Source organism: Cupressus sempervirens, chromosome 2, assembly GCF_028749045.1.
Source record: "Cupressus sempervirens isolate cs-2001-9-10 chromosome 2, ASM2874904v1, whole genome shotgun sequence".
Lineage (NCBI taxonomy): Eukaryota > Viridiplantae > Streptophyta > Pinopsida > Cupressales > Cupressaceae > Cupressus > Cupressus sempervirens.
Window position 1 is genome coordinate 29,509,193 of NC_143119.1, and position 72,089 is coordinate 29,581,281.

At 33.4% G+C, this 72,089-nt stretch overlaps 1 pseudogene; it reads right to left on the minus strand.

The window, feature by feature from the left end:
* Positions 1-12,828: 12,828 nt before the first annotated feature.
* LOC149570917 (uncharacterized) lies at positions 12,829-40,334 on the minus strand (annotated as a pseudogene).
* Positions 40,335-72,089: the final 31,755 nt, after the last annotated feature.

The window sequence follows — 72,089 nt, forward strand, 5'->3', positions numbered from 1 at the left end:
TTCAAGAGATGCATCTTTTGCTAACATCAAGAGGGTGACCCCCAAAGATTTCATCAAATATGATCTCTTTCCATCATATGAGGGTGCATAGGGTAGGGTGAGAGGTTACCAAGTCACATGATGCATAGATCTTGTTATTACTAGCATGATCTATCCTCATTTTTTAGCCACACAAGGTCATTATCCTAATAACAACCAGATACACCTTTATTTTGCACAATAGTTGTACACTAAGTTCTACATAGGGCTCAACATGAATTACTTAGACATTTCATATTATTGTGGACAAGAGCATGGTCATATCATAGATCGTGACTAGTATCATAGTGCATAGTGTCTACCACCTCTAGATATGAGATAGTTCATTGGATAGAGACTGCCTCTAGTGACTCCAACACTAGTGCCTATTGCAGATAGAGTTATCATTGCTTCCTAGAGGGAAGCAATTGACACTATTGGACACATTGCATCTGTGGTTGCCAATATCACATCTGATTCTCTTGGTCATTATATTCATGTAGTTGATGGAGTCGACCATCTTCAAAGGCATCTAGTAGCACTTTAGGCACCTCCTCTGATGAGGCATATAGAGTTGTTGGACTACCAGTACTAGGAAATGTTCGTGATCTTTCAAGATAGTACATGCATATGGATTTAGCGCTGTATTTTTTGGAGAATTTGTTGTAGAGTATCAGTTATATTTCTAATACACAGGGGATGCTAGTTCACTTAGTGATCAGTGCCATTAGATACAATCAGAGTTCCATAGTTCCACAAGCACAAGCCACACCAGTGACAAACGATACACCTATGCATAGCTCACATCATTCTATTCTAGGCTCATGATAGTCTATAGATGACTTAGGCATATGAGTTGGAGATATTAGGATCATAGCTGAGGGCCTTGAATATTTTGGTGAGCAATTGCAAGGGCTATCTGAGATTGATACTAGTCTAAGCATGGGATTTTCATTGTTCATGGAAATGTTATTCTAACCTAGCAGCACTGATTCTACACCATTACCCAGCCAGTTACACAATCCACTTCACTCATCATTACTAGTAGTTGGAGATTGTGGCGTCGAGGGTGGTTCAGTAAGTGTCAGAGTTTTAGGAGATGACGCTAGACTATTAAGACACACTGATGTTTCAGAAAGTAGAGGTGCATTGATAGATGTTACGATGGAGTTTATTGATCATCCTCCACCTCTAGAGACCCAAGTACACACACACACACACACACACACACACACACACACACACACACACACATATATATAGACCCAAGTATATATATATATATATATATATATATATATATATATATATATATATATATATATATATATAATATTTTTTATATTTAAATATATGAAATTTAAAAAATCAGTTCAGATAGATATTTAATTTAAGAACTATAATAAATCATGCAAGCACAGGTTGCTGAGCACATGATTACATCTAGTGTTGGGTCAAGGCATGTACATGAGAGAGATGATTCTATTGAGGCACCCAGTAGTACTAAGGTACAAGTTTTAAATATTTTGTAAATTTATTTATGTTTCAAGCTAGATATATGCACTTGTGTTTAATTTGAATGTACACACATGTATATATATGTTTACATAGAACTCTAATGTACATATATATTTATTTGTGTGTGTGTGTATTTGCAAGGCTCAGTTGATGCACCTCAGCCATATGATGTATAGGAGACTCAATCAAAGGGTCATTCTATTCGTATGCATCTTGAGGGGTCCCTCTAGTAGTAGTAGATTTATATATTTTTCAATGCATTTATTTATTGGAGACTTACATACACATATGTGTATTTTAGTACCTTGATGACATGTATGTATGTTTCACTATTTATTTGACTTTTTAGTACTTCAATAGTTAGATGGTGAAATGTATATATGACATTTTATATTTTTTTACATCCATCTATTTATTTGAGATTTATAGTTTGCATATGTATGCAATTCAGTAGAGATATATTAGATGTAGATGTTTATTCTTGAGACATGTACATGTGTATGTGCATTTTTTTTTATTATAGTAGAACATGTTCTTGAGACATGTACATATATATACATGTGTAATTTTTTTGTATTATAGTGGAGCATTCTTCATGAATTAAATTATAGCTTTTAAACTTTAGATTTTATTGTGATCATTATAAAATAATCAAATTAACTTCTCTAAATACCTACTTCAATAGTTAAATATTCAAAGAAGTTCCAAATTGATCTATTAACCTAATTTATAATTTTTAAAAATAATAATACTTTATAGGGTGATTGAATTGAGTTAATATAGGTTCTTAAAACTACTAAATTAACCCAAATGATTTAGATTACAAATTTAAAACATTATATTTATTTGTAATCATTATGAAATAAATAATTAGTAGGACTAAAGATACATATTTGGGAAATCAATTATTAGGAATAAAGATACAAATTTGTTAAATCAATTAGTAGGAAGTTAGAAAGATACATATTTCTTAAATTATCAATTAGTAGCCCACTAAAGATAAATATTAGTTATATGTGGATAAAAATATGCTAACCAGGTAAGCCAATTCATTATTTTAAAAAAAATTTACAAAATATAATATTTAAAAACATATTAATGAACTTATTTAACCTAAGAGTATGACCTTACAATAGACTAACATTAATATATAGTTTTTTAATAAACTAATGATAACTATGAATTTATGATCATACAATTTTAAAAACACATTTAATTCAAGATAAAATTCAATAGTTTGAAAAGAAGTTGATAAAAGAATTAAAAAAAAACATATTAAATTATCTTTGATGCATATATATCTAATGATTGTGTAAGTTCCAACTCACTTGTATTGCCTATTTATATCAAGTTGTTAAATTATTAAATTCATCCATCGTACAATTTTTATTATTAATTTATATAGTTTTTTAATAAACTAATGATAAGTAAGAGTATGATCGTACAATTAAAAACACATTAAATTCAAGTTGAAATTCAATAGTTTGAAAAGAAGTTGATATTTAATAATTATAACTTATTAAATTATCTTTGATACATATCTGTCTAATGATTGTGTAAGTTTCAACTAACTTGTATTGCCTATTTATATCAAGTTGTTAAACTATTAAATTCATCCATCATACAATTAACATTATTAATTTATATAGTTTTTTAATAAACTAATGATAACTAAGAGTATGATCGTACAATTAAAAGCACATTTAATTCAAGATGAAATTCAATATTTTGAAAAGAAGTTGATATTTAAGAATTGTAACATATTAAATTATCTTTGATACATATCTATCTAATGATTGTGTAAGTTCAAACTAACTTGTATTGCCTATTTATATCAAGTTTTTATTATCAAATTTATCCATGGTACAATTAGTATTATTAATTTATATAATTTTTTAATCAACTAATGATAACTAAGAGTATGATCGTACAATTAAAAACACATTTGATTCAAGATGAAATTCAATAGTTTGAAAAGAAGTTGATATTCAAATTATTATAAAATAAATCTCAAAAGTCAGTTCAACCATGGTGTACACTTATAACATGTAATATCTTCTCATGATATTCACTATCTAGTCTCCACTTGCGACATATACACTTAAGTTTGACTAGATGTAGACAAAGCCCAATAGCAATGAGCAGGTGGTTGTATTGTAAAACCTTGTTGTCAGGTTGATAATCAACAAAGTGTATTCCATGTTGGACTATTTTATCTTGCTTCAAATATGTTCCTTATATCACAATAGAAATTTAAATATATTAAAATTTGATAGATATAAAGTTACCTATCTATATATATTCATTCATTTATGTACGTGTGCACATGTATGCATAATACCTATAGGGAACAACATTCTATCACTTTTTATAGGATCTTATAACTTTTTCCTCTCTATAGTACATCATAATAAATAATAACTAACACCTTCATGATTTCTAGGCTTATCAATCACTGCAAAGACATCTTTTGCATAACAAGTATACATACATGTGTACTATATATATAAGACAATTGAAATTGATAATTAAACAAAAAGTTGAGATTAATTTTTATGATACTTACCCACTTTTACCAATCTAGAGATATGATTATAATCATTAGAAATCAATGGAATATCACCAAAAATTTCATCACTTTTATTAAATGTATTGGTAACCTTAACTGATACCAAAATTCATGCACCTGTATATCCACGTGTTTGATTGATGCATTCTCGATAGTCTTCATCAATGCAACTGTCACAAAAACATGAGTATTCTCTTGTCTTCAATGTCCACTTGCAATTATTTGTACTCATGACTAAATGTAAGGAATGTGTCTTTTCTATCCTCATGTAATGATGCATATTTTTTCTATTAACATTTGAAAGTTCAATAAATTAAAAATATGGACAAATTAAATTTAAATTTCAATGAATTGAAAGATAAAACTTAACAATAAAATTTTATAACTTAATTTCATAAAATTTAAATAGATGTAAACATCCATACCTATTATCTCCCAAAAGACTCTATATGGTACTTGTCAACTCATTGTTGATGATGTCCCAACCTCATCTAATGCAAAATGTGTCTTACGTGTCTTACACCATTCAACAACATCATGCCCATCATTTACACAAACTCCCTAATAATTCATTTGATACTTTTGTAAAGAACATTTGATGTAAGCTCTAGCACCATCGAGTTCACCTTTTCCATGGCCACCCTCAAAGAAATTCCATATGCGTTTTATATTCTCATTGTGATGATATCTACATAATGCATAAAATGGTCTAGATGATTTGAACTATGTGACACATTCATCAAACCAAACATAATGTTTATCAACATTTATATCTCTTTCTTTCAAATAAGAAAAGAACATATTGAAGCAATGTTTTACATAGCAAATGTCATGTTCTTTACCATCACTTATATAAAAATGATATTCCTTTTTAATTACTCGCTCTTGAATTGTACTCTGAACAACATCAAATCTAACTATGCATGTCTATAACAAGCATGTACCATAATAGTGACCTACTTAGAAAATAAATAATTTGATTGAATTTCTTTCTAATGAAAAAATGAATAGTTCTCTACAAAAGCAACAACTGATACAATCATTCCAAGTGGGAAATTATCTCTCAAAGTTTGAAACTGTTGTGCATACCACTTTGCGAAAAATCTGTGATGAATATAAGATTGAATCACATTCTTAAATATGTCCATAAATGTTAGAAAAGCTAACTCCTCTTCAACATATTCCAACCTTTTTGTCTCTTTCCCCACCTTTGTTTCATTCTTCACATACTTGTAACTTTTGCAATTCAATTTTTTTGTTACATCAATATTTTCAATTTTCAAAAGAAATAGAGCCAATTCACCACATGTTTCACATAATCCTTTGATGCAATTTATTTGACCAGCTGGATCATCTATTTTGTCACATAGAATGGATGATATAAACTCACTTCTTCTACTAGGAGGAGTAGTATGAAAACCATATGTGTCTTTTACAAACTTTTGAAATACCTAATAGTGGAGATCAAACTCAATATGATGATGACAACAACATGTTTCAAACACTTTGTTTGACCTCACAAAGTATGGCTTCAATTTTTCAAACAACATTTGCCCAATTTTTATATTGGGATGTTCACTACAAAGTGAAACATATAACTCATGATGTGTTGTGTCAAACTGATGTTTTGTATGATGTTCATATTGACTAGATGTAATCCTATGCCAAATAACATCTCTACTATTTTATGAAGGACAAGTGTTATCAATCAAAAATGATATGACTAAAATTTTTAATAACTCTTGAATCCTATCAGAATGAGGTGATGTACACATGAATGCCCAATTGCCCTCCATAGTACTGTTATCCAAAATTAATCTTTTCTTAACATATTCTCTCATTGTTTTCCTATTAAAAACCATTTCAAATGAAATTGAAGACATTTGTCTATTTTGGGTCATATTCTTATTTATAATAGAAATCAACATCACTTTTCTTGCCATGGACTTATCTTTAGTTTGAGAGTATTTTCCTATGTTTTTCAAACCTTGTTTAACATTTTTAATCACACCAGTTTGCATGCTAGAAAATCTTCTCTTCTTTGATGTTGTGTCTACACCTAACAATTTCAGTGCCTCTTGCAACTTCTTTTGTGTAAGAAAAAGTGAAAGCAACTGAGCTTGTTCAAGTGTTTCAGTGTTATCAAATTGAGTCATAATTTCTCTTATCTTCTTATTCATTGACCCTTTTCTTAGACAAACTTAAGGGTTGAATAGTAGCTACAAGTCTTCTCAATTTATCCACATTTATTTTAAGTAAGTGATTTAAATTTTTATGAGAAATATCATTCTTTATAGATTGGAAAATATTTAGGAGTTTGTCCATACGAGTTCCTACACTTGATCTTGACCCTTCTTTGACTTCTCCAACATTCATTGTTTGAGATTCTGTAGGGAAAGATTTTGACCCTTCTCTGACTTCTATTATTTGAACCTCTATAGGGAGTGATCTTAAACCTTCTTCAACATTCATTCTTTAAGATTCTGTAGGAAGTGTTCCTGACCTTTCTCCCATATGCACTTCTTCTACTTCTATTGAGCCTTCTTCAACATTTCCTTCACCTTGTTGATTGTATGCAACAAATTTATAAATAAATAAAATTAAATAAAAAATAAGATTGAAACATAATTAAATTCAAGACCATAAAAAAATTAATATATATATTTATGTACTTTGTCTAATTCGATGATAACATGCCATAGTCTTCTTAAGATTTCTTTATTCTACTTCATCATATCTCTTCCTTGCATATTTGTTTTTCCTTTCTTGTTTCCCATTATAAAATCATTAAAAAAAATTAGGCCTTGCCTAAAGATAAATTTCGTGCAATAACTATATTAAAATATCACAGTACAACTTCACTATTTTAAAATTGACTTGTATGCAGGTGACATTAGCATTTTTTTGTTTTTTACGTGTTTGCATGAACATCATAAATTAGACATGTTCGAATGAACATGTTTAATTGAATTTTTTGCAATTGGAAATCTTTGGGCTATATGTTTGCGCAAACACATGTTCACGTGAACACCCTTTCTATGTTCATGCAAACACTGTTCGTGCGAACATAGGAAATTAGAAATAAAATTGACCCTTTTTTTCTAAATTTTTTTTTTTGGCTCTTTTGACATCCATATTTGCAAATGCATGATCTCCTACTGTAAAAATTTTAAAATGTCAATTTGTGCTACTCGTACCAAGCTTTCCAATGACTATAATTGTAATAGATATTGTATTCATTAAGACTTTGAAATATGAGTTTAACTCATCATAGGTTCATTACCGATTGAATATCAACTAACTTCGACACTTTGGAAAAATTAGTAAATTAGGGTAAAAAAATTCTTAAAAAAACCTAGGAAATAGCTTATTGAGATAGCTTTCTATAATAATAATAAAAAGATTTATGATAAATTGAGTTCAAGTTATCTGGTTAAAATGAACGTATGTCTGAATTACAATTTGTGTCACTTCAAAACTTCATAAACTATATAATATTCAACCAAATTGAATCAAACCAAACACATCCTCTAGATATTGATGTTGCAAATCTAATGCTAAAAGAATTACCTCATTATCTTTTCTAGAATTTTTTTTATGTGTGTCAAGCAGGCTGTCATCTTTGAAAATATTGAATTTTAATATGTACCACTTTTTGAAGGAGAAGAAAAAATTGACATAAATAATTTTTTATTTTTAAATTAAAAAATATGGTTGCAAAGTAGGAACAATATACTAAAAATTCACTAGTTTGTGTCATCTTGAAATTATTTATAGTTTTAGAGATATAGTCACTCAAACATGAGATTTGTTTCAAAAATATTAAATTCAGTGTCAAAATTGGTCAAAAAGTGGAACCCATTATTGTGGGATCACCGTAGAATTAGAAGATTTGATGGTGTCTTGCATATCCTAGGACTAATGAGGAATTTTTTATCTATTAGCAAACTAATAGATGCAAGTTTGCATGTGCAATTTTTTGAAGTAGGTTTGAAAATGGTGAGAGGTGTTATGGTAATAGCAAGAGGAAGCAGATTGGGTACATGGTACCAGATTGATGCATGGATGGTTGAGTGCAATAGTACTTCTAATAAGATTGTGAAGAGGAGTACTTTTTTGGAGAAGGAGAGGGTTTCTCTTTCAACAAATGGTCATGGTTTTTGGGTACCCAAGGGTGCTCTATCTACTAAATCAAAGTTACTTGCAGAGAAGACTATGTTATGGCACCAGAGACTTGGCCACATAGGTAAGAAAGTTCTATGAACCTTAAAGAATAAATTTAACCTTGTTGATGGGTTGAATGACTGCAATCATGATTTTGATTTTTGTGAGCATTGTATTTATGGTAAAGAAAACCACACTTAATTTTACTCAAGTTCTCATAAGTCCTCATGTATTTTGGATTTGATCAATTCAGATGTATTTGGTCTAGTTGATGTTCCTTTTATTGGTAGATTAGTTTATTATGTTTCTTTCATTAATGATTTCAATAGAAGAACATGAGTTTATTTTCTTAGAAGTAAGGATAAAATTTTTAGTCATTTCAAAGAATTTAAAGCAATGGTTGAGTTGTAGACTGGAAAGAAGATAAAGCATTTGAGAACTGATAATGGCAGTGAATATTGCTCCAAATTTTTTTGAAATTTTTTGTAAAGATTGTGGTATTAAAAGAGAGAGGACAACTCTGTATTCTCTGCAAAAGAATGGAGTTGCAGAAAGAATAAGCAGGACCTTGGTGTAGAAGGCTAGGAGTATGCTGAGTGAAGCTAGACTAGAGAAAATTTTTTGAGCCAAAGCTATAGCCACTACCTGCTACCTAATAAATAGGTCTCCTACACCAACTCTTGTAGATAAGACACCAATGGAAGCATGGTCAGGCCACCAACCTTCACTTAGACATTGTGAGACATATGCTCATGTGCTAAAGGAGAAGCGAACAAAATTGGACAAAAAAGCTATAAAATGTATCTTCATCGGATATTGTTATGGTGTGAAAGGATAAAAACTTTGGGATCCTATTGCACAAAAGTTATTTTACTTTAGAAGTGTTATTTTTAGAGAAACTGAGCCTTCTTCTATTACAGTGCAACCAAAACATATAAAAGAAAAGAAAGATGTGATTCAACTTCTTGCTACACCTGATAAATTTGAATTGAAGCCCTTAGAAAGATAAGTTATTGAAGAGAGCTCTACAAGTTTTGAATCATTAAAGGAAGAGGGAGAACCTAATCATGAACCTAAACCTACACCTGAACCAGATCTTGTTTGAAGGTATAGTAGCCAAATGAAAGCACCAAAATGGTATGGATATTCTTATGATGATTGGAGGTGTATATTTTCTTTAAATGCTAATATTGATGAACAGAAATCTATATAAGAGGCTCTTAGTATGAATGATTCAGAGTCCTAGAAGATAGCCATGGAAGAAGAGATGACATCTCTTAAGAGGAATGACACATGTGACCTTGTACCATTGCCTAAAGGATGGAAGCCTATTGGTTGTGGATGGGTGTTCAAAAGAAAGATGGGTTCAGATGGAAGCATTGAGAAGTATAAAGCAAATTTGGTTGCAAAAGGTTACTCCCAAGTTGCAGCAATTGATTATGGTGAAAAATTTTCTCCTATAGCTAAAATGACATCCATTCAATTTTTACTTTCTATTGCAACAACTAATGATCTAGAAGTTGAGCAAATGGATGTGAAGACAACTTTCCTTTATGGAGATTTGGAGGAAGAAATTTATATGACACAGCTAGAGCACTTTGTCATGAAAGGTAAAAGTCATTTGGTCTATAAATTGAAGAAATCCTTGTATGTTCTAAAACAAAGTCCTAGGATGTGGTACCATAAGTTTGATACATATTTATATACTACAAGTCTGATGGTGATTATTTCCTATTTATTGTCATATATGTTGATGACATGTTGTTTGTTGGCAAAGGAAAAGGTTTGATTGTAGAATTAAAATCTTCGCTCTTAGAAAAGTTTGAAATGTTAGATTTTGGTGCAAGAAGGTACATTTTGGGAATGGAGATTAGAAGAGATAGAAAAAATAGAAAGCTTTGGCTAGAACAAAGTAAGTATGTTGGTACTATTTTGAGAAGATTCAATATGCAAGATTCTAGACCATTGAGTGTTCCTGTTATTATGGGAACAAAGCTTTCTAGCTCATAGTGTCCTACATCCCCATTGGAGATAGAAGTGATGAGTCGAGTACCATATCAGAGTGTTGTTGGAATTTTGATGTATGCTATGGTCTATACAAGACCAAACATTGTCCAAGTAGTGGGAGTACTTTCCTATTATATGTCTAATCTAAGAAGAGCACATTGGGATGCAGTGAAAATATTTTTCAAATACTTGTGGGGTACTTTAGAGTACTTTATATGTTTTTTGTGGAATAGGAAATGAGCATTCCCTAGATATTTGAGGCTATGTGGATTTAGATCGGGCCAAAGATGTTGATAGAAGAAGATCCACCAGTGCATATGTGTTTACATTATTTAGTAGTGCAATTAGTTGGATGAGTAAACGATAAGTTGTGGTCACTTTGTCCACTACAAAGGCAGAGTATATGACAGCTACTCATGCTTGCAAGGAAGCTATCTGGCTAAAGAGACTACTTTCAGACATAGAATTCAAATAGGGTATAGTGACAATTTATAGTGATAGTTAGAGTGCAATTTTCCTAGCAAAGAACTTGACATTTCATGCCAAGACCAAGCACATTGATGTATAATATCATTTTGTGAGAGATATGGTCGAGGATAGGAAGATGAAGCTAGAGAAGGTAAAGACTTTGGTGAATGTTGTTGATGCATTAACTAAGCCCGTGAGCACAAAGAATTTTAGATGGTGTTTAGAGTCTATGGGCCTCTTGGCCCCTAGCAATTAAGTCCCTAAAATTGTGGATCTCCTAAATTTTTCAAGGTGTTTGACAAGTGAGAGAATGTTGAGAATTGTGTCTCAACCTTGCAAGCTTTTTCCGGAAAACTCAAAATTTGTTTTAAAAATTTCTAGAATTTGTTTGTGGTAGTTTTTCACATGTTTATGAGTTGGAAAAAGGTGTATGAGTTGTTAAAAATATGTCTAGTCTCTAGAACAATGTAGAAGGGCTATTTTTAGAGTGTAAACAACTCATTATATGACTTTTATGAGGGTCTAAACTAGAGAAAAAAATTATTGACCAAAATTGTATTTTTGGAGTTACAAATTACAAGTGGGTAGCATGTGGCATGGTTGTTTTGCCCATGGTTTTATAAAATCAAAAATGGTTTCCAAGTGGCAAATCACTATAAAAGGAGGGCTTAGGGAGGTGTTTGAATCAACGCATTTAGTTTGCAAGATAGGTGCTAGAAGGAGTCTCTCTAAGTTTGAGTTGTGGTGATGCACTCATGTAGGAACTTACATTGCAAGTGTATTGCAATCTTTCAGATTTGAGAATACATTGTGCAAGTTTTGGAGGGTGGAGTTTTTCTCCTGGAAGGGTTTCCTCACAGTAATCATTGTGTTATGAGTTCATTGTTATTTTGATTATATTGTTATGCATTTTGAGATCTTTGCAATAGTTAGTTGAATTTGCATAATTGTCCTCTCAAAGATTAGTGTAGGAAGTGATTCTACACACCTTTGCTTCCTTTCAGCTTAAACTTTAACTATATATTAATTTTAACTGTGTAAGGCCATCCCTATGGCTTTTGGTCAACCCAAACCATAACACATATGTAATATTGTACAAAATGAAGAAAACCAAAAAGTGGCAACTTTTTGGTCTCCTATCTTTGTGCATACACCCTCAAATTATATATTGAGAAGCAAACAATTTTTAGTATTGAATTAATTCACATCCATTCTATATTGATTATTACTTGCATAAATCCATTACATGTCCTCCTTTTTTGTGAATAACATATGTTTAATAATATATTAATGGAAATTTTATATATATATATATATATATATATATATATATATATATATATATATATATATATATATATATATATATATATATATATATAACAAACGATTAAAATTGTATATCAAAAATTTTTATTTATATATTACATCACATTTTTTAACTGATTTTTAAGGTGAACATTTTACACACTAGTAATATAAAGTTTTGTTGTAACATAATAATAACACTTCAAGAATGTTGTGGGTACCAAGAAAAATAGTAGGATGAGATGATCATTAAGGTACTCAAAGTGTGGGAAGAAAACCAAACATTCTATGGAAGACAGGTCAGAGGGTAAATCTTCTGGCCAAAATGGTGGGACAAATCAAAGACATGCACTGTGCCTTGATAAGCACTATCAAATTCTGAAGTTTGTGAATACTGTGAAAATGCAAACATATGTAGAAAGACTTCTTTCATGTAATCGTTGAGGCATTTGTCAAGCATGCAAACCTTCATAAGAATAGTGCTGATCCAAAACTATATAACTTGAATATGCCCTTGTTATCAATGTAAAATAATGTGGGGATGGAGGATTAACATGCCATCTTCTCTTCCTTAGAAAGATCAAGTTAAAAAAAGTCATATAAATTCAATCTAACACCAATACTATTTTAGCATTGCTTCTCTACTAAAAATCAAACAAATGCTTTGCTTTACCTCTTTGTACATAATAAGCAAGGACCAAAATGCATTTTGTGACTAGAGGCCATTTAAGTAGAATCCACTCCAGCAAGATTGTTACCAGAGCATGTGTATGTACCTATTTCTTTAGTAGGCGATCCATGATAGTTTTCACAGAGGGGCAAGGTTTTTGATTCTTCACCTCTCTTCATAGTATCCATGCAGACATTTTCTAGTGCAGAATGGTTTAACAAAGTCTTTAGATGGAAACTCTTAAAATCATCTAGATATCGTCTCATGAGTTCTTGGTCATTGATTGCAGTTATAACAATCCATTCTCCTTTTCCCAAGTGCTGGTATGGAACGAGGCAAGGTCCTATCTATAGAAACTCTGGTGCAGCAGCACCATTAACAACGACAACAGTGCATACAATGATTCCAGCCAACAAACCCTGTTCTACTTGTGATTTTAGCTTGAATTCTAAATCATATTCCTGGACATTGATTTGAATGATTGTATCCTTGTCAATGTATTCAGAAAGTAAATATGGTCATAGAGTTGATTCAGCTCCATCAACTCCGCTCCCAATTACAACCATAAAATCTGGAGGCACCCTCTAATATGAGAATGAAAATGTATGTCTCAGCTTAACGAGTAGTGAAATGTTTTTAACCGAGTGAAAAAATTGCAGGTCTTCTAAGTTCCACGATAAATCAGTTCAAGTAATGAATTCAATGTTATTTTAAGCTTAAAGGAAAAGATAAAGCTTAAGATACATAAAAATAAGAGATCTCAGATTTACTAAGATCTGAAATAAGCACAAATACTTGGCAATGGAAAAAATAGAAATAAACACTTAAGAGAGAAGCAAATTTTATTCATCAAACTGATTGCTACAAGACTATGCAATGGCCTCTATATATAGAGAGCCCATGAGATGAGAAGATGATTCTAGAGGATAAGGTGATAAGGTTGTATGACCTAGTATCAAGGAGGACATTTATATCTTCTTAGGATAATGTTGTATGACCTAGTTTCATGGAGAACATTCCTATCTTGTTACCAATTTAATAGGAAATGTGTGGTATACTTGCTGTTTGGTTATAACAGCATGACTGTTGACTATTTCTAACACATAACACATTAGAAAAAAACGAGGAAATCTTTCAATATGACATATATAATGTGAGAATTGAATACCTATAACCTGTGAGTAAAATTCCTTGTAACTGCATTGCTGCACTGTAGAAGTTGCAATTTTTTCGATGCAGGCAACTCTTCAATGTCTACCGTGTCCTGCAACTTAATGGTAAGTTTTTCAAGAGATGCAAGGTTTGACAACTCTTGAAGCTCTGGACATTTAGTTATTTCAAGCTCGGTCAGATCAACAATACCCTTTACGCTCTTCAAGTTGTTTAAAAGACACAACTGAAGAATTTTTAGCTTCCCACATCCATCAGTGGTAATTCTCTAGAGGAAATTCAAACCTGCAAGATTTTGCAAGCCTTCAAGCTTAGGACAGTGACAAACGCTGAATGCTACAAGCTTTGGAAGAAAACATATTTCAACTGTTTTAAAATTTTTGCACTCAGAGAACTCGAGGAAATTCAGCTTCTCACATCTACAAAATGTAAGCTTCTGCAGGCAGCTCAATCGAGCAAGACATGGCAATACTTTGAGTTTTGAACATTTATTGATGTTTAGAGTTACAATATTTGCAAGCTTAGAAATACCTGACACACTCGTACAACTATGACAATCATTTAGCTGAAGAGTATTCAATGCAGGCACCCTGTCTAAATCCACAGTAACCAGATTTTCCATGGAAGTAAGGACTACAGACGTCAAATTTTCACATGTATGCAACTCAAGAGGATTCAGCTTATCACATCTGCCAATTTGTACCATCTGTAGCATTGTGTGATGGGTAAGAAACAACAATTTTTCAAGCTCTAAACATCTATTGATGTTCAAGGTTACAATATTTGAAAGACCGGATATTCTTGACACAGTTTTCAAGTTTTCACAGTTTGTCAACTCAAGATTGTTGAGGCTTGTTACCATTTTGAAGTCTAGCTCAATCAAGACCACCATTGATTTAAGCACAAGAGATTTGATATTGGGATAATGATATCTGCTAACCAGGACCTTGGTTACAAGATGCTGGCCAACAATCTCTAGCTTTTGAAGGCTACTCATGGGACATCGAACGGTGAGGGACTATCCCCTGTTATTCAAATCCAATATTCCTCTTAATCCGAACTTATTAGAGAAATTATATATGCATGAAGATAAAGACTTGAAAGTAGTTGGCTCTCCACTTCTACCTGACACCAGTTCTACACTTAATTTGGAAGGCCCCAAAACCAAACATAGAGGGATAAGTATAAGGGATTCTAAAAAGGACCACCCTTCAACTGTCATGTCATCTACACTTACTGATATATTTTCTTAAAAACTTGACTTACCAAACAAATCTGGTCCCTCTACAAAAATGGTTTGAGAAAGCTATAGGCTTTTTAGACAGGAAGGTACGTGAAATCCAAAATAAATTTGTCTCAAACATTCAATAGGAGTAAAGGTTGTCATTACATAATGGAAAAATCATTTTTGAATGAAGATGACACACCTGTTCATCATTCTGCCACAACCTTTTGAGATCTCCTTTCATTATTTTCAAAAACTCCAACCTTTTTAGAGGAATCCACGAAGGAATGCATTCCAATTGTTGCCGATTGAAGTCAAGTTCAAGCCATAGCAAAGAAACCGAATCTGAAATCCAGCCATCCGAATTTGCCAAAAAAATGTAATTTTAGCATCCATGGATTTGTCTTCCATAGAATGGAAACACCTAAAATTAGCACTGGCACTACTGTCAAGTATTTTTTTTAAACCATTGATTGTTGCATTTAAAAATCATGGTCAAAATTGTCGTGCATTAAGAAAAGGAATGATTCAATGTGCCAAAGATATTGGAACAAGTATTAAAGAACCAACCAAATGTCTAAGATGATTGGGATTCCACAGGCTACAAGGAAATTGCAAGTCTTTTTCTTTTTCTCTTCCCAAGTCATGCAGAAGGTCATGCATTCTTAATACAGGCTCCATATAATTCCACCTATATTCAGTTTCTTCTACAAGCCTTTTTTCTTTTAGTTTTCTCAATGTGAGAAATATAAATTAAACTTAAAACTCACAACTCTAAACCTAAAACTTTTGCTCAGCACATGAAGGTACTGAGTACCAGTTTTGCTCGACACTTGAAGGTGTCGAGTGATAGGATGCTCATCACTTGAAGAAGAATGCAGTAGGTGTCAAGTTAGCTTGGCACTCAAAAAAAAAATGCTCGGCAACAATGGATGCCAAGTAAACTTAGCTCCAACTGAGAAAGTTTATAACTTAGAAAAAAATTCTAACGTGAATGCTTTCACCATTAAACCTAGAGAGCCAAGCTTTAACCTTTCAAACAAATTTCTCAAATGCAATGAATAGAATAGGAAGAACAATAAATTCAAGTATGCCTACTTGCTTTTCTATTCAACTAAGATTTAAACTATTACAAAATCTGGGAGCATTCAGCTTCAACCAAAAAACTCTAAATCAACCCTAAAATGGTAAAACTTCGAACTTCAATAAACTTTAAACTTGCAGCTCTAATGGCTACATACAATGGTGCCTAGAGCAATCATTGCTTCTCAGGTTGAAACCAATAAACTACAAATTTACAGAACAACAGGAAGAAGCATGTGCAACTGCAAGCACGACAACGATTCCTTCTGTCTCTGTAACAACTGATCTGCTAATCAACTTTTTCCTTCCTTCTCTACTCTGCAACTTCTGAGCTCTTCCTCTAACTTCTCTCTATTTGGTCGAATGAATCTGAGACATTCCTTTTTGTGTTCTACCACACAAAATTTTCTCGTCTTTTCCAAATTTGAAAACTCACCTACCTATATTTATTTTTCTAGCTATTCTACAATCTGTCAAGGGTGGTAGGTGGGCATTTGGCTCCAAGGGCAAGACAACTACCGCATTAAATTCCAACACTTCCCCTTTGTCTCAGGCCAAACAAAACAAGGATCACTACTGATCCACATCAACTACACCAAGACACTCTCTTAGGTGTACAAAAGTTCCAATGCCTAATGGCTTTTTGAAAATGTTTGCTAGTTGTTGCTCAGACTTACAAAAATTCATCTTGATATCCCCATTCTCCACCAACTCTCTAATGAAGTGATATCTGATCTCAATATGCCTTCTTCTACCATAGAAGACTGGAGTCTTAGACAATGCAATTGATGAGATGTTGTCACAATAAATTGTGGTTCCATTCCTTTGCCTTTCATTCAAATCTATTAAGATTCTCTTTAACCAAATAGCCTGACATGCTGCTGCATTTGCTACTATGTATTCAACCTTGGCTGTAAATTGAGCAAAAATAGGTTGCTTCTTGGATGCCCATGAAATTGCACCTGATCCCATATGAAACATGTATCCAGAAGTGCTCTTCCTATCATCTAAACTTCTAGCCCAATCATTATTAGTATAACCTACCAACATGAATTCATTTGATGCAGTATACAAAATCCCAAATCCCTTGGTACCTTTCACATACCTTAGTATCCTTTTTCTCACTTGCTAATGGGAATCTTTTGGTGTTTCCATAAATCTGGAAATGAAACTTACTGCATGCATTAGATTTGGCTGAGTTGCAGTCAAATACATTAAACTTCCAACCATACTCTTGTATAATGTTGGATCCACTCTCTTGCTAATTTCTTCCTTGCTCAATTTCAGTCCTATTGTTGTTGGTGTGGGGCCTAGCTTACTGTTCTACATTTTAAATCTCTCCAAGATCTGCCCTGCATATTTTTCTTGAGAGATGAAGATGTCATCATGCATTTATTTTACTTCTATGCCTAGAATGTATTTCAAGAGACCTAGGTTTGTCATCTCAAATTCATTTTTCATGATCTCTTTGAACTCACCAATTAGAGTCTTGTCATTACCAGTAAAAATTAAATCATCTACATACAAGACAAAAGCTAACATATTTCTATATGATGCCTTAATGTAGAGAGTAGGCTCACCGTTGCTTTTGCTAAAACCATTCCTCATTAAATATGAGTCAATCCTATTGTACGATGCCCTTGGAGCTTGCTTGAGCCTATAAAGAGCTCTCTTCAATTTATATACTTTGTTCTCTTCATCTACAACTTCATAACTAGGTGGCTGCTCCACATATACTTCTTCTTTCAATACACCATTTAGGAAGGCAAACTTCACATCCATTTGGTATACCTTCTATTTGTGCTAAGTTGCAATTGCTATGACAGCACACACAGTTTCCATTATTGCAACAAGGGCATATGTCTCATCATAGTCTCTTCCATACTATTGTTTGTAGCCCTTGATTACCAGCATTTCCTTATGCTTATCAATCTTGCCTTCAACATTGCATTTGGTCTTGTAGAACCATTTCACTCCAATCACTTGTTTTTTGGCAGGAAAATCGGTTAGCTCCCATGTCTCATTCCTTTCTATAGCATCTATTTCCTCATCCATGGCCTTACACTATTTCTTCTCGTTAATAGCTTCTTCAAAATACATTGGATCACTATGAGAAAATAATGCAAAATTAACACTCTCATCATAATCTTCATACCTTTCATCTTGGTATATCTCCCTAAGACTCTTGGGTATGTGCAGGATCATGTTCCACCAAACTATGCTCTTAAGTGGCAATAAAAAATTAGAAAATCAGGGTTATGTCAACTTGACATGCAATTTTCTAGTTGTTATTAACTTTATATAAAAAAGTTGAGAGAATAGAATCTCTAGAAAATTGAATCTAGATTCTAAACTACTTGGACTTATCTCAAAAAAATAAAAATTGATTGGTCAAATTTTTGAATTTTAATGCAATATTATAAGAAATTTAGAACAAAAACAAGAAGTAGACGTATGTCTGACCACCTTAATCAAAATCAAATGATAATATTTTTTAATAATATTCTAGATATAAGTAGTAAACTCATACCTAGATGTGGCAAATATTTTTGGATATTTTTATTTTCAATAAATAATAATTAATTAATTTTTGACTTTAGCATTTTTGGAATAAAAAAACTCTAGTGTCTAACCACCTTAACTAATTCAAAACTTTGTGAAATTTGAATTTTCATTTGTTTTTCTTATAGTAGAAGAAACATAGCATGTGATGCATCATTTAGATTTAAAATTTTTTGTACCATTTGAAAGTTATAGTTGTTTTTCAAGTAGTGTGTCAGTCAACACTTTATACGTAACTCCATTAGAAAAATAAGTAATAATTATTTACTAAACTCATAATTTGACAAACCTTACATTTATGGAAAGATAAGAATATTCTTAAGAAACCTTTTTCATTTCATCAAATTTTGGTGAAAAAGAAGTTGTTAGCTACATGTTTGAAGTAAAAATCACATAAAAATAGGCAAAAAGCACATTTTTAGGATGTCTTTAAAGTTGACCATATAGATTTAGTATCAAAACATATGGTAGACCTTATAAATATATTAATTTTTTTCATTTAGTATTAGGGTGGGTGGGAAAAAAGTTAAAATAGATTTTGAAATGGTTTGAAATATTTTAGAACTACAGATTTTTTAGATCACCACTTTTTGGCATACCATGATCCAGCACATACCCTCGTGGTCTTTCTTGGTAACAGGGAGGAGAGTGTGGGATCAAAATCTTCACTGGTACTACTTTGCCGACCAACTCGATCTTCACTATTACTCGGCACTAACACTTGGTCATGTCTAGAGGAGCTCGGCAATGACTGAGGCTTCTTGCATTTTCTTCTATCTACTCCTTCTTCTTGCTGTTCATTAGCATCCTCTTCACTCATAATTGGCACTTTACTAGAAGTTCTTGGTGACTCATCAATCGGTCCATACCAAGACTGATTTTCAAAAAATTTCACATCTTTTGAAAGAGTCATCTTGTTGTTCAATGGGTCATACAATCTGTATGCCTTTGATTCTGAGTTGTACCCTATGAAGATGCACTTCACAGCTTTTTCATCCAATTTCTGCCTTTTCTCTTTAGGCACATGTGCATATGCAACACATCCAAACACCCTTAGGTGTTCAACTATCCATCTTTCTCGTGACCATGCTTCCATTGGAATTCTCTCATGGATTGCTTTTGTAGGAAACCTATTAATTAGGTAAACTACTATTGCCATAGCTTCTCCCCAAAATTCAGTTGGGAGACCTTTCTCTTTCATCATGCTCCTTGCCATTTCAACAATGGTCATATTCTTTCTTTCAGCCACTCCATTTTGCTGTGGCGTATAGTTGGCTATGAGTTCTTTCTTTATGCCATATTTCTTGCAAAAAATTACAAAAGAATTGGAGCTATACTCTCCTCATCTATCTGACCTTAGGATCTTGATATAGTGTCCACATTCTCTTTCAGCCTGGGCTTTAAATTCTACAAATTTATCAAATGCTTCAAATTTATTCTTTAAGAAATAAACCCATGTCCTATGACTAAAATCATCAATAAATGTTATGAAATAAATACTCCCCCTAATAGAAGTAACTTGCATAGGACTGACTAGGTTAGTATGCACTAACTCTAATGGATATCTAGCCCTCCTAGAATTTCCACAATTAAAGGGAAGCCTATGTTGCTTACCCAAAATACAAGCCTCACACTTGTCACATGAATTTCCTATGTGTGGAAAACTTTCTACCATTCTTTTATTTGATAATAAATTTAAACCAGCATAGCCAAGATGACCATACCTAAGGTGCCATAGCCATGAGGGGTCTTCAATCACACTCCTTAGAGTTGATTGTCTAGGAGGTGCAACACCAACTTGAGATGAGAAACATGTCTCTATCTTCAAGGAAAACATTCTATTCTTTGTCATTTGAACTGCTGCAAGTAAGTTCTTGCTCCCATCCTTTTCATGAATGACACATGTTTCATTCTCCATCAGCACTTTGTATCCATTTTGAATGAGCTGACCAATGCTCATCAAATTGTGCTTCATACCAGGAGCAAAATACACATTTTGTATTTCTTTCTTCTCACCCTTCTTGGTGCGGACCATAATAGATCCTTTGCCCATAACTGGTAGGGTTCCATTGTTACCCATTTTAATCTCAGATTTGAAACTCTTGTCAATGAATGAAAACAAAGTTTCATTATCACTCATGTGGTTGCTACATCCACTGTTGAGGTACCAAACCTCCAGGCTTCCTTCTTCACCAAAATTACACATGATGAAAGCAGTGGCATTATTTCCACTTCTCATATTCACATCAGCCACATTTGCTTGTCCTGACTAATCATTTTGCTTCTTACAGCATTCACTTGCATAATGCTCATATTTATGATAGTAGTAGTATTCTTTGAAGTATTTTGTGAGCTACTTGCTCCATCTTCTCTTCTTGGGTTTTCTACTGCAACATTTTTTTGTCCTCCATTACCTCGACCTTTGCCTCTGGAGTTTCTACCTAAGCCATTTCTTCCTCCCCCCCTTCCTCTTGGATTTGACTAAGCCTTGAATTCTTTCTCTTGGGAAGAAGAAGATGTAGATATGTTTATCCTATGCTTATGGGTTTGAAGAGTACCCATCAACTCATCCATTGTCAAAAAAATGAGGTCTTTTGCCTCTTTTATGGTCATGACCAAATTGTCATATTTATGAGGTAAACTCCTCAATATCTTTTCCACTATCCTCTGCTCTTGATAGTCTTCTCCGTTTGACTTCAGTTGGTTAATCACATTGGAGGTCCTTGAACTGAAGTCTGCAACTGATTCATTCTCCTTCATCTGAAGGTTCTCAAACTCCCTCCTTATATTATGTAGCTTTACTGTGCGGATTTTATCAGTCCCCTTGAAGTTCCTCTCAAGGATATCCCATGCTTCCTTTGCATAATTTTCTCCTGCAATCTTTGAAAAAACCGTCTCTATCATTGCTGCCTCAATAAGACTTAATGCCTTTGCATCTTTCCTCCTTGACTCTTTCAAATAAGTCTTTTGTACATCTTTAAGGGCAGCATACTGAGTTGGATCAGTGACATCATTAAATCTATTAACCATAGACTCCCATAAATTATTTGCAACCATTATGGTCTTTATCTTCTTTTCCCACATATCATAGTTTTTCCCATTGAATGGTTGTGGTTGCTGCCATTTCTTTCTTGTATCTACTGCCATGTTAAATATCCCAAGAAAACAAATGCCCTAACTCACTGTTGATATGGGGCCTCAAAGTTCTGATACTGTGTGAAAAATATAAATTAAACTTAAAACTCACATCTCTAAACCTAAATTTTTTACTCGGCACTAAAAACTGCTCAGCACATGAAGGTGTCGAGTGCCAGTTTTGCTTGGCACTTGAAGGTGCTGAGTCAAAGATTTCTCGACACTTGAAGGTGTCGAGTGACAAGATGCTTGACACTTGAAGAAGAATATAGTAGGTGTCAAGTTAGCTTGGCACTCAAAGAAAAAATGTTTGGCTACAATGGATGCTGAGTAAGCTCGGCTCCAACAGAGAAAGTTTATAACTTAGAAAAAAATTCTAACGTGAATGCTTTCACCATTAAAACTAGAGAGCCAAGCTTTAACCTTTCAAAAAAATTTCTCAAATGTAATAAATAGAAGAGGAAGAACAATAGATTCAAGTATGCTTGCTTTCTTTTCTATTCAACTGAGATTTAAACTATTACAAAATTTGGGAGCATTCAACTTCAACTAGAAAACCCTAAATCAACCCTAAAATGGTAAAACTTTGAACTTCAATAAACTTTAAACTTGCAACTCTAATGGCTACATACAATGGTGATTGGAGCAATCACTACTTCTCAGGTTGAAACCAATAAACTACAAACTTACAGAATGACAAGAAGAAACATGTGCAACTACAAGCACGACAACAATTCCTTTTGTCTCTGTAATGACTAATCTGCTAATCAACTTTTTGCTTCTTTCTCTACTCTACAACTTCTGAGCTCTTCCTCTAACTTCTCTCTCTCTCTAGTCGAATGAATCTAAGACATTCCTTTTTGTTTTCTACCACACAAAATTTTTCCATCTTTTCCAAATTTGAAAACTCACCTACCCGTATTAATTTTTCTGGCTGTTTTGCAATCTGTCAGGGGTGGTAGGTGGGCATTTGGATCCAAGGGCAAGACAACCACCGCATTAAATTCCAACACTCAATGCACTCTGAGCTTTCCATCTGGATCCCTCCCATACTCTAATGACCACGATCTTCGACTTATCAAAAAAAAAACATGCCATATCCATGAACATGTTTTCTTCCTCTAGATCCAATCTCTCCAGGCTTATTTTGAGACTATTCTTTATATCTCCATGCAGTAAGGTCTTATATTTATTCAAATCCTGCCAACATTCATCAACATTTCTACCACTAATATGTTTTCCTAGAACTTGAAGATACAAGGGTAAGCCTCCACATGCATCTATGAAGGCCTTAGCAACTTCCCTGTATTCATTACTCGGATGTGGTGTCTTGAAGGCATGCAAAGAAAATAGTTGTGATCCATGGTATAAATTCATAGTTTTCAATTTATAGTGAATAGAAATCCATAACAGGAAAAGCTTCCAATTGATAACAATTCCTTAAGTCCCATGGGATGTTCTGCAACATATTCGGGTTGTTTCCTCCGTAACACGTTCTTCACTTTTGTCACTATCATTTCACATAATTTTCTATTGCTAAAATAATAAGGGAAAACAAGATTTCATAAGGAAGACATCTATGTTGACTAAAATCAATAATTTTTCTGCAAAGTAAAAAGAAATGGTTTAAAAGCGCATAGAACTTCAGAAGTAGTTTTGCTTGTAGTTGTTCGATAAATTTAAGGAAGAAAAGGTGCGCAGAATCGCTTCCTACGCTAATCTTTGAGAGGACGATTATGTAAATCAAAGTAACTATTGCAAAGATCTTAAGAAATGCATAATAACATAATCAAAATAACAAAGAACACACAACACAGTGATTACCGTGGGGAAACCCTTTCAGGAGAAAAACCCCACCCTCCAAAACTCACACAATGTATTATCACACCAAGATGATTACAATACACTTGCAATGTAAGTTCTTACAGTAGCACATCACCACAACTCAAACTTCGAGAGACTCCTTCTTGCACCAGTCTTGCAAACTAAACTCAATTACAAAAACACCTCCCCAAGCCCTCCTTTTATAGTGATTTTACAACCTAGAAACCACTTATGGTTTTACAAAACCATGAGCAAAACTGCCATGCCACATGTTACCCATTTTTGACAACAACTAGGTTTAAAATAGTAATCCCGTCCACAATTTTGTCTCTTAGTCTAGACCCCCATAAAAGTCACAAAATGAGTCATCAAGGCTCTAAAAATAGCCTACCTATATTCTACTAAGGAAAAGACTCATTTAACAACTCACTAACCACTTTCCAATGCATAAACAAGTGGAAAACTCCCACAAACTAATTCTGGAATTTTCCAAGAAAAGATTGCAAGGTTGAGACACATGTTTCTCAACATTCTCCCACTTGTCGAACACCCTACAAAGTTAAGGGGATTTGAAATATCATAGACTTAATTGCTAGGGGCCGAGAGGCCCATAGAATCTGAACACCATCTGAATTTCTCTGTGCTCACGGGCTTAGTTAATGCATTAGCAACATTCGCCAAAGTCTCTACCTTTTCCAGCTTTATCTTTCCATCCTCGACCATATCTCTCACAAAATGATATTGTACATCAATGTGCTTGGTCCTCGCATGAAAAGTCGGGTTCTTCGCTAGGAAAATTGCACTCTAGCTATCACTATAAATTGTCACTGCACCCTATTTGAACTCTATATCTAAACACGATCTCTTTAGCCAGATGGATTCTTTGCAGGCATGAGTAGCTTCCATATACTCTGCCTCAATAGTGGACAAAGTGACCACAGCCTGTCGCTTACTCATCCAACTTATTGCACCACCAAATAATGTAAACACATACGCACTACTAGATCTTCTTCTATCAACATCACCAGCCCAGTCTAAATCCACATAGCCTCGAATATCCAAGGAATGCTCACTTCCTATTCCATGAAAACATATTGAGTACTCTGAGGTACCCCGCAAGTATCTGAAAAGTCTTTTTACTGCATCCCAATGTGCTCTTCTTGGATTAGACATATAACAGGAAAGTACTCCCACTGCTTGGGCAATGTCTGGTCTTGTACAAACTATAGCATACATCAAACTTTGAATAGCACTCTGATATGGTACTCGACTCATCTCTTCCATCTCCAATGGGGATGTAGGACACTGTGAGCTAGAAAGCTTTGTTTCCATAGTAACCGGAACACTCAATGGTCTTGAATCTTGCATATTGAATCTTTTCAAAATAGTACCAACATACTTACTTTGGCCTAGCCAAGGCTTTTTGTTTAGTCTATCTCTTATAATCTCCATTCCCAAAATGTGGCTAGCTGCACCAAGATCTTTCATTTCAAACTTTATTGAGAGTTGAGATTTTAACTCTGTAATCAAACCTTTTCCTTTGCTAATAAACAACATGTCATCGACATACAAGGAAATAACCAGAAAACCATCACCATCAAATTTGAAATATATACAATGATCAGATTTAGATCGCACAAATCCCAAACTCAACACATATGTATCAAAATTTTGGTACCATATCCTAGGACTCTGTTTTAAACCATACAAGGATTTCTTCAATTTACAGACCAAATGACTTTTAGCTTTCACCACATAGTGCTCTAGCTATGACATGTAAATTTCTTCCTCCAAATCTCCATGAAGGAAAGTAGTTTTCACATCCATTTGCTTGATTTCTAGATCATAAGCTGCTACAATAGAAAAAAAAAATCTAATGGATGTCATTTTGGCTACTGGAGAAAAAATCTCACCATAATCTACTCCCTCAACTTGAGATTAACCTTTTGCAACCAAACGTGCTTTATACTTCTCAATGCTTCCATTTGAACCTATCTTCTTTTTGAACACCCATTTACAACCAACAGGCTTCCATCCTTCAGGAAATCGTACAAGTTTCGATGTTTGATTCCTCTTAAGAGCTGCCATTTCTTCATCCATGGCTATTTTCCAAGACTCTGAATCATTCATACCAAGAGCCTCTTCTACAGATCTCGGTTCATCAATGTTAGCATTCAATGCAAATATGCACCTCCAATCATCAGGAGAATACCCATACCTTTTAGGTGGTTTCCTTTGACTAGTAGATCTTCAAACAAGATTTGGTTTAGGTTCAGGAGGTTTAGGTTCATGATTAGATTCTCCCTCTTCCTCTAATGATTCAGAACTCATAGAGCTCTCTTCAACATCTTGTCTTTCTAAGGGCCTTGATTCAACTTTCTCAGGTGTAGCAGGAAGTTGAATCACATCTTTCTTTTCTTTAATTTGTTCTGGTTGCACTGTAACAGAAGAAGGCTTAGTTTCTCTAAAAATAACACTTCTGGAATAAAATACCTTTTGTGCAACAGGATCCCAAAGCTTGTATCATTTCACACCATAACTATATCTGATGAAGATACATTTGACAGCTTTGTTGTCCAATTTTGTTCACTTCTACTTTGGCACATGAGCATATGCCTCACAACCAAACACTCTCAAATGTCTAAGTGAAGGCTTGTGGCCTGACCACACTTCCATTGGCATCTTATCAACAAGAGCTAATGTAGGAGACCTATTTATCAGGTAGCAGGCAGTGGCTACAGCTTCAGCCCAGAACTTTTGTTCTAGTCTAGCACCACTCAGCATACTCCTAGCCTTCTCCATCAAGGTCATGTTCATTCTTTTTGCAACTCCATTATGCTATGGAGAATACAGAGTTGTCTTCTCTCTTTTAATACCACAATCTTTACAAAATGTGTCAAAAATATTGGAGCAAAATTCACCACCATTATCAGTTCTCAAGCATTTTATTTTCTTTCCAGTCTGCAATTCAACCATTGCTTTAAATTCTTTGAAACGACTAAAAACTTCAGCTTTACTCCTAAGGAAATAAACCCATGTTCTCCTACTAAAATCATCAATGAAAGCAACATAATAAACTGATCTATCAATAGAAGGAACATCAACTGGACCAAATACATCTGAATGAATTAGATCCAAAATACATGAAGACTTATGAGAACTCGAGCAAAACTGAATGCGGTTTTTTAAACATAGATACAATGCTCACAAAAATCAAACTCAAGATTGCAGTCATACAACTCATCAAAAAGGTTCTTATTTTTCAAGGTCCATAGACCCTTCTTACCTATGTGGCTGAGTCTCTGGTGCCATAACATAGTCTTCTCTATAGGAAACTTTGATTCGGTAGACAGAGCACCCTTGGGTACCCAAAAACCATTACCATCTGTTGAAAGAGAAACTCTCTCCTTCTCCAACTGAGTAGTCTTTTCCAAAATCTTATCAGAAGTACTATTGCACTAGACTATGCGTGCATCAAGTTGGTACAATGTACCCAATCTACTTCCTCTTGCTATTAGCATAGTGCCTCTCACCATTTTTACACCTACTTTAGAAAAATGTACATGCACACCCGCATCTATTAACTTACAAACAGATAACAAATTCCTTGCTAATCCAGGGATATGCAAGACACCATCAAATCTTCTAATTCTACCATCAAAAAATTTCACACGAATACTTCTACAACCAAAAATATCAAGTATTGAATTATCACCCAAATACACCTTACCACCATCAAGATTTTCATACTTACTAAACTAGTTCCTATTAGGAGTCATGTGGAAAGATGCACCTGAATCTATTAACCATGCATTTTCACCTACATGAGTGGCCAAGGCTGCAATGAAAGCATCTCTGTCTTCCTTCTCGAACTCAGAATCAGAATCTTGCTTCTTCTTCTTCTTCTTTTTCTTCTCCTCTTTGCAGTCCTTTCGAAAGTGTCTAGGTTTGCCGCAATTCTAGCAGATTGCCTTGGACTTACAAGGGGATTTTGATCTCCCCCTATTTTTGAACTTAGAATGGCCATGCTGCTTTTCATTCTTGCCTCTTTCTTTTGGTCTTCCGTGAACACTCAAAGCCTCTTTGGCAGTCAGAGAGACCTTCCTTCTCATCTCCTCAGAAAGTAGAGAACCAACAACATCCTCCATCTTCAAGACAACTGAAGTGCTCCCTATAGCCATCACAAGACTATCCCATGAGTCTGGCAATGAACATAACAATATTTGACACCTTTCTTCTTCATCCATTGGCACCCCTACTAAGGTAAGCTGAGTCACAAAAATATTAAACCTTTCCAGATGCTTAGAAATTTGTCCACCTTCTTCCATTCTCAAGGAATACAACTTCTTCCTCAAGAAAATTTTATTCACAAGTGATTTTTCTTGATAGATCTCACAAAGCTTTTTCCAAAGCTTCTTCATGGTAGGTTCTTCATGGACATTAATCAGAATTGAGTCTACAAGACACAATCTAATGGGACCTTTAGCTTTTCTATCATTCACATCATATTTTGTAGCTAATGTCAGATCTGTGGGCCTCAACTTGTTCTCATCAATCACATCCCATAGATCCTGATCAATCAATAGATCTTCCATCTTCAGCTTCCACATCTCAAAGTTTGTGCTAGAAAAATTTTCAACATCAATTCTCCCTGACGTGCTTACCATCTTTTCAATCCTACAACATAGAAATGAAATTCTCTACACAAGCTCCCACTCAAACCTTGATTAGGTCAAAAAACCCTGTACCCAAAAAATAGAACCAAAATTGGCTAGGCTCTGATACCACTTGTAAGGAAGCAAAGGTGTACGAAATCACTTCCTAGACTAATATCTGAGAGGAAGATTATGCAAATTAAAGTAACTATTGCAAAGATCTCAAGAAATGCATAATAACATAATCAAAATAACAAAGAACACACAAAACAATGATTACCATGGGGAAACCCTTCCGGGAGAAAAACCCCACCCTCCAAAACTCGCACAATGTATTATCAAACCAAGATGATTACAATAAATTTGCAATGCAAGTTCTTATAGGAGCGCATCACCACAACTCAAACTTGGAGAGACTCCTTCTAGCACCAGTCTTGCAAACTAAACTCAATTACACAAACACCTTCCCAAGCCCTCCTTTTATAGTGATTTTACAACCTGGAAACCACTTATGGTTTTACAAAACCATGAGAAAAACTACCATGCCACATGTTACCCATTTTTGACAACAACTAGATTAAAAATAGTAATCCCGTCCACAATTTTGTCTCTTAGTCTAGACCCCCATAAAAGTCACAAAATGAGTCATCAATGCTCTAAAAATAGCCTACCTATATTCTACTAAGAACAAGACTCATTTAACAACTCACTAACCACTTTCCAATGCATAAACAAGTGGAAAACTCCCACAAACTAATTCTGGAATTTTCCAAGAAAAGATTGCAAGGTTGACACACATGTTTCTCAACAATAAATAGCCAACAATATATGAAACTTTTCCCAGGGCTTCTTCCTAGGCCATTAGCTTCTCTTCTTCATACCTCCCCTTGTCTTTATGGATCTTAAATGCATCTGCATACTTCCCTTTCCCAAAATGGTGGACATCCAAAGGCTGCACATTGCCATAAAACACAGGAATGATCATGGCCTCTGTTGCTATCATCAGGAGAAGCTCCTCCAAACACAAGGCTGACTCTACATTTTTTGGGGGGAGATAGCGATGTGAACTACAACACATCGGATGGCAATCGTAATTGTAAAAGGAAACGAACAACCAATTTACTTCTCTTCGAAATCAAGAAAGGATTGCACTCTTTCCTTCAAAAGGGTCTTGTGAAGTTGGAGAGCCAGAGTTTCTTTAACGTCAGGACCTCTATGGTTGATGAACACATCATACTCTTTTGGAGATTCTTCTACTGGTCTCAACCCTTGGGAAAGTTCAATTAGAGAAAATGGGCAAGGGTGAGAAGAGGTGGAAGATGCCATGCATAACAAAAATGGTAGTTGGAATAGAAATGCTAGCAAATGTGAAAACAGGGGATTATTTCAAGTTGAGAGGAAGAATAGAATGAAAGAAGTGTTGCATGAGCAGCTGGAGTTCTAGAGTTCTTGCCTTTGGTGGAGTGAAGAACGAATTGTGTGGTAGAGGGAAATGATAGTAGGGTAATTAGTTTTAAAATTGTAATAATTTGCATAAAAATTTATATATATGATGTATAGTGCATGTTCGATGTAAAACATCTTAGTAGTTTTCTTATAACTGCTTGGAAGTTACTATACAAATTATTTTATAATTATGAATCTCTATGAAAAAGAGGTTTGCTAGATCCCAAATAGAAGAACAAGTCTCTATGAATGGAAACCTTTATCAGGTCCTTGATGATTAAGATATCCACCTCCCTCCGAATTCTTTCTTCCAATTGTAACTAAAACAATCTATCATAAATGATGCCAACTTTGAGCTTCTCATATTGTTTTATGTGCTCCATGATTATGAGACCACCCATTTTTACACAAAATATTGTAGTACAAAAATTAAACAAGACTAAACCTAACTACTTTTCTTCTTTATAAACAAAAATAAAAAAAAATTCTAAATTTTTAAAAATATTAGAATTCAATAGAGATCAAATTTAGTTGACATAATGTATTCATAGAATTGTGAAAGACTCTCGATTTATGAATGAAAGAAAGAAATCTGTTAATAACACCCATAAGAGTAAATGGCCTAAATAACCTATAGATAACTACTAAAAAAAATAAAAGACGAAAAAGACTGGAAAAAGATTAGTGAGCCTAATGTCGTAGAAATTACTAAATAATTCAAATAAATTTATTTATTGTCTAGTGGTGAGACCTAGTCATAATATCTTTTTAACCCTTTTTTATTTAATAGATACTTTATTATTTTATTTTATCATTTTGTGTAGAAATCTAAAGAATTTTCCTTAGCTCATTTATAAGACCAAATTTGAAAAATTTGTAGGTATCGTGAATCTTATATTTTCTTCTAACTTGCAAATTGACTTTGAAAACCACATTGTCATCATTTCAATCATTTCAAAGGTAAGAGATCCTCTTATGTATTGTATTTCCAAATTTTGTTGGAATACTAGAATAGGCAACTAGTTTGAATGTATGTTAATCATGCACACATACATTTTCTATGAAAATGATGAAATTAAAATGCCTAAAATAGTGTTTCTAATATCAAAATAACATAAATTTTGAGATTTAATTGTGTACTAAACTTAGAAATAAGGATATCCAAGGATGTACAAATCTGATATATCTTCTCTTTGTAATCCATAACATAATGTATAAAGATGAACTTTTGGGGTGGTGAAGAGAATTATAATTTATCTTTTTTAGTTGTGCAAGTGAGAATGATAATGAATGAATAGAATAGTCATCGATTAGGATATTTTTTATGTTGGTTATAGAGCATTTTGTCTCATCATTCTTGAACAACAAAATTTTTTCATTACGTGTCAACAAAAAATAGCTTTTATGAATAAGAAGTTAAATTTAGTTTTTCTCTATGTTGTTTCCTTTATCTTGTATATGAAGATTATAGTTCTTTTTTATCCTTGCAGGTCTATACACATTTCTTATTTCAATTATAAGAAAAAGTGAATCATTATGAAATCATTTATACTTATAAATATGAAATATTTCTTTATTGAATAAGATATAACATGATCGTATAAAAAATTCAAAGAAGTTTGCAACAAAATGTTCAAAATTCTACTATTAGAGGATACAAATTTGATGTAATATTTCTTCTAAAAAGGCATAAACTCCATGAAATATTCATATAGAAGTGCAAAAAGGGGTATTATTTTCATTCAATCAAAATTAAATTCATGTGAAGATGTGCACAGGTGTAAAAAAAATAATATTTCAAAATTGAAGTTTTGAAATCATACTAGTGGACATAATTTATAAATTAGGTGTACAATTCATAAATATTAGCAAGCACATAAACATTTACTCTTTAAAAAGAGTTTTTCTATAATCTCTCTTATGAAATTTTGTTTGGACATTTTATTAGATAATGTAGTATAATTTTTTGAGTAGTTTTTTAATATTTGGATAAACAGCAATCATAGATGATGTTTGTAAGAAAAATGGAGAATAATTATTATTATTTAATGTTTACTAAGTTCTTGATTGTTTTGAAATGTTCACATTCACATTTGATTAAGTAGGTGAAAATATTTGTTCTACAATGACACATTGAGCATTTATTTATTAAGGGGACAATCAAACATTGATTGCATTAACATAAATATTTAAAGTCTCTAAAATGTCCTTTTGAAATATAATCATGATGTTATACTAGTGATAATTGTATGCAATCATGTGGATCATTTAACTTTATGTAAAGTGACATGTTTATTCCATCCTATCTTGATTTGGATGTATTCATATGGTTGATCACTTCATATGTTAGAATTTGTTATACTTCTTAAGCCATCATTATATTTCTATTCTCAAAACCCCTTTGTAAATTTTCATCTTTCAGTTAGTAGTCATATTATTGGGGTTCATATTCATACCTTATTTTAGTTTCATGTTATATCATTTTCTTCTTTTAGTTAAAAAGTACACAAAAATAGAAATACTACCAGTATATGAGGGAGTACAGTTTCTCCAATTGTTGACATTGTTGTCAATTTTCATAAGGCGAACAAAATCTACTTTACAAATTATTTAAGAGTGACAAATATGTTTACTAACAAAGATAAAATAGATAAAAACATGTTTCTATAAATGTTTCTTCTCTAATGATTTCTTCCCTATGGAGCATTCATGTGTTGCTTCTTACACACCTATCCTTAGAATTCTCATAAAAATACTAGGTAAGTTTCTAATTTGATAGTCATTAGATATCATTAAAGATCATTTCAAAAAGTTTCTTTATCTATTTCAAATTAAGATATGTCATTTATTATAGTGATGAACTGGTGGCTTTTTATGCAATTCTTTGACTTCCATGTTGATTGTTCTTCTCCTCAAGTTCTAGCTCCTTTATATATATGATAATGGATTTTCAACATTTTTTGTAAATTTTTGATGAGATTTTTAAATATCTATTGGATTAATTCTTTCATTCTCTTGGTAGAATAAGTTTTTCTTTGACTTCCAACCAAATTCTATATAATAAATTAGAAAGGGGTTTGGACATTTCGAAGATCTAAACAATTTGTATTTATTGGGTAAATATTTGTCATTGGCAATACAGTAGAGATTAGAGCTTTATAGTTTATAGAAGCTACAATTTAATAGAAAACCATATTCAGCTATACTTAAAGAGAGATTTTCTTATGGTTTTCTTGATTATTTATATATCAAAATAAGACAGTCTGGTGCTGCTATGAAGTGAATAGAAGCAATTGAAAATCTTCTTAGTTGTTGCCAATGTATCTTTCTTTAGATCACAAAAATGCTCATCTCACATAGATACTTTATTGCTCACACATTGTTAGTATCTATGAAATAAACAAATAAGGAAATCTATGAGTTTAGATTTTTGTTTATGAGATCAATTATTCTATTTATGCTTAGCTATAGCTATGAGAGGCATTAAATGTGTAAATGAGCAATGGAGGACTTAAAATAGTTTGCCTCTAAAGTTTCACCCATTATAATAGCAAAAGGATCTGATGCTTGTGATGAAAATGTCATTCTTTCTTATGATCAAAATATAGGTATACAATAGGCTTTTTATTGTTATAAATATGCACCTTGATCATACATCTATCCTCTATGATATATTTTTAGACTACATTTTTATTCTTACTTTATTTTAAAGAAATATAGTAGTACATTCCAGTCTCTTTTATGAATTGTCAATATCTCATGCATTCATAATGTAGATGTTGAAACTAATGGAAATTCTTTGTATAAGGGAAAATTGAACTAAGAAATTTCAATTAGATGTGCACATCATATTTGTGCTCTTAAAAGTGGGACAATGAAGGGAGAAATGTTCAAATATTCAAACAAAAATAGTCTTTTCTTGTGGTTTTATTGCAATTAATCAATGCAAACTTTGGTTTATAGTCTTTGATTTTTCATAATGTATATAATTTCCATTACATGTTGGTCTCTAGTATATATATCTAAATTAAGTAAGAAATTCAAGAATACTAAATACTAAATAGGGGAAAATTCTATGTCTTTTTCTTTCTGATTGCTACTCAGATATATTTTGAAGAATGTTTTAGCTTACAAGTTTTTTTGGTAATGTTTCTTATCTCATTCACAAGGAGTATAGAAGCAAGTGCATATTAAATTGCACAGTCATGTTTCATGCCCACAAAACACTATTGTTTGAAGTATAAATTTTGTACTACTTGCATAAACATATAGTACCAACAAATGCTTGCTTAGATACATATAAGAAGCGATGAAGACCTAGATACTTCTTTTGTATCATTTGTATTATATTTCATAGTTGATTTATGTAGTAGTTACAATAGATACATGGATGTGCCAATATTTGTTCTCAAAATCATATCATGTTGATCAAGGGAGTTATTTTGACATTTGATATGTTTTAGATTATGGTAAAAATAGCTTTTGAACAGGTTTTGAAAACCTTTAACAAAAATAGAAAAGATTTAACATGAAGCAAAACCAAGTTTTACAAGGACCTCAAACCTACCATTTAAATAGTATCAAAATCAAGTTTTATAGGGACCTAAAACCACAAAAAATGTCCAAAAATTGAACCCAAGTTTTAAAAGGACCTAGAACCTAGTTTAAACAACTAATAAAAACTAGATAAAACTACCAAAAATAGAAATCATTTATCAGGACTAGTAAGTAAAACCAGGACAAGAACAAAAACTAGAGACCAAAAACTAGTGAATGCTACTATTGCAGCTCTTTGATGATTTTGACCACCTCTTTACCAATCTTCATAGTACCTTGAATGGAATCAACAAACGATCCACTAGTAGCCTCCACAACCCTATTCCTAAAACTATTCCTAGTTCTCTTACTACAACCTCCTGGCAACATAATTTCTTCATTGGTATGCTTTCCTAGACTTGCAGTAGTAGCACAGATATTGGAGGTAACCTATTCCATTTTATTACCACTTTCCTTGATAAGAAACCAAAGGTTTTGTTCATAGTCCTTGAGTTTTTCTAGTATGTTTCCCACCTGGACTTCCATTTGATTGCGCTTAACTCGGTCCATATCCTAATTTTGCTACACATTTTCTAGATTTTTCTACACATTTTTCTTTTTCCTTTTGAGACTCATTAACTTGTTATACATCCATGAGTCAACTTGCAACATGGTATCATCTTTTAGTTTCGCAATGTGCAAAAATGAGAGCATAGTATCCCTTTGAGGTGAGTCATTCTTATCCTTCTCCACATCTTCTCTAGTGGGAGAAACAACTTTTTCAGTACATTCCTCCTCCCTCATATTTATAAGGTTGTCCTTAGCCTACTATATCTCCTCTTTATCATCCCTTACTTCCTTGGAATGGTCACTCCGGTATCCCTCATCACCAACATTACTTGTCTCTATATTTTCCTCACTATTCTATTCCTCATCCTCCTTCTATCTTTTTCCCTTGCTATCCAAGTAGCCTTCCAAATTGGAACTAAAATCTCCCTCATTCGTGTTTTCCTCTTCCTCCAAATTTTTCTCCTCCTTATTTTTTGAGTTCTTAGATTTAGTGGCCTCTTCCACATTATGTTGAGGAGATTGATGGGTTGGATATTTTAGACTCCTCCTGTTACCCTTAAAAGTATCATCACCCTTACTCTTCCTAGAGTAGGTTTCAGTGGCAGAACCCTTCTTTTTTTCTAACAAGGGAGAAGACACAATGGCCATATTTTTACAGTGACCCTCTATAAGAAGAATCAACCCTTCATGCAAAATAGGACGCAATTATTTTTTCCTATGAGCTTGCAAACTTTGGAAAAGAGAGAATCTCAAATAAAAAGGAAAAGAAAGTATATCCTTATGCCTAAAATGATTAAGGAAGAGAAGGTGAAACTTATACACTTGTTTATTTCTACCATCTAGGATAAAATACTCATGAGTACATGAGAACATATCTTTCCATATGGTCTTTATCTAGTCCAGTTCATAGAAGTCCCCTTTTTTCTCTACGTTTTTCTCATCTAATTCCATTTTGGGAAATTTCTTGAAAGAAACATTTTAAATGCTCATTTTTTTGCTGAACTTAATGCCTTCCATTAGTAAGCCCATTATCTTTGCTATGAATTTCTCTATCAATTGCATAGTCACGTCATGTAGAGAAACTCTATGCTCTATCCAATTTTTGAAGAAGGTCATGGTAACATGAGGTTTAAACCCATGAAGATGCTCCAAGAAATTAGTCACCTTCCCCTTTTGCAGAATCTTCAATACATCCTCTTTGGCCTTCCATGCCTTGCAATTTTGGGGTTCCTATTTTCGTGGCTCTCTTCCCATTTCTGGAGAACTAAAAATAATATACCAAACCAAATTCAATAGAAGGAAAAAAGAAAAAGAGTTAAGAATATACAATTTATTCATTGAAACAAATAAAACCCACTTTATGACTAGAACGTGCATTGGCAGGATTGCAATCACATAAATGTACTTCCTCGGGGAAGGACCACTAACATCTATAGGCCCACTTCCAAAAATCATTAAATTGCTAATCTTAGAAAATGTTTCCCACCATCACATGAGTAGCATAATAATTAATGAGGGCTTTGAGATCCACAATTTTCCTTAGGTCACCAATCTATGTCATCTTATATCCCATTTGGACCGCATAGTTAGCAACCTAGTCAGCCACCCCATTTCCTTCGCGGTAAGTGTGGGATATAATCTTTTTTTCAAATTTATTAATTAAAGTTTTAATCTCCATAACACTTTCCTCAGTTGACCAAGTGATAGAATTTTTATTATTAAGCATATTTATAAAATTTAATGAGTCACCTTCCAACCAAAGGTGAGGACAACTAGTTTTAGCTACTAACCTCATAGTAGCCTCTACTATGTGGCTGTTTGAATTACCTATAGGTATTGCAATGAAATCAATTATATTGCCTATATGATCTCTTAAGACCCCTCCACACATTGCTCTGCCTAGATTACCCTTAGTAGCACCATCAAAGTTTCCTTTGATCCATCGAATAGGAGGAGCCTTCCATCTGGTGGTCAATCTCAGGTTACCTTTTTTCAAGTTAGAACCTTGTGGTTGTATGCGAGTATCAATTTGAAAAGTATGTTCACTTTTCCTTTGAGAATTGAAATTTTCCTTTACTACTCTAACAATATTTTGTCCAAGCACCCATCCTGGCAATTCTTTGCTTCTAAAGATTTTGTTATTTCTTTCTTTCTAGATACCCCACCAGAGATGGGGAAGAGTAATTTTCCATAGAAAATCAACATCAGGATCTTTAGAAGGACACCTCCAACTTTTAAAACAAAGTTCAACATTATTTTGATGAACCCAAGTTATACTCTAGTAGATGAGAACAATATTCCACACTTTTGGACTATAAGAACAATTCAAGAATAAGTGATTTCTATCTTCAAATCCATCTTTACATAAAGTACATGTATTTACTACATTAATACCTCTTTTTTGTAGGTTATCCTGAGTGAGGATTTTGTTTAGAAGCAATATCCAATGGAAGATTTTAATTTTAGGTATGAGACCCTTTATCCAAGCTTGAGACCATAAAGGTTTAATACCTTTCTCCTTAGAAGTAAAAAAAGAAGATATTTTGAACTGACCACTAGGATCAACATTCCAAATCATCTCATCCTCATGGTTAGGATATAGAGAAAAAGTATTCAAACTTAACTATATATTTTTAAAAACTTGGTCAACATCAATCAAGTTTACCCAAGTATTGTCATGCCAATAATATCCCACTAATGTACCATACATTTTCTTACATCTATCTACTTGAGTAGTGTCTTGAAATTCCTTAATTAGAGGATGATCTAGTAACCAAACATCTTCCCAAAATCTCACTTTTTGCCCATTTCCAATTTTCCATGAACAACCCTTACCTAGAATGTTCTTTCTTCCCTAAATAGCTCTCCATATAGCAAATGGAGAAAAAAAATTAGGAGATGAAAGGAAATCAGCTAAAGAATTAACATTAAAAAGGTATTTATGTTTCCATATAGAACTCTATTCCTTATCATCATGATAAGTTCTCTAGCCTTGTTTTGGTAGAAGAGTTTTGTTCATACTTCTTATAGACCTGATTCCCAATCCACCATCTCTGATAGGCTTACAGAGTTGATCCCAAGAAATTAGAGCCATTCTGTTCTTTTCCTCAGTACCAGTCCATAAAAAATTCCTTTGAATTTTATTAATAATATCTGAAAATTTCACTGGAATTTTAAAAAGACTCAAAGCATAAGTAGAGATACTTTGAAGATAAGTTTTAAGAAGATTAATTTTACCTACTTGACTCAAAAGATTTCCTTTCCAACCCACCAACTTCTTATTAAATTTCTTTATGAGATCTTCATAGAAGGAAGCAGGAACTTTTTGACCTAGAGGAAGAGCCAAATAAATAGAGGGAAAAGATCCTATTGAGCACCCTATTATTTTGGAAATTTTTTTCTATCTCAGGATTAGGGTATTAATAAAAAACACAACACTTTTATTCCAATTTACCAATTGACCCAAGGCAAAAGAGTACAAATTAAGGGCTTGTTTGAGATTTCTAGCTTCATTAACTTTAGATTTACCCATGAAAATGGTGTCATCTACAAATTGACCATGAGAACAACTAAGGAGTTGAAAAGAAGTCTACAAAGCTTTAATTACCCCTTTTAAAATCAAATCCCCTATATATATCCCCAGACAATCAGCCATAATAACAAAGAGTATGGGGGATAAGGGGTCTCCCTATCTTAGACCTCTAGAAGGACTAAAAAAATGAGAAGAACTTCCATTGACCAAGATAGCTATGGATGAAGTTGAAATCAACTAATAAATAGCTCCAACAACCTTATGATCAAAACCACAGGCTTGTAAAATTTTAGCACAGAAGGCCCATTCAACTCTATCATAGGCTTTTGCATTGTCAACTTTCATAATAAACCCCTAATTATTAGAATAGGGCAAAGAGTGAATATTCTCATGAGCTGCTATAACTTAATTAAGAACTTGTCTGATTTTATAGGGACCCTAAAACCCAAAAATAATTACATAACTATGGCTAATAATAAGTAATTAAAGCCCAGCCAAAAAAGATAGGTCTCACAATTGATAATAAGCAAAAAGCCTAGCCAAAAACAAAGGCCAACGAAAAGACTAGTAAAACATCTAGTCAGAAAGTTAGAACAAGAAAAAGTTGAACAAAAAACAACAATCATTGATCAAAAAAAGATAGAGAAAGAAAATTACTCTTCTATCTTCTGCTCGAGCTCCTACATAGTCTAAGCAGCTTCATAGGATTCATTAGTCTCCTTTGCCATCTGCTCATGGGTCTTCTATGCAACCTGATCCATACTAGTGAAAGTAATATCAGTTGCCACATCCTCATCAGTTTTGGTTCTTTCTCTGTCCTTGCCATCATCCACATCTAGCATATCTTTAGATTTTAACACACTAGTTAGGGACATAATGTTTTATTGATTGAGTTGAGAATGGAAATAATTTGATTTTCTAGGTTATGGTTGTAGTTTTCTAGGTTTTGAATTCTCTGCTTAGCCAAGCTAAATCTATCCTCCTAGTCCTTTTGATAATCCTGACCTAGCTCTTTCTTATTTCTCTCCATATGTCCAATTTTCTCCCTAAACTCCTCAAACTTGTGATAGAGCCACTTGATTGATCTGAAGTTATTGATCATGCTATTACAAGAATTATTTAATAAATTCATACCTATCTCCCTTGCATTATTAGTTATTGCCACAATTGTATAATTGATAAGGTCTTTAAATTGGGGTTGGTCTTGATTATCTACCAAAATCTGGGGGTTCATAATCTCTCTTATAATACCCATTTTCACAGTTCTAACTTTGAAGTTCTTACAAGCTTTTTGCCTTTCCTTCACTACCACTTCACCACCCTCACCCCCAATATCCTAGTTTTCCTACTCCTAGGGTTGAAATTAAGGATGAACAAGGGAAAGTGGAATAGTCAAAACATCTGGCCCCTAGCTAAAAAACCTCTCTTCATTCGTACCTATTTCCCTCTTCTATTTCTTTCTTTCTTTCAAGATCTTTTGATTTGATAACTTTTTCCCCCTTTCCCTCTTCATTAGAAACCATGTCCTCCTTTTCCTCATTATAATCCTTATCATCTTGACCAGAAATTTTTTGCCCATGTCCTCTAGGACTCTTCCTTCGAGGGATTATGGCACAGGATGACTTCGTATCCTTTCCTTTAACTCTATTACTTGAGGAAGTGTTCTCCTCCCCATCTGAGATAATACTCTGGATGTCATCAGAATCAAAAGAAAAACTAGAGCTACCCATGTCTTTAGTAGCATCTGAACCATGTAAAGGGTTATTGCTAATTGTCTGAGCTTTGAAATACTCATGAATGAATAATAATAATCCCTCATGCAGAGCAGGATTCACTGAGGGTTTCTTCTTAAAACTAGATATAGCCTTACTCATAGATCTAAATAAATAGTATGGAAAGGAAATTTTAATATCATGGTAGAAGTGATTAAGAAGAACAAAATGATAAGTTCTCACTCAATCAAATCTAGTATCCAGAGTGATGTACTCAATATCAACTCTTAACACATACCTCTAGAGTTTCTTGATGGACTCCATTTAATAGTACATCTTACATTTTACCAAGTTGTTCTTCCACTCCAACCTCTTCACAAAATCCTTCACTACGTTCATCGATAGCTTCTTATCTCTGAAGAATTTGAAACCCTCCACCAGAATTTCAAACATAGTAGCAACCACTTCCTCTATGACCTAAAAAGAAACACCATACACTTTCACCTTCCTATCCTTCCACAAATTCACCATGCTGTTTGTTAGCCCAGGGTCAAAACCATGGAGTTTTACAATGTAATTTTCAATACCTCCCTTCTCCAATTTTTCCCAAACTTTACCACTATTTTTCCATTTTTCCACTTCCCCTATAGGCTCCTTCCTAATTTGTTCACCCACCATCTCTTTACTCTCAAATCCAGCGATTCTCATAAAATCTACTCTCTATAGACCCTTCTCAGAGCTATGGAAAATCTAGTTTTTGTTGCTCTAAAAAGCACCAATTTGTTTTGCATTGCTCCAAAAAAAGAAACAAAAGAAAATTTTGATCCACAATATGTGTCGAAATGACAAAAATAACCTTAGCTACTTAGGTTTTTCATAAATTCCTTTATTACTCAAACTCATTCACCAATTGCAATTAGATCTCCACCGTACACCCTTGGATTTTTTCTAGTTCAATGAGACTCTTGGTGTCTACTAGAATATTCCTTCTTGAATCCCATGTCAATAACTTGTCTAGCCTGACACCGTCATTGGCAAACCAGTCTGCCATGGGATTAGCTTCCCTAAACACATATGTGACATGGACACTTTCAAATTTATCAAGGATAGCATGGGTATTTTCAACTAAGTTAGCAATAGACCAAGAAGGTTGAGAAATATGATTAATGCAATTTATTATATTTTTAGAATCTCCTTCTAACAAAAGTTTTCTTATACCCATATCAAAGGATAGCTTAACAGATTGGCAAGCCACACTAGCTTCAGCAAAATGATTGGTTTGGACTCCCAAAGGAAGAGAAAAAGACTCTACACCTTCTCCAAAGTTATTCCTTATAACTCCTCCAAAACCCGAAGGTCCAAGGTTACCTTAGAAGCACCATTGAAGTTTCCTTTATACCATCCCTCTAAGGGAAGAAGCCATTTTACTTCTGGTCTTTTTGTCCTCCTAACCTTTTCTTTCTCCTTCTTCTTACCTCCATTCTCTATATCTCCCCCCTTCCTACCCTGGTAATTTTCCTTGATGCTCCTATAAATCTTTTCCCCAAGAAAAAAGGTAGGCTCCTCTTTTCCTCAAAAAATTCTATTGTTCCTTTCCTTCCATATTCCCTAGCAAAACTAAGGCAAAATCCAGCTACCAAATTCTTGCAAAATAGAAAATTTGAACAAACTTCTCCACTGACTGAAGAAATCTAGAAGATTTGCCAGCATGCACTAGCAAATTTCTAAGTTCTTAGTTAAGAAATCCCAGACCTTCCTAGAAAAAGGATAGTGCATGAATAGGTGATTATCGATTTCCAGCTAGCTTTTACATAAAATACATCTATTGGGCATAATATGGCCTCTTTTTATTAAGTTATCCTGGGTTAGAATTTTGTTTTGAAGAGCCAACCAATAAAAGATATTGATCTTTGGAATAAGTCTAGGTATCTATGTAGTTTCCCATGGGGGTTTATCCTTTAAACCTCAAAGAGAATTATAGCTTGAAGCAAAATAATAATAGCCATTAGGATTATCCTCCCAAATAATCTCATCTTTTCTGTTGCTTAAAACCATAGAATTTAACATTGTCATAATCAGTTTAAGATCCTCAAAGATGAGAGAAAGATCTCTCCATTCCTAACCAATTCTATAATTAATAACTTTTAACCCAAATTTCCTTATACAAACATTTTCCCAAATTTTAAAAATAGGATTATTAATAAAGGGACCTTGGATTAACTAGTTATTAGACTAGAACTGGATATCCTCCCCTTTACCCAATTTCCAAATAACCTTGGCCTTAGCCAGATCCTTGGCCTTCTAAATATCATTCCATATGACTAATCCATTTGGAATGTCCTCATTATTAAGCACAAACTAAAGAGGAGGTCTTCTAATGTATTTATTAACCAAGATATCTCTCCATTCTCTAGTACTATTAAAAATGCACCATATCTGTTTTGCCAAGAGGGCCTTATTAACATGGGTTAATTTCCTAATACCCAAGCCACCATAAAACTTTGGAAGACAAATATTATCCCAAGCCACAAGAGGATACATTTTTCTCACTTCAAGACCTATCCATAAAAAGTCCCTTTGAAATTTTTCCATTTTCACATCAAATTTAACTAGTATCCCAAAAAGACTCAAAGCATACAAAGGCAAATTTAGAAGAGTGGATTCAACCAGTTGGCATTTTTTAGCTTGGCTAAGAAAAGCTCCTTTCCATCCCACTAGCTTTTTGCTGAACCTATCAATGATCGCACTCTAGAAAGATTCAGGAGGCTTAGTGCCCATAGGGAGCCCAAGATAAGTGGAAGAAAGCTTTCCCACTCCACAACCAAGGATCCTCATAATTTTTCTTTGTCTGACCCCAGGGGTATTAACAAAGAAAATTGAGCTCTTATCCTAGTTAATTAGTTGTCCTAAACCTCTTGTATACAAATCAAGGATCTCCTTCATTACCTTTGCCTCTTTAATAGAAGCCTCCCCTCCCATAATTGTATCATCAATGAATTGTTGATGGGAAAAAGGATCACAACTAGAGGAGGGTTTTAATCCTTTTAACCTTCCTTCATGATTATTTTTCTCAAAGAATTGGTGAGAGGGGATCTCCCTGTCTAAGGCCTCTCAAGGGTTTAAAAAAATTTGAAGGAGCATCATTTACCAAAATAGCAAGAGAAGAAGTAGAAACAAGTTGGGAAATAGTCTTATAAACTTTATGATCAAAATGAAAAGCCTGGAGCACCAAATCAAGAAAAGACTAGTCAACTTAATCATTAGCTTTTGATAGAACTAGTTTTTGTAGCATACCTTCTCTTTTAGCAGCTTCCATTAAATGTATTAATTCATACACCATCATGATTGAGTCCAATATTTGTCTCCTATGAATAAAGCTAGTTTATTGCTGAGAAATAATCAATGGGAGAATTTTTAGCATCCTAGAAGTAAGAACCTTTGGAATAATCTTGAAAAAGAAATTGCATAGACTAATAGGTCTGAATTTATCTAAAGAATCAGCCCTAGGAGATTTAGGAATGAGGACCAAAAAAGTGGAATTTATCTCCTTCAGAATACTCCTAGCTCCAAAGAATTCCTAAACAACCTTCACCAAATCATCCATTACCACCTACCAATAAAATTGGTAAAAGAACGTAGGAAACCCATTTGGTCCTGGGGATTTACTAACAGGCAAAGAGAATAGAGCTTCCCTAACTTCCTGAGTATTAGGAATAGCCCTAAGCATTTTGTTGTGATGGGGTTGGATAATATGTGGAATACAAGACACAATATCTTTCTTATCCATCTTAGATAACAAGGGATCCCAAGACAAGAGAGTGGAGAAAAAGGAAACCACCTTAGTAGAGATATCTTTCTCTTGAGTCAGCAATTCATTCCCTTTCTTAATTCTTGAAATTCTATTATTTTCTCCATGTTTGAGAGTAGATAAGTGGAAAATCCTTGTATTCTGATCCCCTTCCATTAGCCATTTAATTCTTGATCTTTTCCTGCAGAATTTCTCTTCCTTAATAATGATATTGTGCAAATTAGATAATATAGACAACTTAGCCTCCCTATTTAATCATTATATCCTTCCTGTTGAATATTATCTTGAATAGAGGAAAGTTTAACAGAAAGATCCTCCTTCTCATGAAAAATATGACCAAAATCTATTTTATTCCATACTTTTATCATTCTCTTCACATTCCTCGACTTTCTACCAACTCTAAACATAGCAATAGCTTCCACATCTATCCCCCACCAAAATTTCATTTTCTCTAATAGGTCAAGGTGAGAGGCCCACATCTTTTCAAACCTAGAAGGAAAATTCCATCTTGGTTCAATAGGTGCAACTGAAAGGGAAATAGGTGAGTGATCAGAGCCAACTCTTGGGAGTAGAGATAACTTACAAGAGAAGGACTACAACTAGTCAGGGGAGATTAAAGCTCTATCCAATTTGAATTGAATACATTCTTTGTCTATTCTTTTATTTAATCAAGTAAAAGTTCCTCCCAAAAGATCTAGATCTGAAAAAGCCAAGCTATTTATAAAACTGGAGAGATCTTGTTTTCTTTCCCAATTAGGAACCAACCCTCCCATTTTCTCCTCATCCACTAATAGAGTATTAAAGTCCCCCATGATAATACCTTTCTTTAAATTACTAGTTTGCACCAACTCCCCAACTTTAGACTAGTAATTCTTCCTTTTTCTCTTATTGTTGGGAGTATATACATTCAACAAAAACTAACTTTCATTGGAATACATATGAAACACCCTACAAAAAAAGATATTTCCATGATTATATAAAATATTGAGTTTAAACTACATGATGTTGTACAAGGTTGACAAGCCTCCAGATACACCCTCTGAATCCAAGCCTTCCCCACTCATGGTATTAATAAATTTGATTTTCCCCAAAATCTCTTTCTTCATCTTAGTTTCTTGAACCAACATAATATCAGGTCTCTGATCTCTAATCATGTTCCTAATAATTTCCTACTTATGGGCACCATTAAGGCCCCTTATATTCCATGAGATTAACTTCATTTTGTAGTCGCAGTACATACCAAAAGAGTTTTTTGGTGCCCATCTGCCAAACTTCTTTCGGTCTCGTCCTCTCTGGCTTGTTTTTTGAATCTTCTTTCTCTTCTAGACTAAAGTTCCACATCCAATTTTCTACTACTTATTGTCTCAACTGGGGAAGCCATAGATGGCTCCCTATACTTTTCTTTCTTGGCTTTAGTGATAAAGAAGCGTCCCTCTCCAACTCTTTATCCAAAGAGCAAGATATAGTTAAGACTTTCCTTCGGGTCATGGGAATATTAAATGGCTCCACTTGTTTTTCCTTCACTACCTCATCATCTATGATAGGGTCAAGATCCCCCCATACTTTGATAGATTCTCTGTCTCTGAGTCCTACAAGTTCCCAACCATTTCTGCCTTATCCTCAATAAACTCATCTAAAACCAAGACTACACCTTCATGAGAAATAACATCAATGTATTCTAAGATGTTGGGACATACGACAAGTTCTTTTTCCCCACTTTTAGTCTCATCTTCTTTAGTTTCAAAAATTGGTTCCTTCCCATCATCAAAAAATGCCATAGTTTATTCCACTGGCTTTACTAGCTGAAAGGTAGCTTTCCATCGTCATCTATTATATCCACTCTTTGTAGAATCTCAATATACTTTATAGGAATTGCAACATCATTTGGCTTTCGAAGTGGCACATCTATAATTTCCAATCTCTTTGGAATCTCCATTTCATTTACTGGAATTGCAACCATATTTGGCTTTGGAAGAGGCCCTCCCTGATAATTGATCTTCGGTCAAGACAAGACATCATTTTCTTTCCTTACAGAGGTAGTAGAATGTTTTTTCTTTTCTATCATTGGGTCCTTGAGAACCCCCTCCTTCTGACCACTCTTGAAATTCTTCCTTTTCCAAATCAATTTGTCCCTCTATTGAGAAGAAGAAGGAAATTTCTTCTTATCCTTTTTAACCTTCGGACATTGATATGCGTTCTACCCTATTTTCAGATAGTGAAATTAGGAAAAGGGGATACTTTCATAATCTAACTTCTGAATATGAGTACACAGCTTAGAGTGAAAACACACCACTTCTAGCATGTCATCCCCTTCCCTAACACTAATGAAAATCCTTGCATAAGTTAATCTACTCTTTGAAGTTGTGATTGGATCAATACATAAAAGTTCCCCGAAAAAATTTCCCACTCCCAAAAAAACATCCCTATTCCAAAACTCTAGAGGAAGCTCCATAAGTCTAACCCAAATCAGTCCTCGCTGAAAGAAAGAATTATTGAGATCCATTTTTGAAGACCATTTTTGAAGCACCAAGGTGGAATGACCAATACTCCAAGGTTCTTCACAAAGAATGTTAGCCAAGTCCTCTTTGTAGGAAAAATCAAAAGATAGAAATCCTTTTGTCATTGCTGTAACATTGACTTGGCCTTTACATTGCCATTTCTTCATAGTGAAAGCTCTCATCAAATCTATTTTTTGTCTTTTCCCCATGAACTTCCCAATGAGAGTAGAGACCATAGATGCAATACTATGATCAAAAAGTCTATCTCGAATAGAAATCACACACGACCCTTTTTCCAAACTAGACAAGATCTCAATTGAAGGGAAAGAAGACTTACTAGACAGTTTGACACCAAAAAGGGATGACCATTTCTTCTTCAAAAGTTTCCCTAACCTATCCATCTTGGGTGATAGAAGAGGCTTTTCTAGTCCTTTTCCATTCTCATGTGGGTCCCCATCCCCATTCTACATCGTATCTCCACACTTTGGTAAACTCTCCTCCTTTGATCTTGGTTTTTGATTTCCCACTCCTTGAGATTCCTGCCCAAGACTGGTTTCAAAATTTAAATGGGTGCTCCATGTCCTCTCCCTTGACTATTCACATTCCCACTCACCATAGTGTGAAATTGACATTTGGTATGTTTCTAGGACACATTCTAACTATTTGACAGAATCTCCACTTTTAGATAGTTTCACATCTATTTGATAAAGTATTTAGATCTTGTTACAGATGAGAGTTAGCTTACTGCTTTAATTTGTAACATTTTAGATGTATTGAAAATTTAAAATGATGCTATAATTTTTAAGTAGATTCTGAATAGTTTGGTGTTTTCATTATTCAAAGAACTGAACTTGTATAGAAAGCCAACTCTTTCATCAAGTCATAAAAGTCAAAGTCTAGTTATGTGAATTTCAAGACATATAGGAAGATCTAGAATCATGGAGATAGAAAAGATGAACGTTGGAAAGTTTTAAAATTACAAAAATAAAAATTATTCTTATCACATGTAGATGAAATATATTTACTTTGAAAGATATGGAAACTAAAGCTATCTATGCAGCTTTGCAACTACTTGTTGCAGATGAAATAGACATAAACTGGATTTTTCAAGCTTTACAAAGATTTAGTTGTGCCCTTACATAATATAAGTACAACTACAAATAAATAAACACTTATAGATATTGTTTAACAACAAACCTATTGAATATATATATGTAAATCAATCCTCTACATTGTAATGATGGAACAAAAAAAACATACAAACACCCTAACATAGTATAACTACAGATCAATAGAATCCTAAAAATAGAATCTAATTCTTGAGTTATAAACCTAATCACAAAAAGGAAATGGAAAAAAAGAATGTAAAAATGTAATTAAAATATTGATTAATGCAAATTCACATAAGGGGAAGGCCTAAATCATTTATTGTCTATGTAGCAGAGACCTTGGAGAATGCATACTACCACCATTCAACACCAGTCAACATACAACCATCCTATGTGAGGAAGACAATCTAGATAGGATAATTATGCACAAGGAAGTACATATGGCATAAGTCAAGTTATGTGGGGCATCCCATGAAGTTATAAACATTAGTGTTGTTAGGGAAAACCTTTGTGGAAGTAGCTCATTATCAAATCCAAACGAGGTGATTGTAACCAAGAAATTGACATTCAAGATCCAAAAGTAGTTAACACATATGAAGATATTTTGGGCTATTTTACCACTCACTATCAAGGGATGAAGCATAATCCAATTAGGGTATGCAATAGTCATGCCTCACTATTGTGCTTATAGTTAAGACCATAATGATAACAGGTACTCAAATGTTCAATCTCAACAAGAACTATTAGCAAATTAGAAAAATATAAATTGAATATGTTTGGAAAACAACTATTAGCAATTTATAAAAATATAGATTGAATTATAAAGTAGATGTGTTTCATTATTTTATCTTTCTAAAAGGAAAATATAGTGATAATGTACAACATATCAACTCAATCTTCAAGATCTCGATTCCTAAAATAGGAAAAGTAAATGGGTAAATTTATTTTATTGAAGTTCATGAAAGAGTCACTCTTTGCAAAAATAGTAGAATCTAATACTTATCAAGCATATCAACTGAAGTTATATTTGTCACAAAATTTAGTGAAAATAATCAATCTATATAAAATATGGCTGAAACTAAAAAACATTCTACTATCCATGTTTGGCAGAAAGAATAATTAGAGATGAATAAACTATGAATTCTGGTACTTTACTAAAATAGTAACAATTCAAATATAAGAAAATATTCCAAAAAAGTTACATTGATATACCTTTCTTCTATTATTATAAATTATTTTTATTGTAGAGATGTACAAGCATATAGAGACCCATCATCAATAATAGCGAAGAAGAAAAAATTATGTTCATAAGGACAAATTACAATAATAAAAAGTATATCATCATAGAAACAAGTTAAAAATGATACAAGAAATCCATATTCATATTTATGAAAGTGTCAAAAGAGAAGATATATTTATATGGAAATTAAGAAAAATTGCATTACGTATATTTAGTTAGCAACACTTGGGTACTAGTTAGATATTTAAGTCAAACTTTAAGCTTGAAAAAAAAAAACATTTCAATATAAAAGCTTATCCATTGTCTATGTTTGAAAATGACAACTCATCGATTCTATAGTAAACATTTGAAATAGATCCATTATATAACATTAAATTTCATTGTTAGGTCATCAAAGCTCAAAGCTAATTAGAGCCAAAAACTTTCTTCCATCTTCTATTTACAAGCAGTCAATCTTTTGTTTGATAATGTTTGTTAGCACTAGATCTTTTGTTGACAATGCTTGTTAGTAGTAGAAAGTAAAATATTAGTAAAAATGATATTACACTTTGAAAAAAGGAAACAATAAAAGAGGAACTCTTATTGAAATCTTGCACATTGATGAGGTCTCAAAGCCTACAGCCTTTTTGAGAAAGCTATTATTTGTGAGGGGGAACTCAAAAAACATCAACCAAGGATCATTTAACTATACATGGATTCAAGCCATTTCATTGGAGAAGGGAATGATCAGAGATATCACATTCATAAGAAATAAATGGATGTATAGATTGCTGAAACAAACAACTATATTATTGAATTATAAAGATATAAGAGAAAATTCATACATGGACACTGCACATAAGTGAATGCACGATCATTTATAAATTTGGTTGAACAAGATATAGATAAGTTTCAAGTAGATCCACATGTTCTAGCTTCAATTCCACTAGAAAATAAATATTAAACCTATTAAAGAATTCTGTCAAGAATAACAATTCAAAAAAAAAAAAAAAACCTATATTAATTTTAATGCTCATTGAAAATTGCATGTCGAGAATAATTATTAGAAAGGTAGTAATCTAGAATTTTAAAGGAAGAGCCATTTGATATATTTTATAATAGATAACCTTGCATCTTATTAAATACAAATCGTAAGTAAACATAAAAATTGATAGAACCAAAAAAATCAAGTGAAGAATGGCCAGCTTTTAAAATGAGTAAATTACAGAGGTAAATTTTACATAGGTTAAAAAACTCAGGAAAAATTATGTGCACAATGTACACAATACCTTATGCTTGATCCCTATTTTTTGGAAAAAATTATTATGGATAAAAATGTATAGATTGTATAAGAGAAAGCTCAAGGATAAATTTTCCTTCAGGTAGGTAATAGGTTTTGTTGGTGTTTAAAACTACTGGACAACAAAATGCTCAACAACAATTTCATAATACTCACACAATCTAAGTATTAGCCACTCCCTATTAACAATTCTATGTGCAAACCACTTGGACCAACTTTGACAAAACCAACAATGGTTTCCTACTCTTTAGACTCTACAAAACCAAGGCAAGTTTACCTAGGGGATGCCTTAAATAACCACTATTGTATGAGAATTATATTAGTTTCAATCTGATTCTCATCTCTAATTACTAACACTTACATAGTTTATCCAATTTTTGATACATTCAAACTAATATGCATCCCTTATAAGAAGATTTGTTCATAATTCTCCTTAAGTTTACAAGTATTTCTAGGAATAGTAGCTACCTATGATCCAAAAATAAAATATAAATGAGTGTTGACAAACATTATAGCTTTAAACAAAATGGAACAAGAATGATTTTTAATTTATGATTAGTTTGATATGTAGAAGCAGAATTTACCCTAACTCACTCCTGATTTATGAGACTAGTGTGTTATCCATTAGTTAAAAGACTATCTATTGCAAGGAGATCTAGTTCAAATAACTTTTGAATGAATTTATCAATTGTAGTCATCTATTTCCATTCTTATGATCTATCTAGTTTATAAACTCATAAACCCTACTAATCTACTGAAGCATTTATATAATTATTTAAATTAAAAACAATAATAGTATCATCATGCAACCCATCCAGACTACATTCAATCAATTGAACCTTATTCAAATGACATCAAAGTAAAAAAACTCATAAAATGGAGACAAAAATTGATGACACAAATCTAATGCAAATACCCCTTTGTATTATCCCTCTAGATGACTAATACAATGACCAATAGAAATTCAATCGGAAGCCTTGAATATCTTGTTGATGCTATCATTTGTATGTATTATCAAAAAGTACAAGTTTGACAGTAAACTCAACACATATACATGTAACTAGACCTACTATACATTTTTTTTGTTTGAACAAAACAAAAATTATACAACTTTTGGACCCTTTCTCTAGCCATGAGATCTCAAGAAACAAGCTTTAGGCTTAGAGAAATTGACAAGTGTCCAAAAGACAAAACTTAATGTAACAAAAAGTGAACACATCAATATATTCTTTGGTAGGTCCCATTTCTGTTACATCATTACAAACTAATGTCTCTTTTAATTTGCCACCACTATTCTAACTCTTTGAAATATGTAGCTACCAAGCTGGCCAATGATGAATCTTGTTGTAATGTTTGAGAATCAACTTCTAATTGTGAGTTTTCACTATTTTCATCTTAAATTGACAAAACCTCTTTTACCCTTAATTGGTCTTTTGCCATGTCCACATCTTGGGCCTTTGAGCCTGTAGTTTAAACCAATTGGTGACCTTCATCTTCCTCATCTTTTGGCTTTGGTGTTGTTGTGTCAATGATCTACACTTCATCCTCCTATACCTCATCATTATCTATTTCAAACTCTTCAAACAACTCACCAGAAGCAATATTTGTCATCCATGTGTCAAACAATGTATCACCTGGCCAGTTGAATTGTAGAAAAATCATCAATACTAATGAATTCTTGTTTTAAAGAATAAAAAATAATTGGACATTCACCAATTCCTCTATCACGGTGGCCCACCAAGCATGCCCTTTTTCATTGATAACCTTATTCATTCTCAAGAAAAATAGGTCATCCAATTCCTTGGCCCACTCATCCTTACCCTTCAATTTATTTTTTCTATCCAAAGCATGAGGGAACAAATCAAATTTCTCATTTTTGTATTTTCTTAGATAAGAAAAAAAATTTAGTTGCAATGCAACCCTTCTATTATCAAAATCTAACAAATCATTAGCAATATAATATATTTTTTCTATATGGTCATGGGAAGACTTTATAACAGAATAACATAAAGAGGTAATTTCTTTCTTCCTTTTTCCCCACTTATTAACAATAGGTTTTAAAGCCTCATCATTGGATTTCAATTCTTCCCATATACTTATTACCTTTTCCAACTGATCATAAAATAGGGGCCATTCAATTTTATCTACCAAGTAGATCTTTTCTAAGTTTGTCCTCATACTACACTTCCATCTCTACATGTGATGACCAAAGCTTACTTTTTTCTTCCTCAAAAAAATCAGCTATATAATATTGAGGCCTTTGTGGGGTGTTTGGCATTTCTATAAGAGGAGTGGATTTAAAAGGCTCCACTGGAGAGTGACGATATGTTATTTTTGGCCAGGTAGACCTTCCCATAATTTTATTTTCTAGTTCAATCCTCTTTTGAAGTTCTTTTTTGTATTCTTCTAAGATTGTTCATACTTATTTTGCAATTCTGAAGATAGCCTTTTCTTCCTTTTCAGTAGTGGCCAAGACAAATTGAGATGTATGCAACCTCGACATGAGAAGTATCAACCACTCTTCTTACAACATTACTTCCCATCAAACCAAAATCATCTGCTTGTGATGAGGTGGATCTTAATCCTCTCCTCAATGAGCAAATGACCAAGGTAGCCTAGTCTTTACTAAGAGCAGTGCCTTGGAAGTCTTTCTTGTTTTGGTCTTGTAAATCAAGTTTATCTGAAATAGAATTAAACACTAGAGCATCAGCAATGTCCCAATTGGGTAATAGCAAAATGTTTGATGCTTTGACCATTTTCCTTTCCTACTTAGGTCTTATATCTAAAATTCCATTATCTCCTCTTTTACTTGATTTTACAGTGAAGTTTCATCCATTTCTGAATGCTCTATTTTCAATTACATCTTTCTTCAAATTTTCCCATATTGGCCCACCATGCAAATTGGAGAAAAGCCCTAGATTTAACAAAATTGTCATCAGACAAAAAATTGATGATTAGCCTGTTCTAATATAGGTTCCAATTCCCTACCTCTATAATCTGCAGTTGCCAAATCCAAACTTGGCATAAGAGGCTCTTGAATGTTTCCCTCATCCAATTCTGCCAGGGTAATGAACACACCTCCTTGTGACCCTATCTGCTCAATTTGTTCTCCAGTTAGCTTTCCTTCAATCTGCAAAGGAGATTGAGTAGGTGAATATTCTTCAACTTGAGGACTCTATTCCTTTATTATCTTAGTGGTGGACTATAGAAGTAACTCTAACAAGTCATCATGAACATTTCTATCAATATAATTCACTTGCCCAAAAGAACACTTTCTTTAGAGGCATCTTGACTATAATTCATAGAAACTAAAATGCTACAGAGGTTATAGTATAAGTACTTACTTGATTTTCTATTCATTCTTCTCTAAAATTCTACAATAGCTCATGAACAAATGGGAAACTACTTGACATTTTTGCTATGCTCAACACAATATTCTTAGTAGGATCTTGTTCTCAAAAAAATTGAAATCTTTGTTCGTATGAGATTGGAATTCATGAAATCCCCTATATTATACTCAATTTTTCTCACATGTGAAGCTTTCATTGCTCATAAATGCATAGAGTTGAAAAAGTGAGTAGCATCACCTTCCTTTTTAAATTTGTGTCATTGATCTTTGAAAAATCTTATGATCTAGGGATAAAAATAGGGCTCACTCATCTTCTTCTCAACATGCTAGCAGTCAAACCAATGAAATGTTTCCACCTATACCTTTCCTTCACTATTGACAGTTCAAATTGGACCCACTTTTCCTTGAGGACATGTGTTGCTATGTCGCTATCTTGCTATACATAAAGAGTGAGAAAATCATCTATGCAAGATAGTAATAACCATCAATCTCATTGTAATCAAATGGATGGCATTTAAATCATTACTTTAATGCAATTGGTGGGTCCACTATCAATTTTCCCTTCGCTATGTTGCTACCCTTAAACTTTGATCACTTTTCCATAGTGAGTATGTGATGGCCGTAAATCTTATTTGATCTAGTGGTGAGGAACTCTCATCTTCTTATGTAAACTATGGTGGGACTCCTAGTCACCAAGTCACATTGAGTAAATAGAATGCAATTTTTTATAATGACTTGGAGATGGTTGTCGAGTTTCCTTTGATCCAATGATCCTGGTTGTTCATCTTTCATCTGACTTGGCAGTGGGTCCCTACCCATGATGATGTGGGAAATTTTTGTCCATCTAGCAGACATATTAATTTTTAACTTTTCAATGTGATAGCTATCATTTAGGTCTCGCTATGTTCCTTATTTTTAAGTAGGTCACTACATCACTACCAATGAAACATGAAGCTTTTTCAGTTGTGACATAGCAACCTCTGGCAGATTTAAAGTTTTAGGTTCCCACATTCTTAGTAGGATGCCAATGTGTCACGAGATTTGCACAACTCTTTTTTTGATGAAGCATTCAATGGGTCCCACCTTTGGAAATGATACCACCTTATTATTTTCCCAATGAGTCACTATGTTGTTACTAGTGAATGGCTTAACATTCTCAATCATGACATAGTGACCTTCGGTGAACTATAAAAACTTGGTGATAGAAAAAGCCAACTGTCAACCATGATACATTAATGAGTACCTTTGTTAGATAAATCAATATACATAGTTAGGACTTTCACATGGGAACTTTATCATTATTTGTCAATATCAGAAGCCACTGCATTCCTTTACTTTCCCATTTTTCACTACATTTCTACTAGCACGGTGCATAGAATTTTTGGTCATGTCATAGAAATTCGTCAGAAAGTCTAAGCTCCAATGTCTTCTTTTGCAACTTGCTCCACTTGTGTCCTTTTTGATAGGGATGACTACAAGATAGATCACGTGACCAAATCTTTTTCAAAACAATGTGTCTTTCTGGTGTCAATTTTCATTTTATGACACTACACTTCAAATTCTTGACAATCGCTATGTCGCAATGGTAAACAACATTGCATTTCATTATAAAAACAATACAACATCTGTGGATCTAACCAAGATCCAATGGTGGGAAACACTCTTCAAAAAGGTACTCAACATGACTTTAAAATCAAGTGCAAAAAGAATATTTGAACCTTTTAAAAGATTTCACTCCAAGATAAATTTAAAAGACCTAGGGTTCAACACAAGTTTTTCAAATGGCAGTGAAAATTATAAAACCAAAAACCAAAAACCCTAGCCTCATCAAATGACTCAACCATATTTTTTTATATCTTAGATTAGGAAAATTATCATGCAAAAAATAGGTCAACAATAGCTTTGTTTGGGGATGATAGACTACCTAAGTCTATGCAAGAATTCAGAATCTATGGTAAAGCAAACCACATACTTGATATAGCCATGACAACTTCTTTAGAGAGCATAAAAAAAAGAAAAAAACCAAAACAAGTAACTAGACTGTATAAAGAAATTTACAAAATATAGATGTACAAGAAAAAAAAAGGAACCCTAAAACTATTGTTCATGGAAAACATATATTTTAGCAAAAGTACCTCTTCTAGAATTGTCCATGAACTGAGAATTCAAGAATATCTCCAGTTAAATCCTTCAAAAAATATAAATCTTCTCCATTTGTGTCACAGATGTTATATGGGCCAAGCTAGATTGGGTCAAATTTACCATGCTTTCCTTTATCCTCCATTCTAGCTTTCCACATTAATACCATATCACCTATTTCAAATTTCCTCTCAATGGCCCATTTGTCATATAAGTACTTCATTTGTGATTGTAACTTGGCATTCTGAGTTGCATCTCATCAATGATATCATCTTCGTAAAGTTGAGAAAATTTATACATTTCCTTCAAGTTATTCTGGGGAAGTCTAGCTTGTATACCATAGACCAAATCAAATGGAGCACATCCAATGGCCTTTTTTACAGTAACCTTATCAACCCACAAAGCTAATGGAAATTTTGAGTCCCAGGCCTTCTTGTTCTCTCCCAAAATCCTTTTTATAATTTTTAGAATACTTCTTTTGCTTGATTTTTCCTGATCATTCCCTTGAGGATGATAGGGTGATGATGTGTACTTTGTAATGCCATACTTGTTACAAATTTTTTTATATTCCTCAGATCTAAAACACATAGCATTATAAGTTACAATCTTTTGTGGGCATCCAAACCTAGTCACAATATTATTCAGGATGAAATTAATAACTACTTTACTTTTTGTACTCTTAGTAGGGATTTCTTCAACCCATTTAGTGAAGTAATGAGTAGCCACTAGGATCCAAGAATGTCCACCACTAGATTTGTTAGAGATCTCACCTATGAAATCAATTCCCCATTGCTGAAATGGTGCTTGCAGTTCAATAGGTCTTAATGGTAAATTCCTAGAAAATTTTAACTTTCCACTAAACCTTGACAAGTATCACATGTTTTAACAAACTCATGAGAACCTTTGAAAAGTGTTGGCCACCAAAACCCAGTCCTAAGAACTTTATGAGCAGTGGTTTTAGTCATATAATGAACACCACATACACCTTCATGCATATTTATCAAAATCCTTTTAGACTCAATTTCATCTACACATTTCAAAAGGACCCCTTCCATATTTATCCACCACAATTTCCCTTGCACTATGATATACCTTATGGCCTACAACTTCAAAGACCTCTTCTAGTTGTCTATTAACTTTGATGGAGATTTCATGTTTTGAAAATAATAGATAACATCTCTATACCATTCAGAGGTATCCATATCACATAGATTATCCCTACAACTACCATCAAATTGATTGATTTGGTTTGCCTGTAAATTGGCTTCTATCATCAATTTGGCCAATTCTCGACCCTTAACAAGCTTGGTGATCTGAATATCAATGTTAACTTTTTTTATTTCGCTAACCAATATAAATCTTCTACCAGATACCTTTTCTTGTGAAAAAATATCTTTTACAATAGTAGTAGGAACAAATGCAATAATAGTAGCTCTGATTAAGTAACATCTAAAAGCCTTGACTCATTTTGCTAGTGCATATGCCTGTTTCTCATTTATATTGTACTTGAGTTCTACTGCCTTTCAAGGATTTTCTAAAAAATGTAATGGGCTGCTCATAACCTTCCTCATTTTTTGGTAACATTACTGTAGGAAAAGTGTGAAATGAAGCAAAAGAAAATATATAAATTGGTTTATCATCATTTGGTGCTGTAAGAATAGGGACATCTTTAATAGCTTGCTTGATCTTCTAGAATGCAATGCTAGGTTCACCTTCCCATTTTATTTCAAACTCTTTCTTTAGCATCCTTGATATAGGCCTACTAATCTCTACAAAATTAGTCACAAATCTTCTTAGAAAGTTGATCTATCCAAAAATTGACTAAATGCCTTTAACACTTTTGGGCTTCTAAATCATATTTATTGCTTCTACCCTTTCAGGGACAATCCTCACTCCATGCTTGCCAACTAGGTGTCCTAACAACTTCCCTTCAATAACACCAAAATTGCATTTCCTTGGATTCAAAGAGATACCATACTTAAGGGATCTAATAAATACCTTTTCTAGATGTATGAAATGATCATTCTCATCCTTGGAATAAGTAGTGAAGTCATCTTGATACACAACCATAAATTTATCAATAATATCAACAAAAGCCACATCCATAGACCTTTGAAATGTAGCCCCAACATTACTAAGCCCAAAAGGAATCCTAACATAAACATAAGTACCCGATGGAGTAGTAAAAGCAATCTTGAACTATTCTAATTCTTTAACAACCACTTGAATATATCCTAAAAACCCATCCATCATAGACATAAGTTAAAAACCAGTAACCCTTTGCAACATGGCTTCCATATTTGGCAATCCATAATTATCCTTTAATGAAGACATACTAAGATTCTTAAAATCAACACATAACCTTATGTCTCCATTTTTCTTCCTAACAAGGACTAAATTGGATATCCAAGAGGAATGTCTAATAGGCTTTATGATCACAACATCTCTTAACTTGACCAATTCATCTTACATTTTGGGAGTTAGAGTAGGACTTATTGGCCTCTATTTTTGTCTAAAAGGCTTAGCATCTGGTTTTAAAGGGATTTCATGCTGAAAAATATCCTCTCTATAAGCCTTTAAGTCATCATATGTCTATGCAAACACATGTCTATATTTCCTTAGTAGTTCTATCAAATCTTTCCTAATTTTAGGAAGAAATTCCTTAGCAATATATACCTTTTTAGGTGTTTCCTTCATTCCCAAATTTACCTCCTCTAGATCTTTGGCATTATATTCACCAGAATTCATTTGTGACTTGTCTTGGTTGTCAAAAAAAGTTTGTAAAACAACTAGACCCTTTGGAATTTTATTTGTCTTTAATTGTACAACTTCCTACCCAAAAATAATATCCTCTCCATTTATATTTTCTACATAAGCTACATAATCAATTTATTGTCCCGAAAACATATTCTCATAGTTCAAAAATCTTAGAATATCCTTATCATCCTCAAAAACTTGCGAATTATGGATATTATCAAGAACAGAGTGTCTAGTTTGAGTCTCAGCTTTGGATTTTCCAACAAATGTAACATCACCAAGTTTTATTGCTATATTTGCTAACAATTCTTCCATTTTTTTGTTAGTCATGTCTTTCCAAGTTATCCCAAATGCATCAAAAAATTTCAATCATATCCCATACAACATTCTTGTATCATTCTAATCTTTTGTTCTTTAACACATAAGCATTCCTTACTTGGGATACAACCAAATTAGAATCTCCTATAACATGCAAACATTTTATCCCATGCTTATGAGCTAATCTAAGGCCTAATAGAAAAGCCTCATATTCTGCTATATTGTTGGTACAAGGGAAACTCAGTGTGAAAGAAAATTTGTATGTTGCCCGAGCAGGGGAAATCAATAAAATAGCTACACCTGATCCATCTTTGCAGTAAGCACCATCAAAGAACATGGTCCATAAATCTCTTTTATCTATTTTTGTATCAGCTTCTATTTCCATCTAAGATTTATGCTTACCCTTCTTCAAAGTCAAAACCTCAGCTCAAAATGCATTAACATCTGCATCCACAAAGTTTGTCATATCATCCTCAATCTCTTCTTCTATCATATATATGCTCTTTGGTTCTCTATTTATTTTTACCAAATTTCCATCAATGCTAAAAGTAGCAAATGATAGATCACATTGCAAACTTCCTCCCATGGTAGCACTCTACTTTCTACATAATATCATATCATAACTAGGTGGAATATAACCAACCAACACACTCATAGTAAGTTCTTTGTCTGGACATGCTATTAGTCTATAGGGTAAGGCATTAATAGAACCTATGACTATTACTTCTCTTTTATCCATGGCATAACATCTTCCCTGACTGGTATCAAGTTTCAAACCTAGTTCCTTCATTATTTCAAAAGGTATAACAATATTGGAAGCACCAAAATCAATCATGCAATTTTTTAATGTTTTACCATTCACTATGATACTTAAAAAAAATCGCTCAACACTTCCTAAACATTCATTAATAGAGATGTCCAAAAACATCTGAGGAATTTGAGACACAACTAGTTTTGGAATGTTCGAAATGGGAAGAGTGCTTCTAAGAGGGTGGGGCGGTTGAATCAGAAGTAACACACTTTTCACCTTTTTCAATCCTTTGAAACATGTAACTAAAAAGTAAATTGCATGCATTTAAATACATTACATAACCATAAAATAAACACATGCAATAACACATAACACTAGATTTGGTAATCCAGAAACCCTTCAAGAATAAGAACATAAAACTGGGGTGGGGATGATAGCCACAAAATTACTGTAGCAATAAATGTTTGACCACTTCTGATGGTCTACCCTGTGAAAGGCATTTCCTATTAAAGGCTTTACACTATATCAATAGTGACCTAATTAGAGGATTTACGAAAACTTTACATGAAGTGTCACCCTATTAAAGCATTTACAATAGGCTATTAAACCCACCTAATACAATAGGATTTTCAATCACCTTCTCTAAAGGTTCTCCTACCTAGCTGTTAACCTAACCTATCAATATAGGATTTCCAACTTCTAATAAAATGGTAAGAAACTATTAGAATAATGAACCTAACAGTATGCAATCTTTATTTCTAGATACAAGAATTGGATCTTCTCTCTTTAATGTGACCCTTGCTTGATCTAATCTCTCTATTCTAATTCTTTGTGCTGTTCTAATCAACTTGATGTATAATTGTTGTTCTATTCCTCTAAGTCTTTTGCACTTTCTCAGTAAATTTTTCTATAATCTACCCATACACTTCTCTCTACCACTTCTAATGGAGTTTAGACCTCCTTTTAAAGATTGTGAAGAATCAGGGTTAGGTATGGATATATTATCCATATTAAATCTTTAAGTTCCTACTCATTCCTTGCATTTTTCTAATTGGTTGCATGCCTTCTCTATTTTATTGATTGGTTGCATGCTAATCGCATATGGAATGTAAAATATTCATCCTTATCCCTTTTCTCCCTTTGAAATCCTTCTATGCCAGCTCCAAAAATGGTTTACATCTGAGTTTGTGAGGGCACAAACTCATATGTTGATTCTATGTTAGTTGGCACATACTGGACTACTGGTGCTCGACACATATACTAGCCTGGATTGCTCAACACATATATGTTCCTAGATTACTCAGCACATGTATAGTTCTATATTGCTTGGCACTAACTATAACTCGACACCTATATATCACTTAGCACTTATATACTACTTAGCACCTAAAGTCACTCAACACCTATTGAAATCCTAAGTATGTTGACACTTAGATGTCAAAACTATCTAAGACCAACAATCTCCCCCTTTGACATGAGTGTCAAAAACACTTAACTAAACATCATTAGTATCTCCTTATGAGTACATTATCCATAAAATTTCAAAATTTGTTCAAAATACCTTAACTCCCCATGAGCTATTTGTGCCTTATCATTCTTGCAACCAAAATTCTATGCTGAATTTGCCCGATACTCTTTGCCTTTTGCCTTGTTTTTATATTCTGTACTTGTGTTCTAGTTTATTCATGTGTCCCCCAAAATATTATTTCTCCACATGAAAGAATGTAATCAAAATTTATAGTATTATCCAAATTTATTATATCTTCCTTAAAACATATATCTCCTCCTTTCCTTATTATTATTTCTCCCCCTTTTTGACACTTATGTTAAAGGGTTCTAAGGAGTAATACCATACTTAGCCAAAAAAATACTATTTACCTCCATTATTATTTTCAGAGCTACATCCCAATTCTCTAAAGCAATGTCAAGTGACTTGTGTTGGATGGCAGTCTCTGTAACAAGGTGTACTAGTCCATCAAGTGTAGAAAGATTTGGATCTTTCTTTAAAATTGTTTCAGAATACACTTGCTCCTTGTGGAGGACTTCTAAATGAGGGGTTATGGAGGACTATATTTGCATCAGTTTGGCCTTAATATTAGCTTCCTCTACTATAAGTATAGCTAACTCCCTTTGTGTGTGAAGCGATTGTGCAAAATACTTCTCACTTTGAGCTATATCTCTATGTAATTGCATGCTAGAGATTTTCAAGTTTCTTTGCAAGCTCATTATTCTTTGATTTGTTTCTTGTGTGAAATTGGAAAAGTCACACAGCTTCCTATACAATGGAAAAATGTTTTCAACAAAAATTTTGACCTTTCCTATTTTCTTGGCCAATTCTACCTATTCAAGTGCTATGCCATTTGATATCTTTCCTTTCAGTTTTCCTTTAAATTTTCTCTCTAACCATTCCATGAGTTTAAAATTGGTATCCTAGTCTTCATTTGTCACATGGTCAACTATGTCTGATAGTTGTTCTATTACTAGCTTTGCTTCATCTAGTGACTACAAGTTGAAGGCATCCATAAAGATGTCCCTGATGTCATGAAGTGCTTGCTTATGTTTGAAATTCTTCCTTGGGATTTCCTAGCTCATCCTCTATCTAATGCATTTTGCATTTCAGTCATTTGTGCCATTGTAATGGTCTTGGAATCATAGGAAAGTATCACAATATCTTCATCTAATTCAAGGTCTCTGTAGTGAAGTACCCTTGCCACTCTAGTTGAACTCGAGCCTGGAGTTGAGAATTGCAAAGGAATGGCTTCAGTGCTCAACTTCTGAATGGTCTTTGTAGGAGTGCTAGTCTTTGGTAGTTCTGCCAATGTTTGTATGTTGGCCTGCTCTTTTTCTTTTGTTGTGTCCTCTTTTTCATCTAACTTCATTTCCTTTGCACTTGACTTCTGAATAGTATCTCTTGTTGCACTTGGTGGAGGTGGTGGTGGAAGCATCAAAACTTTAGTCTTAGTAGCTGTGTATGTGAAAGGTTGTTCCTTTGGTTTCACCTTTTCCTTTTGTGGTGCTACTACTGCCTTTTGTAACTCATCAACACTCACCAATACAGGGCTTATGCATAACTATGCCTATAAATTAGATTGGCAAAGGATCTTGGAGAGATCCTCTACAGTTAGAGGATTGATGTTCTGAGCTCACTTGTTAGTAACATCCTTTATGATTGTTGTGTCTGTAGGTGTGATGGTTGTTTGAGGAGGGCTAGGAGGTGGCATTTTTGTGTCTTGCACACTCTATTCTTCTTCTTGTTTCTAATTAGCTATTACCATACTTTCTTCTCCCTTATCTAATTCTACTTTTTCTTTCTCCTTATTCTCTTCCTCATCTTTCTTTTCTTCTTCTCCTTTCTTCTCTATTTCCTTTACCTCTACCTCTCCTTTTTGCTCCTCTTTTTTCTTTTCCTCTACCTTCTCTTTGGCACTAGTTTCTACCTTATTTGTTTCCTCTACTTTATCATCAATAATCTTATAATAAAAATTCCATAATTGTGTGGATTTATTTACAACATCCTCAATCTTGTTTTGAAGGATGCAAAAGGCTCTATACTTAGGTCCAAACTTGCCACTATGTTTCTTTTTTGCCTTAGTTATTTGAGCCTTTGTCATGTCAAGATTTACTTGTGTTAGGATAGATTCTATAATATCCCTTTCCATCTTTAGACAATAATTTTACTTATTCTCAATTATCTCATATAGTTCCTTGGGCATAGTATTGTCAAGTTTTAGAGGTGTGTTTTTAAATTTTATCATCATGGCATACGCATATTCCTCTACTTTATTGTGCTCTTCCCTACTAAGGTTATTGAAATTAAGAGACTTTAAATCATTCAAATCTATATTTTTAATCTTATTACAAAGTTTGTCAATTGTAGATTTTGGAGGATGACTTACCACTTTAAACTAGTTGGTGTCCTATGATTATGTTCTTTTTTCATCATCTATATTTAGTTGTGCCACATACCTTCTTCTCTTCTTTGGCTCTTCTATAGGCTATTTAGTGACTTTCTTCTTCTCTTTTGATTCTTCTTTAGCCTTTTGAGTAGTTGCTCTTGTAGTGGCCCTTGTTGCTGGAGCTAGCTTGGTAACCTTCTTGGGCTTGGGTTGAGTTGTAGGCTATGTTTTTTCCTTTCTCTTCTTTTTCTCAGTAGGTGTAGGTGCTTCCTTAGATTCTTCTCCCTTGGCATCTTCCTCCTTATCATTCCCTAAGCCTTGTGTCAACTCTACTGGGCCTTGCCCTTGCTCTCCTTCTTCTTCACTATCTCCTTCTGCTTGTTCTTCTTCTTCTTCTTCACTTGCTTCACCTTCAATGCTTACTCCAAACGTCTTCTTTATCTTCTTTACCATTTTACCTTTCTTCTTGATGATAGAATTTGTTTTCAATTCAATATCAACTTTGGACTTAACAACACAATATGTCCCAAAGTGAGAAGTTGCCTTATCAATTTCTTCTGCAAACAATGTTGTGATTGTTGCTGAGGCTTCATCTATATCAAGTTCATATCCCAATGGCCTTATCCATCTTACTCTTGGTATTTTTGCTTGAATATAGGTGTAATCAATGTCAACCAAGAAGCATATGTCATTGACATGTTTCTCTACCAATGAAACTGGTATTCTCATTCTTTGTTTCATGGATTTCTTAAAGTCTTCAAAATAATTTGTCATTTGTGCCTCAAAATTGTCACCCATTTGATCAATGAACACATTGATTTGTGTAATAGTAGTTTTATTAGGGTTCTAATTTACCTTTCCTATAGAAGGGAGTTCTTCCATCACATAAAAGAATATACACATAAGAACTAAGCCAAATTTGCATTTTGCACCCTTTGATCTCCTTATTGCTCCTAGGTTTTCATTAATTTGTTGCAATAGGAGCTCTGATAGATCATATGTGTGATCTTTGTTCAACAGTTTGTAGGCTATATCAACTACTAGACATGGCACACTATTTAGTCTACTGGATTGATAGAATTTATGAGATATTATTCTCACAAAAAAGTTTAGAAGGGGATTAGTTATAGTATCAATGATCATTCCCCTATTGTTCCATTTGGCTCCTGTATTTTTCTCAATGATCTCCTTTCTATCACTTCTCAACATATTTGGCTGATCTAGGGTTGGGAATCTCGTAACCCTATGAACTATTCTCTTGGTAATCTTAATAGGTCTTGTCTCCAGCCATAGACAACCATCATGAATTTAACTCAAAAAAATCTGTATCCATTTAATTTTGAATCATATAGGGTATAATAGGGCATTGGTCAAACCGTTTTTATCAACTATCTCAAACTCCTTTTTTAGAATCTTGTTCTCACATAGCTTTTCATAAGCTTGGAATATTTTAAAATCACCTATGGCACCAATTTTGTAGTTGTAACATTTTCTCACATCTTGCACCATGACTACTTTAGGTCAAATGATGGATAATGCAAGAGTTGGGTCATTTCTATAGGTAACTTTAGTGATTGGCCTAAATTTAGGTTGCTTTACTTCATTGCTGACTAACTAAATCTTGTGACCTTCCTTTGCTTTGGGATTTCTTAAGCCAAAGGCCATTTTACCAAACTAGGGTTTTAAATGTATTAACAACTTTAACTCTGCATAGCTCAACACTTAATAAATACCTTCGAATCAATGAGTTCATGCTCAATTACTATTGGAATCCATGCAAGTCACTATTAGGTTGTTTCTTGATTTCTTCTTTGTTGTTCTTTTCTTTTCTCTATGTTCGAATGGCATGAAAATAAACAAAAAATGACCTTATACCTGTCAAAGACCTAGAATTAAATGCTTCATACTTACAGCTATAAAATCGACACTTGAAGGACTCAATATGACTCGATACCCATTGTATTTTATTTACTCAGACTTCACTAGACTTCTACTTCACTCAGCTTCAACTATAAACTCGACATCCATTGGAGGTTTACTCGGCATCAAAGGACATTTTGGCAGCATTTGAAAAAGTATAATTTAACATTGTATATTTTTTTTTTAAATGCTGCCAAACTTGAAATCTACAATTTGGTAGCATTTGAAAAAAAAAATAGATGTTAAAAGTACTTGATAGCTTCATTGGGTTTCTTGAAGCTTTCTGCTATCTCCTTCTCTCTTTTCAATTCATTCTACAATTGTTCATTTTGCATCTTCAAGGTGGAGATCTCAATGTTCTTCATGTTTAGCTTCTGATAAGCATTCATCATCCGGCTTAAGGTGTCTAATTGCATGTTTGAGATTCTTTCAATCTCAATTTTCTTCTCCTCCAGTCTATTGGTGATATTTCTCTTGTCATCTTCTATCATGGCCTTGTCTTCAATGGATCTTTTGTTTTGTTTAGTCACTTCACAAAGTATTATGGCTTTTGATTTTTGTTCAAGCTTGAGTAATTTGATTTCTTTTACTTGTGCTCTATTTTTCTCCATTAGTTCTACTATTGTTGTATCAAATTACTTGGAATCTCCACTGAAAAACACTTATGTGGTATCAATGTCCTTGTAGTGTATGTCATTTTCAGCTATGCCTATCTCTTTCCTTTTGTTTAAGGAATTTCTGAATTCTTCTCTGGCTTCTTCCACTTTGTGTGGAGATAGGCGCACATCAATCACCTAATTGTCTATAATCTTCCCAAGTTTGAAGACTTCCATCTTCAAACCCTTTCTCTAAGTTGTTAGGCTTCTCCTTGTGAGAACCTCTTCTCTGATTTCAATTGTTGTAATGTTCAAAATGGGAAGAGTACTTCTAGGAGGGGGTGAATCAGAAGTACCACACTTTTCACATTTTTCAATCCTTTAAAACATATATCTAAAAAGTAAATTGTATGCATGTAAATACACTACATAACCATAAAATAAACACATGCAATAACACATAAAACTAGATTTGGTAACCTTGAAACCCTCTAGGAATAAGAAGGTAAAATTAGGGTGGGGATGATACCCACAAAATTAGCGCAACAATAAATATTTGACCACTTCTAATGGTCTGCCTTGTGAAAGGCCTACCCTATTAAAGGCTTTACAATATATCAATAGGGACCTGATTAGAGGATTTACAAACACTTTACATGAAGTGTCAACCTATTAAAGGATTTACAATAGGCTGTTAAACCCACATAATACAATACAATTTTCAATCACCTTTTCCAAAGGTTCTCCTACCTAGCTGTTAAGCTAACCTACCAATATAGAATTTATAGCTTCCAATACAATGGAAAGAAAGTATTAGAAAAATAAACTTGATAGTATACAATCTTTAGTTTCTATATTTAGGCACTAGATTTTCTCTCTCTAATGTGACCCTTACTTGATTTGATCTCTCTATTCTAATCCTTTATGTTATTCGTATCAACTGGATCTATAATTACTCTTCTGTTTCTCTAAGTCTTTTGCACTTCCTCACTGAATTTTTCTATAATCTCCCCATAAACTTCTCTCTACCACTTCTAATGGATTTTTTGACCTCCTTTAAAATATTGGGAAGACTTAGGGTTAGGTATGGATCTATGATCCATATCAAATCTTTAAGTTGTTGGAATTAAAGACAGAGTAACTGAGAGGGGGCGTGAATCAGTTATTACAAAATCTAATCCATAGATCCCTTAGATGTCTTAAAGATCTAGTTACTATTGATACTCGATAACTAAAACTATTACTTATCTTCAAGAATTCATGCATGTAACTCAAAAAAAAAATGAACACAAGAGAGACTAGATTTAATGTGGAAACCCAATATGGGAAGAACCACCAAGTAACTAGTAACCAATTTTTCACTCTTTTGAAGTGAGCCCTGTTACGATCCAACCCTATTAAAGGTTATAATACACATTTTTAGGTGTGACCCTCTTAGAGGATTTAATCATCCTATTAGGAGTGGCCTTGCTAGAGGTCTTTAGAACAATTCAGCTGAACTATCACCTTGTTAGAGGATTTACAAAATGTTAAACAAACTCTATTAAGAGATTTGAAATCACTGCTAAAATGGTTAGAAAGCAACAATGAATTGACTTGAACAAGATGCAACTAAATTTTTTGACTACAGGTCTCTATTCAGCATCATTAGATTCTCTTTCATCATCTATAGCTTTGCTGCTCCTCAATGATCTCTAATCATCCTTCAAATTCACTTCTAGAATAATCAGTCCTCATATCTCATTAATTCCACACTTCCATCTCACACACTTAGAATTCACAACTTGACCTCTTAATTATACCATTTAGATTGTCAAGTTGGCTCATTCACATGTTACATTTACCAATAAACCATACATCAGCAAGCTACAAATATTACTCTAAACAAATAAATGTTATTTCATAAAATAATGAAATCCTTTACTGGCCGACCCTGTTCGATAAATATTGCTTCCAGAAATTTTCTAAGTTAACCTTCTTGACTCAGTTAACATTGCAATATCTTTAAAATCCTTTGGCTGCTAATTTTACTCGATAAGAACTAAATTCCTTCATGAGAGCTCGGTAAGAACTACTTCTGACACATTTGCTTTGATGACCGAGTGAGCTCGGTAAGAACTGTTTCTGCCACATTTCCTTTGATGACTGAATGAGCTTGGTAAGAACTGTTTCTACCACATTTCCTTTGATAATTGAGTGAGCTTGGTAAGAACTATTTACTCAGTAGATATTGCATGTTTTCTTTACTAACCTTCTGGGCTTGGTAGATCCTGTCTTTTGTCTTGCTGACCTTCTAAGCTCGATAGAGACTATCCTTTGCCTTGCTAACCTTCTGAGCTCGGTAGACACTATCTGATGACTGATATGACACTTGTGTGACATCAAAGATAAAAAAAAACTAAACAATTATATCCAAAAATCTCCCTCTTTGGCATTGATGGCAACACAACATGTCATAGCAGAATGAAATTTGAAAACAAGTCTTTTACTGACAGAATACTTCACTTTCTTCTTCAAATACAACAAACTCCCTCTTTCATAATAATCTCTCCTTTTTACACAAACTCTTATTATTTTTCAAATTTCATAATGATATGATACTATACTCTCCCTCTTTGACAACACATACGAAAGAAAACTCAAAACAACTGAATAGCATTGTAGCTGATGTACTAATTCATCTACAATGTCTTCATTGTTTTGTTCCATCAACTAATAGATCTTCAATTTTGTTCTTGTTGATGCATCACTAGAATAGTATTCTAGTGAGCTTCAGATAGGGGAATGACCCCTAACTTACCTCTTAGATACAAGAATGCATCCTCAGGTAAAGACTTTGTGAATATGTTAGCAATTTGTTCTTTTGTATGGACATATTCCAATTTATTTCCTTTTCTTGCACCAATTCTCTAACAAAGTGATACTTTATGGCAATATGCTTGGTTTTTGAATGCATCACTCGATTCTTAGAGATGTTAATTGCACTTGTGTTATCACAAAACATAATAATAGGTTCTTTGATTTATTGCTTCATACCTTCCAATAATTATTGGAACCACACAATGTTTGAGTAGTTTACTGCTATTGCAACATATTCAACCTTTGTTGTGGATTGAGATGTAAAATTCTACTTTTTACTTGTCCAAGAAACTAAGATTTTTCCAAGAAAGAAAGCTCCTCCACTTGTGCTCTTTCTATCATCAATATATCCTACTCAATCTGCATCAGCAAACACCTTTAGATCTAGATTTCCTCCAAGTTTATACCATAATCCATAATCTTCAGTTCCTTTTAAGAGTGCAATCATGTGGTTTTCTTTTATGTTTTGCTAAGAATCTTGCTACAATTCCTACTACAAGGGCAATGTATGGTCTTGTGTGCACTACATATTGCAACTTTCCAATCATGGATCTATACAATGTCTAATCCACTTCCTTTGATTCATCATCCTTGGTAAGTTTTAATCTAGTATACATAGGAGTCCCAACTGGTTTTAGTCTTCCATACAAAACTTTTTTATTATCTCCTTGATGTATTTAGATTGAGTAATGTAGATGCCATTCTTACTCTGTTGAATTTGAAGACCAACAAAGAATTTGATTTCACCAAATATTGACATTTCAAATTCCTTGTTCATTTATTCTGAAAATTCTTTGAAAAGATATTCATTTGTTATGAACAAAGTATCATCTACAAATATTTCTACCAAAAAAATATTATTATCTGATCCTTCCTTTATGTACAAACTATTTTTGTCATTAGTTATTTGAAAACCAATCTGAATAAGATAATTATACAATCTTTCATACCATGCTCTAGGGGCTTGTTTTAGACCATATAATGCTTTGTGCAATTTGCAGACCATGTCCTTCTTGTCTAGATCAACAAAACCTTTAGGCTATTCAATGTAAACCTCTTCATCCAATATGCCATTGAGAAATGCTGACTTGACATCCATTTGATAAATTTTGAATCCTTTGAATGCAGCATATGCAAGTAAGGTTCTAACACCTTCCAATCTTGCAACAAGAGAAAAAGTCTCTCCATAGTCTACATCTTCTTCTTGAGAGTATCCTTTGCATACCAGTCTAGCTTTGTTCCTTGATACCTTACCATCTTCATTTAGTTTCTTTCTGAATACCCACTTGGTTCCAATCACATTTTTATCTTTGGGTCTAGGTACAAGAGTCCATTTTTTTTTTTCTCTATCTGTTCTATATCTTCATTCATAGCTTCAATTCAACTTTCATTTTCTAGTGCATCTTTGACATTTCTAGGTTCAAAATTAGAAAGTAAACAAGTTCCTTTCAACTTACTTCTTGTCATTGTTCCTTCTGATTTATCTCCAATGGTTTGACTTGGTGCATGATGCTTTCTGGCATACCTAGCTAACACGAGATCCTTGCCTTTTCAATGACTTGCATTGTTATCCTTCCATGTCTCAACTTCTGGTTCTGATTCTAGTTTCTCGAGCTCAGTAGATGCTAACTCAGTAGCTTCTATTTGCAACTTTAGTTCTTGCAGCTCAGTAGGTACTAACTCAATTTGAACTTCTTGTGACTCGGTTAATGAAGACTCTAGAGTTGAGAATTCCTGATTAATAGGTATACTTGGCATTGTATCAAGTTCAATATAAAAAAATCTTCCATAATATTTAGGTTCCTTTTTGCTTTCTTCTTTTGTTCTTTCTGCAAACTCATCAACTTTCACATGTGCACCTATCTTTTGATTCCCCTTTCAATGCAAAAGTTATTGAACTTATGTGAAATGAATTCACCACCTCTGTTAGACCTTAAGCATTTTGGTCTTTTGCATGTTTCCTTTTCTACTCTAGCCAAATACCATTTGAACTTTTCAAATACTTCTAATTTCTCTCTAAGGTACATGGTAGTCATCATTCTTGACTAATCATCAAAAAATAGAATGAAAATTTTTTCACCAGTATAACTTTCAATGCCAATAGGTCCACACAAATCAGTATGCACAATTTCTAGAACTTCTTCAGCCTGATCATTCTTGCTTTTAAAACTAGTCTTTCCCATTTTACCAATTTAACAATTCTTGCATAGACCAACCTTAGGTTTCTTTATGTTAGGAATACCTCTTACTTTCTTGAATTTACTGATCTTTATTAAGTTGTCAAATTTTACATGACACAACCTCCTATGCCATAACCAACTTTCTTCAATTTCAGCAATGAAACATGAACATTCACCAAGTTCAAGATAAAATAAGTTACCTTTTGTTTGAGTGCCTGATCCAATTAGTTTTCCTTTGCCATCCAACAATCTTACTTTTCCATGCATAAATTCTACTTTGAATCCATTTTTGAGTAGCTGTGTCACACTCAACAAATTATGCTTTAGTCCTTCTACCCAATATGCATTATCACATACAAGTTCTTTGGTTAGTGAGATTCTTCCTTTTTCTCTTATACAACAAGGTTCATTGTTACCAAATCTTGCACTGCCACCATCATAGTCTTCAAAGTATTCAAAATTAGTTTTATCACCAGTTATGTGATGAGAACCACCACTATCTATGATCCATGTATCATTTTTTCTCATATGAGAAATGAGTGAAATTTCCTCATCATTATCAAACTCATCTTTCATAGCAATGTAGACAATTTCATCTTCTTCTTCATCATCAGAATCATTAGAATCTTTAGCCATGAAACATGTTTTCTTACCTTTATCCTTGAATGATTTAAAGTCTTTCCTACCATTGTACTTGTGACCTTTCTTCTCATCCTTGTTCTGCTTAGTTGGGAACCTAGAAGCAATATGTCTAATTTCTTCACAAGAAAATTAGATTAGAGGAACTTTACCTTTGTATTTCCCTTTGCCTCTTGAATATTTTCTTGCTAGTAGAGCTTCAACCACTTCAAGATCACTGTCTAAACTTTGTTCTGATTCTTCACCACTGTCTGATTGTGGATCCTTCATCTTTTTCCATTTTTCTTTGAGTGAAAGCTTGGCTTCAAATGCTAATTCAACGTCCTTGGTAGCTGGAACATAATTGTCATAGTTGTCTAGCTCAAATGTAGTCAATCTTTCAACTATGGCCTCTAAATTTACTTTATGATTTTCCTCACATATTCTTTCTTGAATTGCAGAGAATCTAATTGCATAAATGGGAAGTAGAGTTCTAAGAACTTACTTATAACTGTCTCATCATTAATATCTCCTCCAGATGCTTTGATTGCACTAACACATGCTTTAACTCTTTCAACATACTTTGCAATGTTTTCATCC